At 59.3% G+C, this 67,476-nt stretch overlaps 3 protein-coding genes across 9 annotated transcripts; all 3 read left to right on the top strand.

Annotated features, from left to right (window-relative positions):
• The first annotated feature begins 13,080 nt into the window (after positions 1–13,080).
• LOC138822873 (malonyl-CoA decarboxylase, mitochondrial-like) lies at positions 13,081–28,349 on the top strand. Its single transcript, XM_070015845.1, has 5 exons — positions 13,081–13,660; positions 19,736–19,848; positions 21,548–21,704; positions 25,116–25,265; positions 27,263–28,349. Exons 1-5 carry the CDS (start codon positions 13,112–13,114, stop codon positions 27,794–27,796), a joined length of 1,503 nt encoding a protein of 500 aa, XP_069871946.1. The 5' UTR covers positions 13,081–13,111; the 3' UTR covers positions 27,797–28,349.
• A 1,846-nt stretch (positions 28,350–30,195) lies between these two features.
• On the top strand, positions 30,196–48,921 carry LOC138822871 (oxidative stress-induced growth inhibitor 1-like). Of its 5 annotated transcripts, none has more exons than XM_070015837.1 (6): positions 30,196–30,291; positions 45,126–45,212; positions 46,103–46,239; positions 46,744–46,935; positions 47,089–47,180; positions 47,846–48,921. In XM_070015837.1, exons 2-6 carry the CDS (start codon positions 45,146–45,148, stop codon positions 48,792–48,794), a joined length of 1,437 nt encoding a protein of 478 aa, XP_069871938.1. In that variant the 5' UTR covers positions 30,196–30,291; positions 45,126–45,145; the 3' UTR covers positions 48,795–48,921. The 5 variants fall into 5 exon arrangements, with proteins under 5 accessions (XP_069871938.1, XP_069871939.1, XP_069871936.1 ...); XM_070015838.1 differs by lacking the exon at positions 30,196–30,291 and adding an exon at positions 39,696–39,822; XM_070015835.1 differs by lacking the exon at positions 30,196–30,291 and adding an exon at positions 42,348–42,515.
• A 764-nt stretch (positions 48,922–49,685) lies between these two features.
• On the top strand, positions 49,686–67,102 carry LOC138822872 (N-terminal EF-hand calcium-binding protein 2-like). Of its 3 annotated transcripts, none has more exons than XM_070015842.1 (13): positions 49,686–49,901; positions 52,591–52,615; positions 55,448–55,556; positions 56,063–56,088; positions 56,199–56,296; positions 60,918–61,054; positions 61,507–61,625; positions 61,733–61,812; positions 63,979–64,032; positions 64,433–64,545; positions 65,612–65,689; positions 66,269–66,360; positions 66,703–67,102. In XM_070015842.1, exons 1-13 carry the CDS (start codon positions 49,686–49,688, stop codon positions 66,729–66,731), a joined length of 1,176 nt encoding a protein of 391 aa, XP_069871943.1. In that variant the 3' UTR covers positions 66,732–67,102. The 3 variants fall into 3 exon arrangements, with proteins under 3 accessions (XP_069871943.1, XP_069871945.1, XP_069871944.1); XM_070015844.1 differs by lacking the exon at positions 49,686–49,901 and adding an exon at positions 52,085–52,165; XM_070015843.1 differs by lacking the exons at positions 49,686–49,901; positions 52,591–52,615; positions 55,448–55,556 and adding an exon at positions 55,589–55,690.
• The last annotated feature ends 374 nt before the right edge of the window (positions 67,103–67,476 follow it).

The following is a 67,476-nucleotide window of genomic DNA, read 5'->3' as shown; positions in this document are numbered from 1 at the left end:
GTTTCCTATCAAGCATTGTTACCAACTCCTTTGTTTTTCCCCTACCTTCCCTTCCCTCCCACCTCCACAACTCCACCCTCCCCCCCTCCACCCCCACCTAAATTGTAAAGTTCATTTTCAACATAGTGTCTTGTACATCTCATTGTTACAATGGGTCCACCTGTATCACTATTTAAGCATTTTGTTTTTTTCCTTTTCCCCTCCACAAGCAAGAGAAGTGTATATACAAGATTCTGGGCACTGACATCAAATACAGTGGAACTGGTGATACCATGGGGGAGGAGCATACAAAGAAACAAAAAAAATCACATGTTACATTATAACTACGTTAGTGGGGGCTGGGAAGGTGGCTCAGTGGTAGAGCTCTTGCCTTGCATGCATGAGGCCCTGGGTTCGATTCCTTAGCACCACATAAGCAAAAAAAAAAAAAAAAAAAACATTATAACTACGTTAGGAACAATAGCAAGAAAGGAAAAAACTCTTTGTTGACTTTAAAGTGATAGAGATGTTCCCCTCCTGTGTGTGTGTGGGTCTCTTGTGTGTTTGTGTCTGTGTGTTTATTCAAAGGTCAAGACAATTCAAGGTATTAAACCAAAACTCTTGAGGCCAGAATCTGAAACAAAAGGGTTTATGAAGCCATTGCAGTCACCAGCCAGGAATCGGCCAGGCCGGGGCTGGGGAGAGAGGGGAGCGGGTAGGGGGGGACACAGGGGTGCCTGCAGCTCCCAGCCAGGGTGGGCAGCAGGTAGGACAGGGCTACCTGGCCAGCGCTAAGACCACAGAACACCTCCGAGGACCAAGGTCGCAGCTCCCTTCCCTTCAGAGTCTCCCTGGACCAGAGCTGGGGGCGGGGGCTCCTAGCCTTGGGGGAACCCCAGGGCCACTTCCTGCATTGGACCACAAAACACAGCTCTCGTGGAAGGCACACGGGAAGTCCATGTGGTCCTGGCTTCCAGAAGCTTCCCGAAGCAGGACGTGAACTGTACACGCCGCAAAAGAGAAGGTGGAGGAATTTCACCAGGAAATTAGGCTGCTCTGCCTGGAAAAGGGAACCCTAAACACATCAAAAGCTGCCGCAACCCGGAAACAATGCTGTGCGTATCCAAGGACCTGATTTCTTTTTGTTTGGGAAGAGCTCCAAAGAATGAATTGATGGGGTTTGGGATATGTCTCCCCAAAATGAGGCTGCAGAAGAACAGAGACCACTCCAGAGAGGCCTTTGAGAAGAAGGGGGTTCACTTGAGACCCTGTAGACCCAGAAGCTTAAAAAGTTCCCTGTTGGTCAAAGAAATTGGGAAGGGGCCATGCCCTGTCCCTCAGCCCAGGGAGCAGGTGTTTGCCTCCGTCTGTGTCCTCCCCTCTCTCCTCTCCCTACCACACAACATGGGATACAATAAGATACCAGCAGCTGGGCGCCGGCGGCTCACGGGGTAATCCCAGCTACTCAGGAGGCTGAGATCTGAGGATCACGGTTCAAAGCCAGGCCTGGCAGGAAAGTCTGTGAGACTCTTATCTCCAAGGAACCACCAGAAAACCGGGAGTGGCACTGTGGCTCAAAGTGATAGAGTGTGAGCCTTGAGCAAAACAGCTCAGGGACAGCGCCCAGGCCCTCAGTTCAAGCCCCACAACCAACAACCAAATCAAACAAAAGAGTCTTGCAAACTACAAATGGACGTCGTGGGATTTCACATTTCGGTTTGACTGTGCTTTGCCTCCCGCGGCCACCAGGCCTTCCCTGAACCCCAGCTGCAGGCCACACCTGGCCGTGGCTCAGAAATGCTCCGCTTCTCCTAGGTCTGCAAACCTTTGTCTGAGACACCCTCCCCAGTCCCCCGCTTTGGGGGACAATCGCCATGGTGCTCTGACAACAGAGGGACGCTGTATCTCACCCCCACACACAAGGTGACCCTTTGGTGTGACCCCTGGGGCCCTGGAGACCCACGGGCCATCACAGGAAATAGTGGCACAGCGCGTCTGCGTGCAGCCCCACACCAGGGACCCCACGGCGGCCAGCGGCCTCCACTTTCCTCCACCCTCTGCTCCTCTGAGCCTCCCGCTGCATGGACCCCGTCCTCCTGTCCCAGGGAGGCCAGGGAGGCCGTGCTGGCCTGTGCTTTGAGATTGCCTTGCTCTTCCCTCCCTGGAAAGAGGAGGTCTGTGCCAGGGGACCCCCAACCCTGCAGAGCCACCCCCTTCGCCCTCCCTGGGCCCCGTAGCTTCACAGGCAGCCCAGCCCGCTCTGCCTCTGACTGCCAGGGGCTTTGGTCCAGGGTCAGCACCCGTCCACCCGGCCCTCCCGGGCAGCCCCAGGAGGCCGCCGGCTCCCAGCTTCCATGGTCTGGGCGCCCATGACCCCACAGCGCCCCCTAGTGCTTGCGGACTGCTGGGCTGCCAGGTTCTCCTTATCCTGAGACCCAACAGTCCTGAGCCCTGGGGGGCAAGTGCCTATCAGGACCCTCTGCCTGCTGGGTTGTTTTGTTTTTTGTTTTTGTTGTTGTGTTTTGTTTTGCTAGTTCTGGGGCTTGGACTCAGGGCCTGGATGCTGTCCCTGAGCTACTTTTGCTCAGGGCTAGCACTCTACCACTTGAGCCACAGCACCATTTCCAGCCTTTTCTGTGTATATGGTACTGAGGAATCGAACCCAGGTCTTCATGCATGCTAAGCAAGCACTCTGCCACTAAGCCACATCCCAGCCCTTGCTGCTATTTTTCTTAACATGGATTCAGGACGTTTGGGCCATGTGACTGCACAGGCCTGTGAACTTGGACATCAGCCTTCACTTGGGGAAAGTTCTTAACCTGGCAGTCAAAAGCCATTTAAGAAATAAACACGGGAAGCTGGGCGCTGGTGGCTCACGACTGTCATCCTAGCTACTCAGGAGGCTGAGATCTGAGGATCGAGGTTAAAAGCCAGCCCGGGCAGGAAACTCCATGAAACTCTTATCGCCAATAAACCACCAGAAAACTGGAAGTGGCGCTGTAGCTCAAGTGGTAGAACACTAACCTTGAGCTGAAGAGCGCAGGGACAGCAACCAGGCCCAGAGTTCAAGCTACATGACCGACAAAAAAAAAAAAAAAGAGAAAAGAAAAGAAATAAACACGAGGAAGAAACAGAATTTCTGGTCACCTTGCACAGTTCAGGAAAGGCTGAGGCTCCCCCCAAAAAGCCCTCCTTACAATCCAATCACCTCAGCAATGAGCACTCAGATGAAGGAGAATGAAGCAAAGGCTAAGGCTTCTCTGCCAGAAACAGCCTGGGTCTCATCTGTGCTCCAGCTCAGCAACCTCCCTCCGATCAGGCATCTACTGGAGGTTTTATTTTTTTCCTTTTTGGTAATCAGGACAAAAATTGATTACCAAAATTATAATTAAGAGCTGGGAAAATACGCAACAATTTGGCCGCTTCATTTAACACACATTTCAGGTTAATTGTGTGATTTTTACTAATGAAGAAATTTGCATGAGCCTTTTTAGTGCGTATATTTGACTTATTGTATAAGGAATAAGCAGATGACTTCACTGTTGTTGGGTTTAGGAAGGGGGGGTTGGGGGTAGAGGAGCCAAAATCACTACCTGGACAGCCAAAGAGACCCCTTTACAATACGCCTGTGATCTGAGTTCGTATCCTGGTCTTCATCCCTAAGTTATACTTGGTAGACCCTGTCTACTTAGTAGAGCTGAATTCTTTTCTAATCTTAAAGAAAAAGTCTAGAAGATTCCAGAGGAAGTAGGAAACCCTTTTCTGTTTTGCTGGCGGTGGTGTGTGATGTCAAGGATTTGAACTCAAGGCTTTGGAGGCGTGGCTCAGGTGGTAGAGCGCCAACCCGGAAGTCAAGGCCTTGTGCTTGCTAGGCCGGTGCTCCACTCCTTCAGTCACACCCTCAGTCCTTAAAATTCGTTTAAAAGGTCTATTAAAAAATATTTCACCTATCAAATTCTCCGTATGGGTAATCCCAATTTGTGTCCATTTTTAAAGTAAGATGTGATTCCTACTTAGACATGGGAGCACACATCTGTTGTCCCAGCACTCAGGAGTCTGAGGCAGGAAGGGTGAAAGTTCAAGGCCAAGCAGGACTACCTTGTGAGATTCTGTCTCATAAGAGAAATTCATTAATTATAACCAATGAGATTCTATAAAACTATACAGAAATTAGAGACATTTCTAAAACACAAAGAAAAATACAAAATCATTCATCCCTCTCCTACTCAAAGATAATCACTGCACAAGTTTCAGATTATTCTATATACATTTTAGGTTTTTTTGCCAAGATGGATTAGATCACTTTATATTTAACATTTTGTTTTATTAATTTATTTGTCATTTTTGGTAGTTACTGATGTTTGAACTCAGGGCCTGAAACTTGCCAGGCAGATCTACCACCTGAGTCACACTTCCAACCCGTCTTTCTACTGAATAATATATATAGCCAATGGTTGCAGGAAGGAGAGTTACATAGGTGCCAAAGTCACTCTGCTCATGGCTGACTGTGGAACCCCATCTTCTAGTCTTGTCCCCTTTAAGGAAAGTGAAGAATGTATTCAGCTTCAGAAAGAACTGTTGAGGGGCCAGAAAAATGTCCCAACTCTGTGCACCCCACAGATGGAGTTGCTCACAGCTATAGACCTAATCATAAAGAGCCTCTGTCTGGAGGTCTCCATATTAATTACCATCATTGAAGTAACATTATCTATATTTACATAATAGCTTTCCAGGTCTGGCTGGTTGGGAAGCAAGCTAACAAATTTGTAGCTATTAAGCAACACAAATTGCTCTGATATAGTTTAAATCCTGCAAATGGAAAAGCTTGCCTGTTTAAGAAGTGGCTAGAACCCAGAGCAATTAGTGTCTAATCATGTGTTAATGTTGGAGATGCACAGATACAGTCCTCAGTGTCTACCTTAATGTCTTAAGTGAGAAAGGCTGGTGGAGGTGGCGTAATGGAGTTATGCATATTTATGTGATGGTGTAGTTTTGCAGAATGCGAAAGGCTCAGCCGGGCGCTGGTGGCTCCCACCTGTAATCCTAGCTACTCAGGAAGCTGAGATCTGAAGGTCGAAGTTCAGAGCCAGCCCAGGCAGGAAAGTCTGAGAGATTCTATCTCCAATAAACCACCAAAAAGCTAGATGTGGAGGCACGGATCAAGTGGTAGAGTACTAGCCTTGAGAGGAAAAAAAAAAAGTTGTGCAACAAAATTGTACATGAGATCTGGATTTCTGTCTCAGTGACCCATCCATCCTAACGGCTACAGCCATGCCTCTGTGATTCAGAGCTCACTCACGGTGCTGCATCTGTGTTAACAGACAGGTTGTGCAGAAGGTGACTGAATCTGCAAAGATCAGAAATAAAAGGCAAGTGCTGTCCCCCAGTGCGGTGCTAGTTCCTTGAACGAAGCTGTAGAGCAGCTAGGCATCCGGCTGGCAGGCTCCCAGCCCAGGCCTCTCTTCCCAGTTCAGGGAGAGGCTGTGACTGGGCCTCTTCTGGCGGCCATCTCTTCTGGTGCCTTGACTGGAGGCCCGTTATAGACAGGAAGTCAGTCCCAAGGCCCTGGACAAGGATCGTGGGAAGACACTTCACCACACACAACAGGACAGAGAGGATCATCAGGTTCTCCCTAGTTTGGAGATCACCACAAACAAGCCAAATGGTCATACATATTTGAGGAAGAGGGACATTTTTGGCCCATGTCATGGAAGACAGGCCAGGCTCAAGCAGGAATTCAAACTCTACGTTCAGTCTCCCTGCCAGCTTTTGTTCTTCCATCGGCTATATTTCTAAGCAGACTTGCTTCTGGTACTCCTGGCTGCCATCCTCAAGCTTAACAACCTTAGAAGAAAGAAAACAACTCTTTAATAATATTCCAAGGCATGCAAGGGTTGAGTCTCATTGGACTAACCAGGACTCAAAGTCATGAGTCCCTCCTTGAGCCAATCAGAGCCCAGCTGGTTAGAACAAGGTAATTGGCTAGATCTAGAACAAGTGCTCATCTTTGAGCTAATCAGACCCAGGAGGGAAGAGCAAGATGATTGGCTAGGTCTGGGTCATGTATCCATTCTTGAGCAATCAGAGCACGCATAATGAACAAGCTGATTGGCTGGGTCTGTCTAGATTAAGATGAGCTGGGTCAGTGGCTCCTTAACTCCATGTGCTGAGAGAAAGTGGGGGATTCTACCAGATCCAATCAAGGTGCTGATGTGAGAGCCAACGAGGAAAAGCTGGATGGGCAAAGCCTCAAGCGGCAGACCACTGTTTGGCTCAGCCATTGACAATTCCTCCAGATGTTAGCCATTGAGATGCTAAGCCTGGTTAGCAAGAGCTTTGGCCTGAAGTCAAAGCCTGGGTAGGTTTGTTGTGGTTTTTTTAATTGTTATTCTAAAGATGATGTACAGAGGTGTTACAACTGTAACACAAGTCAGATAATGAGTATATTTCTTTTGAGGCAATGTTACCCATTCTCTTGCCCTCTCTCCCACCTGCACAGTTTTTTAAGTATATATAGAATCAGGCAATATCGAGTATAGTGCTTGGCAAAATTCTACCGAGAATGATTTAAAATACAGAAATATCTCAAGATTTCTTAGACAAAGACAAAAGAAACAGATGTCCTTTGGGGTAGTGCCTGAGCCTCTAGCTGTAGTAAAAACTGGGTAAAAGATATGGAGATAAATACAAATCTGAACGTACTTTCCAGCATTGCCACTGAAAACATCAAATGCTGAGAAAGAGAAAAAAACTAGAGCTAGAAGAAATCTGTGTGTGGGTGGCTTTCTATACAACTGGTGGAGAATGCTTTTTTTCTTTCTTTTATGTAACAAAAAAACATGTCATAGCTAATGGTATTTGCTAGATTCTGTTTCAATGAAGAAATCCACAAAAGACCACTTTTGTGAACCATTAAGTGCATCGGATAATATATAGTCTCAATAGTCTATTACTTCTTTAATAAGGATACTTTTACCGGGGAATGCCCAACTACAGCTAGTGTGTCATGGAATTGAATAGAAGAGGTGGTGATGGCTCACACCTATAATTCTAACTACTCAGGAGGCTGAGATCTGAGGATCATGGCTCAAAGCCAGCCTGGGCAGGAAAGTCTATGAGGCTCTTATCTCCAAGTGGAAGTGGAGCTGTGGCTCAAGTGGCTCAAGCCAGCCTTGAGCAGAAAAAGCTAAGCAGGAGCACAAGGCCCTCCACATGAAAGAGCAGGAGGGCTTTGCTCTTCTAGGGCGAACACAGATTTGTAGTCAGTGGAAGAACCCCGGCCCACAACCCAGCAAGGTGCCCACACAGATTTATTTCTTTTTCTTCTTTCCTGGGGTATAATTGATGAAATACATAAAGATACAGTGCAGTTGTATTTAAGGCACAGGATTTGATGTTTTGATATACATATAGCCCAATGGTGCTCATTAGCATATTCATCATCTTAGCACCTGCTGGGTATTTCATGCGCACAGTATAATATTGTTGATTATGGTCTCCATACTGTACCAGGGCTCTCTGGAATGTATCCATATAAGTGAAACTTTGCCCCTGTCACCCAAGTCTTTCTGTTCTTCCCCACACAGCCCCTGCCAGCCAACATTTCACTCTCTGCTTCTGTGCAGTATTGTTGAGTCTGCCTTATGCAACTTAGGGTTCATTTGTGTTATTGCAAATGGCAAGATTCCTACTTTTTTAAGTCCAAATAATATTCCACTGTTTGTATGCACATATATACATATATATGTGTGTGTGTATGTATGTGTATATATGCATACCTATATACAAAATACAAATAAATTGTGATGTATATATAATTGCACTAGCACAATTTTGTATCCATTTCTTCATGCATGTACCCATTTTTCAATGCATCACAATTTTTTCATCCATTTGTCTATTGAGAATAATAAAATGGGTTGTTTCCAAATGTGGACTCTTGCAAATGATGCTGCAAGTCTCTCCTTTCATTTTCTTGTGTAACTTCAGAGCATCTTACCTTACACTCCATCTGAGAGGAAAAGTGTCCCATTTTTCTCATTGTTTATTGGGTTATGAGCTTTCAGTCTATGGCCCTTACTGATAAATTCTTTCCGTAACTATTTTCATGAGTGGTTTTATCTTTCGTGGACATTGACTTTTATCAAATGCCTTATCTCAAGCCCATGAGAGAATCAGGGACTTCAGATGAGGCTGTCATTCTGACCTTTCTTTTTGTTAATGTTCTGTATTTGATTGATTTGTGCGTTTTGAGTCATTCTTACATCTCAGGGATAAAGACGTGGTCATGGTGTTTAGTCCCTTTAATGTACTATTCAGTCAGCTTTAATGCATTGGATTGAGAGTGAGTGCATCTCTGCTTGTGTGAAATATTGGCCTCTAAATAGTTTTCTTTCCTTGTAGTAGCCTCTGGCTTTGTTATCAGGGTCCATGAGATTGTAAGTATTCCCACTTTTTCTAGGTTGTTTTTTGGGAGGCAGGCAGGGAGGGGATGCTTAGGAAGAATCAATATTAATTCTTCTTTGCACATCTGGTAACATTCACCCATGAAACCATATGGCCCATTGCAAAACAATGATGTACTTTTCAAGGGCACATAGGAAAAAAAATTAAACACCTTAGAAGAGTCATGGAGGGAGGGGAGCGATCTGAGAGCAAAGAATGACCTATGTGGAGAAAAGGGGATATTGTTGTAAATGACAAACTTGGGTGTCTTGGTGGTAATAGTGTGTTAAGAACTAAGAGGTGGTCAGGCGCCGGTGGCTCACGCCTGCCATCCTAGCTACTCAGGAGGCTGAGATCTGAAGATCACGGTTCAAAGCCAGCTGGGCAGGAAAGTCTGTGAGACTCTTATTTCCAATAAACCACTAGAAAACTGGAAGTGGCGCTGTGGCTCAAGTGGTAGAGTGCTTGCCTTGAGCTGAAGAACTGAGGGATGGCGCCCAAGCCCAGAGTTCAAGCCCCAGGATGGAAGAAGAAAGAAGAAGAAGAAGAAGAGGAGGAGGAGGAGGAGGAGGAGGAGGAGGAGGAGGAGGAGGAGGAGGAGGAGGAGGAGGAGGAGGAAGAAGAAGAAGAAGAGGAAGAAGAACTAAGAGGTGCTAGACACCAAGCACCCACTTGTAATCCTAGCTTCTCAAGAGGCTGAAGCTCAAGGGGGAACTCTGTGAGACGCTTATCTCCAAGTAACCAGCAAAAAGCCAGAAGTAGAGGTGTGGCTCAAGAGGTAAAGTGCCAGCCTTGAGTGAAAAACCTTAAGAACAGTGCCCAGGCTCTAAATTCCAGCCCCAGTACAGGCGGGAAACAAAAAGTGCAAATGATCCTGTCTCTCCATCCTCCCTGGACCCCTGACCCCGGAAATGAAAGACCTTCCTCATTTGCCCACACTATGCTGGCTTCGCCCCCTTCTCAGAACACAAACACAAGTACAGCAAAGTGACTGGCAACGTGCTTCTCCTCGGATGCCTGGACGGGGCTGGAGAACCTTCTCAGGGTGGACCACTTGCCCCGGGAAAACTCCATTGTCACACCCTCATGACAAACGCCTTCCTTTCATACAGCAATTGCGCCCTCTGCTGGAATTCATGGCTTCTACTACCAATTTTTTTTTTTTTTAATTAAGAACGTGGGACTCCAGTGTGTAAGGCGTTTCCAGAAGTGAGGGTGTTTGTGCTCTACGGCCCCTCTCCTGAAATTCAGAATGATTTAGAAAGGGCCCAGATTGGCATTTAAAGCCAAGCTGGGGCCAGGCAGTGGTAGTTCATGCCTGTAATCACAGCTATTCAGGAGGATGAGATCCAAGGATTAAAGTTTGAAACCAGCCTGGACAAGAAAATTCATGAGATTCTTACCCCCAATTAATTAGAAAAAAAAAAATCCAGAAGTGGAACTGTGGCACAATTGGTAGTGCGCCCAGGCCCTGGATTCATTTCCCTGCAGTCCCAATCTGATATCAACAGAGCACAGGGCACTTCAGTTTTAGAGCCACTTGGAACCAAATTCTGCCTTAGTTACCAGAAAAGAAAGGCAGGTCATGGTTTACTGCTTTGTGGAGTTATGAAAGTGGACTGAGTTTATCTGAAGCATGGTGGGAATAATGCCTAATCACCATTACAAGCAACACCAGGTAAATGATTATCTGCTGTGAGTACAGGCCAGAGTTCCATCATAAACCCTCGATTTCCCTCTGGCATTTCTTCTGGAAGCAAATAAAGCTAACCTTGGAAGCTGCAATCAGTTATCACCACCGGTTCCTCTGATTGCTGTCACAGGAGACCTCCAGTTTAGTGGGTTAAATTAGCATGCATTTATGGTCCTTCCGTTCTGGAGGCCGCAAGTCTGACCCCCATCTCTGGGGCTGAAACTGGGTCATTGATAAGCTCCTCCCCTAGTCTAAGGGAGAACCGGGCCTGTTGCCTGTCTCTGCCTGCAGAGGGCACCCACCAGCCATGTCTGCAGCCCCTCCTGGGTTCCGCTAAACTCTTCCAAGTCCAGGACCGTCTCCCGTATCCCAGGTCCCAGATGCAACCTTGGTGAGCTTTCTTTACGTAATTTAGGTAATTTAAGTAAAGAATATGTTCAGATGTACTTCTTACAGTATGGGAGACAGACATAAATCAGCAATAATAATAATAATGAATAGAAATAAATATCCACAAATGGGTAAATGACTAACATTATGATACACAACTGAATTGACTGTAACATAGCTATTTAAGAGGGTAATTAGAACCCAGCATCGTGGCTCATAGCTGTAATCCCAGCAACCACAGAGGTGGGTATTATGTTTCAAGGGCAGTTAGGCAAAATGTTAAGACCCACCTCAACCATGGTGCTCAGCTCGTTTTGCTTTAATTACTTTTCAGGTATGGTTCAAGTGACAAGAGTACTTGCACTGCACAAGGTTCTGAGTTCAAGCCTCAGCATCCCAAAATGTATATGTGGGGTAGGAGTGGTGTATTATGAAGGTGGCTCAGCAACCTGGGAAAGGCGGGTGACATGACAGGAGAAGCAAAGGAGAGCAACTCTGAGAAATCTGTTGGTCTATAGGCAAACCCTGGAAAGCTAGGCAGAAATAAAGCTGGGAGGGACTGAGGTACTAGCATTCATTTGTGTCTTTTTTCTAAGACTTTTCAAAACAGACATCTTTCAAGACAATTGTCCAGGCCACAGGCCACAGGTTTGAACCTTGGGTCCCAAGCTAGAAGGCTGAATCTTGAGCAGCTGCCTGGGCACTGTGACCTGTGACCCTGGACACCTGACCCAGGTGGATCCACCAATCAGGATCTCTGTGCTGAGTCTTTGAAACCACTTCTGGGTGGAATTTTTCTTTATGACAATTATTCTAATGTAATATGCCTCCTTTTAAAGTATGAGGGTAGAATCCATCCAGTGGTTCAATGTCACATAATCTCCACCCCCAATAACCCAAAGCCATTAGCAGGCACACCCGGATCCCACCTAGCCCCTAGCAACTCGTAATTGACTTCCTATCTCTGTGAACTTATTTATTCCATAGTTTACTCATTCTGTAAGCTCACAGAAGTGGAATTTTACAGTCTGTGGCTTCTTGTGGTTGGTTTCACCTGTCATATCATGTTTTCAAGATTAATCTGTGCCATAACAAATACAGATGCTTCACCAGTGTTTATGGCCAAATAATATTCCACTTTAAGGACAGAGCACACGGGGTTCATGCGTGCAGAGATTCAGTATTATGAGGTCACTGCAACACACGTGCACAAGGTTTTGTGTGAGCATACGTTCACAATCCTCTCAAGCAAAATGACTGAGCCAGATAGGTCTGCCCTTAGCTCTCTGAGGTACCAAGTTACTTCCAGGGTAGCTAACTCAGTTGCTATTCCCACCATCAGTGTGCAAGGGTCCCTACGCCCTCACCAACACTCATTCTCCCGTAGTTATTATTATGGCTGTTCAGAGCAGATGTGAAGTGTGGCAGTAGTGTGGCTTTGACTTGCATGTGTTTATTGGTCATGTATGTGTCGAGAAATGTGTGTGTAAATTCTCCATCCACTTTTTGTTATTTTGTGTGTGACTTGCAGGAACTTTTTGTATAGTGCAGATACTGGAGAAGCCACTTGTGAATGCCTTCTATTCTTTTTTTTTTTTTTTTTTGGGTCCGGTCGTGGGGCCTGAACTCTGGGCCTGTGCGCTGTCCCTCAGCTCTTCAGCTCAAGGCTAGTGCTCTACCACTTGAGCCGCAGCACCACTTCCGGCTTTTTTCTTTTTGCTTATGTGGTGCTGAGGAATCGAACCCAGGGCCTCATGCATGCAAGGCAAGCACTCTTACCACTGAGCCACCTTCCTAGCCCCTGCCTTCTATTCTTTGGGTTTTTTTTTTTTTCCTTTTTCCCATCAATATGAGGGCTTGAACTCAAGGCCCTGCTGCTTTCGGCTGGCTTTTTTGCTCAAGGCTGAGGTTGCACATTTGAGCCATGCCTCCACTTTCTACTGTCCGTTTTTTTGTCGAATCTCCGTTCTGATTTCCACAGTGGTGGCACCTTTTCGTGGCATCCTGGCCGGTCGGATGGAAGCTGCCCCCCCATGAGGGCAGGCCCCTTTGTTTTCCACTTGATGGCCAGGCTGGGCCGGGCCTGGCAGTTCGGCCATCTGCTAGTGACGGCGGGTCAGGAAAGGAGGTGCGGGCGGGAGCTCGGGCCCTGGGGAGGGGTGGGTGTCCTCCACCCGGGGCCCAGGGCAGCGCCAAACCAACCTGCCAGGCCCGAGCACTGAGCGTGCGCACCGGGCGGTCTCTGGGGTCTCACTTGCAGAGCCAAGCAATCTGCACGGAGAGCGGCTCCTGCTACCCCGGGAGGCGGGGGAAGCCCTGGATCTGGAGAGGCGCAGAGGCCCGGAGCGCAGGGGTCAGGACGAGCGCCAGGCGAGGCCGGGCCCGGCCCGGCAGCCCCGCCCCGGGACCTTTGGCTGCACTTGGCCGCGGGCCGACCCGCTGGGCCCGCCCCGCCCAGCAGGCCCTCCCTCTGATTGGCCGCCGCCACGCCCGTCCTCTAGGCTCGACCAATAGCGTCGGCGCGCGCCGGAAGCTGGAACCGGAAGTGCGATGCCGGGCAACGGCGCCGCCGGGCTCGCCCCTCCGCAGCTCAAGCCCGGTGCCATGAGAGGCCTCGGGCCAGGCCTGGCGGCGCGGCGCCTCCTCCCGCTGCGCTTCCCCCCGAGGCCGCCGCGGCCCCCGGGGCCCCGGCTGTACAGCGGGCCTCCGGCGGCGGCGGCGGCCGGAGCCTCGGAGCGGGCCATGGAGGAGCTGCTGCGCCGCGCCGTGCCGCCGACGCCGACCTACGAGCTGCGCGAGAAGACGCCGGCGCCCGCCGAGGCGCAGTGCGCCGACTTCGTGAGCTTCTACGGCGGCCTGGCCGAGCTGGGCCCGCGGGCCGAGCTGCTCGCCCGCCTGGCGCAGGGCTTCGGCGTGGACCACGGCCAGGTGGCCGAGCAGAGCGCCGGGCTGCTCCAGCTGCGCCAGCAGCCGCGCGAGGCGGCCGCGCTGCTGCAGGCCGAGGACCGGCTGCGCCACGCGCTCGTGCCGCGCTACCGCGGCCTCTTCCGCCTCATCGGCCGGCTGGACGGCGGCGCGCGCTTCCTGGTGCGGCTGCGCGCGGACCTGCTGGAGGCGCAGGCGCTCAAGCTGGTGGAGGGGCCGCACGTCCGGGTAAGGCCCCGCCCGGGCCGCCCCGACCCCCGGGGCCCGGGCCGCCCCGGCCCCGCGCCCTGCGCCCCGCCGCCCCGCCCGCATTCCCGCTCCCTCCTGCGCGTGCCCTACTAAGTGGTAGCGGTAGCCCCTGGTCCACGCCTGGTCCCTGACTACTGCAGGCCTCTGATGCCTGTCGTGATCATTATTGTTATTGTTTTCCCCAAGGCTGCAGCTTTGCCCACGCGCAGGCTGTCAGCAGAACTTAACTGGGCAGCAGCTATGCGTGAGACATGGTCTTTTAAAATCCGAGAGATGCACCAAAAGGACGGGATCGCAGGCCGCCACCATCCAGAATACCACGCTTCCCCTCCCCTCTCCTGCGGTTGAACTAACCCTCCGGGCCTGACAATGATGAGTCAAAGTTCACCCTGTCCTGTGTGAAGGTGCCGGGGTTTGAACGCTGGTCTCCCACTCTCTCTTAGCTTTTCTGCTCAAGGCTAGAACTCCACCGCAGGAGTCACAGATCCAAGGCTTGCTTTTTGCTGATTAATTGGAGGTCAGTGTCTCAACGACTTTCCTGCCCGTCTCAGCCTACTGAGTAGCTAGAATTACAGGCATGAGCCATTGGCACCTGGGTTAAGGTCACTTCCTGAGGTAGTTAGGTGCCTGGCCCAGTGAGTGGGATCATGTTAGATGCAGACAGACTTTGAAAGTTAAGATAGTATAGCCTGAAAATTGGCTGGTGCTGTTAGTAATTAAATTGGAGCAGCAGGATCCTGCCCTTTTTGTGGGTAGAAAGTGATGTAAACGTTGCAAACCTTGCAACATTAAAAACTTGGATAACGTGCTTTAAGAAAAGGAGCAGTTGAGTGGCTGGGAAGGCAGCTCAGTGGTAGAATGCTTGCCTCACATGCATGAGGGGATCGATTCTTCAGCACCAAATAAGCAGAAAAGGCCAGAATTGGCACCGTGGCTCAAGTGGTAGAGTGCTAGCCCTGAGGTGAAGAGCTGACGGACAGCACCCAGGCCCAGAGTTCAGTCCCCACGACCGACAAAAGAAAAGGAGCCGTTGAAAGATTATTTGCTAAGTCATTTCAGAACTCTTTTAAGTGGCATAACAGGTTTTACTTTCACATGAATTCTGAAGTTGTGTGACTTGCCCCATACCTCAGAGCACATGCCATAGGTTGTGCTGTGAGCTAACAGTGTCTATAGAGCTTTCTTAACCCTTAGCCTTAGATGCCCAGACTTTGAGTGTGGTTAGTGTTAGGGTTCACCTCAGTGACAACAGTGCCTCAGACTTGATTTGTTAGGTTCCCCTATAAAGCTGCTACTTAGGGCCGCCATCCTTTGAGAACAACATATACTGTGCATCACTGTCAAATAGCCAGTCACAGAAGCTCAGTCTGCGGGGCTCAGTTTGCTTGGTTCCTCACACTGCACGCTGCTGCTAGTTGACCGGTGAAGAGCAGCCCTGTCATAAATTCTCTGTATAGCAAAATGATGAACGAGTCATTGAGAGACTCGTGGGTGCCCAAGGGTGAGAGAAACAGTTCCTTGACACCCCAAGTTCAGATTGCCTTGGACTGCCCCAGGGTTCCAGGCCTTGGAAAAAAAGCAAAGAAGGGCCAGTAGACTTCCCTGGACCCAGAAGGCCATGCTAGTTCATCTGGACCTCAGTGGTTCCTTACCTCCCCTTCTGTTCTGAACTCTTCCGTTCTGTAAGGTGTTTCAAAATGCTTCTCCCAGGAGAGACGCTCATGGTTGCCACACGATCTACAGTGTAAGGACATCATGGCCGTGACCTTCGGGGAGAAGCTGGTTTCTGGAAATCCAGAGAAGCCAAGTGCTGAGTCCTTAAGACTTTTGTTTTAACCTCGCTCCCCTCCATGTTTAGGCTTGCACACAGGCCAGAAGCCAGGAGAAGCCGAGGAATTGGTCAACAGAGTGAGTAAGGACAGCCTGGCCTTTACCCCTCCACAAAGGCTGAGAAACGAGTTGCTCTGTCATTGCCTCTTCCATTCCCGCACCTGGGTCCCAGCCTGATCTCCAGTGCATCTGCTGTAGAGGACAGTGCTATTCATTGCTTTCTCCCTTGCTTTGTAATAGTTACATAACATTATACCATGGCTGTCATTTCCACGCAGCGTTGGCTGTTGTCTTACGCCTATAACCCCAGGTACCCAGGAGACTGAGATTCAGAGGCTGCTCTCAAGGCCCTGAGTTCAGACCTCAGTAGCACTTCCTCCCCTCCCCCCCCAAAAAAAGTCTCTGTTACTTATATCATTCTTAGGATGGAGTTTTTTTCATAGACTTTGTCAGCTGGGCTCTGAGGTTGCCATCTATTTCCAGAATTACACAGTGTGAACAGTGTGTACTGTGTTTTTTAGAGCAGCTTCAGGGTCACTCGAAAAATGAGCAGATGGTGCAGATTCCCCAAATCTGTCCTGCACTCCACACACAGCCTTCCTACTAGAGCGGCAAGATTCCACAGTGTGGCATAGGCCGCCTTCCTAGCAGACACCCGCAGGTTTGGCATACAATCTATTTTTGTTATTTCTTTTAGGCTTTTGGCGTTTTGCGTCTGTGTTCAAGAGGCCCCTCAGAACATCATCTGTGAACTCAGCCTTAGGAAGCACTAGTTTGACATACAGGCTTAAAAGCAGGACCTCCAGTCCCAGGGGCTCCCCCACACGCTGAGCACCCTCCCCAGGGAGCAGTCCTCTAGCTCCCGATGGTGGCACCCGGCCCCACTCTCCAGCCTGCTGCTGCCTAGCCCTGGTTGACCTTTGGACTGGTTAGGTTCGGGCTCCTCTGGCTCGGTGCTGGGCCTGTCCCTGCGGCGGCTTCAGGGTGCTGCGGGCCTGCCACCACCCTTGGTGACGGATTCCTGGGTGGGGCATTTGCTCCAGAGTGAGTGCCAGACGTGTGACCAAGACGAGTCTGACTGCAGCCCTCCCCCAGCGAAGTGGGGGAGCAGGTCTGCTTCCAGTCCATTCTTGTCCCTTCTTGACACTGGCACTTTTAGCTCCCCTGCATCCTTCAGTGTTTATTGAGGTGAGCAGCAAGGTGCCGTTGGTGGTGAGAGCGAGGTCAGCCCGATCTCCAAGGACTGCCCAGTCTTTTTTGGTTTTTGTGGTACTGGGGATGGAACCCAGGACGTTGTACCTGCCAGGCAAGTGCTTTGCCCCTGAGCTGCATCCCCGCTCTCGAGGTCTTACTGGAGCTTTGCACATGGTGAACTGCAGCGGGCCTGGGTCCTGACCCCTCGCCAACGGCTGTGATGATTGGAATTACGAGTGGGAGACGGCCTCTCCTTGCGAGCGCAGCGGGACCAAGGGCAGCAGGCTAGGCTGGGGTTTATTTCCTCAGATGTCTGAAACCAGACAAAGCTATTCTTTCCTTCGGAGGTTTTCGTTCCCTTTCGCTGTAAAGTTCAGTATTGGACCAGATACAGCTAGGCAGCCTCTCTGGGTGGCCCTGGACTTGTACAATCAAGTTCCCCAGGCAGGCCAGCAAATTCTGTGCTTTGCCACACTAAACAGAGTCTTAGGTTCACATAGGAGAGTATACCGTGGTGTGTGTGCACCGTTTATGCACCTGGAGGTGGTAGCATGAAATCGTTCCCGGATCCCAGTCCGTGGCATTTCCCTCACTACCAGCTTCCCCTCCCTCCCCAGCCCAGGACTTGTGAGCAAACAGTAACCTCACATACCCAAAGCACAGCTCCAGAGCCAGGGACTTCAGGAAAGGAAAAGTGGGCTGGTCTTCTAAACAGTCTCCTCTGGGTGAAGGAGGGGGGAATGGTGGCCGGAATGAACAGCACAGAGCGAACAGAGTAAGGCTGCCTTCACCAGCAGACAGCCCCAGCCCTTGTACTTTGCAGCCTGTTCTGTGCTCATTGATTGCTGAGTTCATGAGGGCTGAGCAGAGAACGTGTCCTTCTCCCCGGCTCTGCATCAAGCGGAGGAGATTCCTTTCTTGCCTGTCCTTAGTGACCATTGGCAGTTCGTGCAGCCTGAACAGCTGTGGTGGGTGTTGGAGCGAGCAGTGACTTCTCACCCTTAACCTAGATTGCTGGCTCTCCTGTCCAGCATCACATGTCACTGCTGTCAGCAGCCCCAGAATAGACAGAGATGTTAGTGGAGAAGCTTCATCAGGCAGACCTTGTCCTTGCTCATTAGTACCCAGCCAGTATTTCCCATGTTTTCCTACTGTGGATGTAATAAATGCACACCTCACGCTGCAGCCAGCCACTGTGCCTAAGCACTCAGTTCAGAAGGGCCTCACCTGGGAATTGGGGGTGGGGGACGTACTCTGTTATATTTTTCAGAGGGAGGGCCCGTGGTGGTGAGCACATTGTGAGGGTTAGCCATTCTAGTCAAGTGCAAAGTGGGCAGGTGTAAAACAAGCCTTCTGTATTGCCCAGCAGTGTATCTACTCAGCCTGCTACTCCCCAGTGACCAATCTCTCCACACCTTGTATCTCTTCTACTGAGTGTCACGTATGAGCGAACACAGTTGTAGAGATGAGTTGGAAATGGACTTTGCCCATTTACCTACTAATAAATTAGTAAAGGAGGGTTTGTTACAGAATCTGGAGTTAAACAACTATCCAGCTGTGCTATGTCATCTAAGACAGCCCCCAGATTCCTGCCTGCCGCCCTCCCCGCCTGAGACCCACCAGGGGCTAATGATAGCCCTGGCCCTGGCTCCTGCCAGTTAGGCTGGGTTTGTACTTGACGCCCCCTCTGTGCTTCACTGTAGAAAGGTGGAGGTGACAGCCTTCTGAGAAGTGAGCCACTGACCCTCACTGCAACTTGCAGTCAGGTGCAATTAAATGTGAAATGATGCTAAGTTTTTACAGTGATTATAAAGCTGCACTTTACAGCTGATAACCTTTTGTGTTCTTAGGAACCTCATACAAAGGCTAATAGTATCTCTTCCTATTTAGTTTTCTGTAAGTAACAGAGACGCAAATAACAGTGCTTTTACAGAGAAGTCTTCCAGCTCAGCATCGGGGGACAGCCCAGCACCGATTGTGCTCTCTAATGTCCTCAGTGGACCCAGATTTGGGTCTCGTTGCTCCTCCTGGAAAAGCTATCTTACCTCATCTTACAGTGTATTAGGCTCAGGCAACTCGGTTCAAAATGAATATTCCTCTTGAGGTGTCTGTAGGCCAAATCTAGTTTGGTTCCTGGCCACTGTGTGTGGAGGGGCCGCCCTGGCCTTGAGCCCCAGGGGCTTGGATGCAGACGTTTACTAATGTGTAAGCCTGAGATGGCTGCTTGGTACAGCCCGCCAGGGAAAACCTGAGAACAGAGCAGGCAAAGGGTTCTCCACAGTGGCTGCTGAGCATCTGTGCCTGCTGGCTCCTTCACCACAGCCGGCACATGGCTGCCCCCCGGGCCAGCACAGTCCTCCCTGTGCAGCTGTGTGCCTGGCTGAACAGCAAGACTAGGGAGCCAGAAGCTCCCTTGTACCCCTGGGCCACAGTGGAGGCGGCCCTGCGCAGTGCCCTGTTCTGCCACACAGCTCAGTTGGCTCTGTCTCATGTGTCTTGCTCTGTTCTTGCGTGGAAGGTTTCAGGGCAAATGGATCTTTAGTAGAACTGATAGCAGAATCGGGAAAAGTTCCCCAGATCTGCTGCACTGGTGTTTTCTGTCCTAAAGCAGATTATGGTGCTGTACTTGAGCTGTGCCCCAGCAGCAGAGGTGGCAGCTGTGAAGGTCAGCAACTAGAACTGGAGCAAACACTTCTGTTGACAAATGTAGAAATAAGGGTTTATTTACTACACCAAGAACATTCCAGAGAGAATGCAGGGGTGTGGGGCCCTGCACAGTCCGTTAGTTTTATCCGAAGGTGTAGCTGTCATTGTCACATGAAGCTGATGTATTTAGTAATTTTTTCAACAGGTGGGTGCTTAGTTCAGTCTACAGGTATCTGTGGCTGAAGCAGTAAAGTCCAAGCAGAGAGAGAGCTGAGTTACAGCCAGATGTGGCTCGAGGTAAATTTGCCGTGGAGGCCTCACAACCAGCTGCCGCAGCCTTTCTGTCTTGAGTCTTCTGATCTTCTGTGCCCTTGCTCTCTGCAGGAGATGAGTGGGGTGCTGAAAGCCATGCTGTCAGAGTGGTTTTCTTCAGGCTTCCTGAACCTCGAAAGGGTCACCTGGCATTCACCCTGCGAAGTACTTCAGAAGATCAGCGAGTAAGTGTGCAGATTGCCCTGTCCCTGGGACCGGAAGCCAGTGTCCATTCAGATGACATCTTGTTTCAAGCCACAGCCTAGGTCTCCCTAGGATGTCATGACAGGGGCATGGCCCAGAGGACACTCAGTCTGTGGTAACCCAGGCTCAGTCTCACATCCTCCCACGTAAACCAGATCAGCCCCCTTGTGGCTTCCCAAGGCTCCACTGCGACAGTGTCACCAGACCAAGCTTCTGTGTTAGTAATCAAAACATGTATCTTACCACTTGTGAAATGATCTCTGCACTACAGTGGGCACAGTTAGGACACAGTCTACCACAGGCATGCACATCCTGACCACAGTCACGTCCTGTGGAACCACATGACAGTGCCTGCTGGCCTCCCCCACGCTGGGGAAGCAGAACAGTAGTCCGGTGAGGCTGAGCAGTGGCCGGTGGGGCTGAGCAGTGGAGGGTGAGGCTGAGCAGTGGCCGGTGGGGCTGAGCAGTGGAGAGGGGCTGAGCAGTGGCCGGTGGGGCTGAGCAGTAGAGGGTGAGGCTGAGCAGTAGAGGGTGGGGCTGAGCAGTGGAGGGTGGGGCTGAGCAATGGAGGGTGAGGCTGAGCAGTAGAGGGTGGGGCTGAGCAGTGGAGGGTGGGGCTGAGCAATGGAGGGTGGGGCTGAGCAGTGGAGGTGGGGCTGAGCAGTGGAGGTGGGGCTGAGCAGTGGCCAGTGAGGCTGAGCAGTGGAGGTGGGGCTGAGCAGTGGCCAGTGAGGCTGAGCAGTGGCCAGTGAGGCTGAGCAGTAGAGGGTGGGGCTGAGCAGTGAAGGTGGGACTGAGCAGTGAAGGTGGGACTGAGCTGTGGAGGGTGGGGCTGAGCAGTGAAGGTGAGGCTGAGCAGTGGCTGGTGAGGCTGAGCAGTGGAGGGTGGGGCTGAGCAGTGGAGGGTGGGGCTGAGCAGTGAAGGGTGGGGCTGAGCAGTGAAGGTGAGGCTGAGCAGTGGCTGGTGAGGCTGAGCAGTGAAGGGTGGGGCTGAGCAGTGGAGGTGGGGCTGAGCAGTGGAGGGTGAGGCTGAGCAGTAGAGGGTGGGGCTGAGCAGTGGAGGGTGGGGATGAGCAGTGGTGAGAAGGGCAGGGTGGCCTAAGAAGCCATGTTGAATGTCACAGCATGAACAGGGCATTCCCACCACGGGCGTCCACAGTCAAGCAGGGTGTCCAGCAACAGCATCGAGTAGCTTTGTGTCTTGAAACAAGTGTTGGGAGTAAGAATGCCAATTTCTTTGTAAAACGTCCTTAACTATAGCTTCTCTCATCAATGCTGTTTCACTCAAAAGTAGTTTTTAGCCAGGTGCAGGTGGCTCATGCCTATAATCCTTGCTTCTTAAGAGGCTAAGATCTAAGGATCATGGTTCAAAGCACTTTCCTGGGCAAGAAAGTCTGTGAGACTCTTACCTCAAATAAACTACACAAAAAGCCAGAAGCAGAGCTCCGGCTAAAGTGGTAGAATGCTCTCCTTGAGCAAAAGCAGTTCAGGGACTGTGCCCAGGCCCTGCATTCAACATTTAAAAAAAAAAAAAGCATTTTCTTTGACTTTTCCTGGTGAGTCAGTGAAAGCTGTATTGAAAGGTGTACTGGGCTGTCACGGGTAACACGCATAGGGAGGAGCGATTGTTACTTCACTTGTGATACATGTTTGTCTCTATCCCAATGCTTTCCTCCTCAGGGCCGAGGCCGTGCATCCAGTGAAAAACTGGTTGGATATGAAGCGCCGTGTGGGGCCCTATAGGAGGTGTTATTTCTCTTCTCACTGCTCCACCCCTGGCGACCCCCTGATTGTTTTGTATGTGGCGCTGACCAGTGACATCACCAACAACATCCAGGTACCTACAGCCAGCTACTTCAGGCAGGATAGGCATCCTATTATATGCATGCGTGTGCCTCGGTTTTCTCTTCTTAAAATAAATTTCTTGGGGCTGGGAAGGTGGCTCAGTGGTAGAGCACTTGCCTTGCATGCTTGAGGCCCTGGGTTCGATTCCTCAGCACCACATAAACAAAAAGAAAAAGCCAGAAGTGGCGCTGTGGCTCAAGTGGTAGAGCGCTAGCCTTGAGCTGAAGAGCTGAGGGACAGCGCCCAGGCCCAGAGTTCAGGCCCACGACCGGACCCAAAAAATAAAAATAATTTCTTTGAGCAGAGCCCCAAGGGCTCATGCCTGTGCTGTAATCCTACCTACTCAGGAGGCTGAGAGCTGAGGATTATCTGGTCAAGAAAGACCATGAAACTCATCTCCTGTTAACTAACATAAAGCAAAAAGTGGAACTGTGGCGCAAGGGTAGAATGCTAGCCTTGAACAGAAAAAGCTCAGGGATAGCGCTCAGGCTCTGAGTTCAAGCCCCAGGACTAGCACAAAAATAAGTGAATAGCCGGGCGCTGGTGGCTCATGCCTGTAATCCTAGCTACTCAAGAGGCTGAGATCTGAGGATCATACTTCAAAGCCAGCCTGGGCAGGAAAGTCTTATCTCCAATAAACCACTAGAAAACCGGAAGTGGTGCTGTGGCTCAAGCCGTAGAGTGCTTGCCTTGAGCTGAAGAGCGCAGGAACAGTGCCCAGGCCCAGAGTTCAAGCCCCACAACTGACCCAAAAAAAAAGTTAATAAATAATTCCTTTGAATTTTAGTGGACTTTGTGATTGGGTAAATAAAATCAGCAAACATGTAGCATGCCCAGATACAGACAGGCAAGCAGGAGAGCATTCACTGGCTCTGTAAACTTTGAGTTGAGACAGGTTGAGGTTTGTCCCAGGACATTACTGTGAGGCAGGAAACAGTTGTTGTAGAAGGGATAACAGGATGGATGCAAGGTTTAGCTGTCCAGCATTAGTTGTCCAGTGTGATTGAGAAATTTAGGAAGTGGAGCTGTGGCTCAAAAGTGGTAGAATACTAGTCTTGAGTGAAAAAGCCAAGGGAATGCAAAGCCCTAAGTTCAAGGCCCAAGACTCTCTCACACACACATGTGCACACACAAATTCAAAGGTAGACTTAGAACCACGTTTCTGCTGTGGGCCAGGTGTTGCTGGTCAGGTGGAGGTTGTGACACGGGCTGGCTGGTCCCTTGCTGTGGTGAATTGGTCTAGAGCCATTTGGCAGGAAGATCTGATAGGTGGTACAGCCAGCTGGTGATCTGGAGTCTGGAAACAAGAGCACAGCAGGGTGCTGATGTTGTTGTTTAGTATTTTTTATTAGCATACAGGGGGGTTTCATTCTGACATCTCCATCAACTTGGAGAGTGTATCCCCATTAGCCTCTTCTTTTAGTATAATTGCAAATGCTTTCCACCATGGGCTTTCTAAGCTTGACCCATCTCTCAACATCACGAGCTCCCCTCCGTCCACTTTGCTGAAGATGACAGGATTTCCTTTTTCTAGTTGGCTGAGTAATATGCGTGGCGTGTATGTGCCATGTCTTCTGTCATTCTCCCATGGCTGGTACCTTAGCTGATTCTGCTGTTTGGCTATGGTGAATGAAGCTGTACAAGCATGGGCATGCAAGTGCCTTTCTTGTGTATTGATTTATAGTGCTTCACATGCCCAGAGTAGCATGTCAGGGTCATACGGTCACCTTTGTAGTTAAGGAACCTCCATATTGATTTCCATAGTGGTTGACTCATTTACATTCCCAACACCACCATATGAGGCTTTATATCTATCAGCCGTTTATATTTCTTCTTCTGAGGACCGTCTGCTCATTTGCCCATTAATTGGGTTGTTTACTGTTGAATTTTTGTGTGTTCTGAATGTTAACTCATTGTCCATTGGCTAGCTGGTGAAGATTTCCTTTCATTCCGTAACTGTTTTGCTGTGCAGGAGCTTTTCCGGAGAGGAGGTTTTGGTGGAGGGAAGGCAAGCTAGGGAGGTGAGGCCTTGATCTGGCCCAAGGACACAGCGTCAGGTGTGTGGGGTCAGCAGAGGCCGCTGGGAAGGTGAGTGGATGAGAAGGTTGCACCCAAGGTGGGCCCCTGGCCTGGGTTTCCTCAGGAATTGATGAGGGCAAGTAAGCAGGTATTGTTAGCACCGGGAGGAAACTTGCAGGTTTCTCTGTGTGGAGGAGTTGTTAGGCCACGGCTGTCATGGGACTGGAAATTCCTCTCTGAGGGGGTTTGGCAGCGGGTGTCAGTACAGAATGCACACCTAGGCCTAGAGGAGTCACCCCTGAGGGCCTGCGCTGGGGGAGTCTGAGAGTCCAGGTGGGCACTGGTGCTGGGCCGTCTGCAGCTACCCGTCGTAGAGAGTGCTAGAAAACATCTAATTGCACACACACTGGGCTGCTGCTGTGTATTTAAGGATTGGGGTGGGTTTACACTTACTGTTGAGCAGCAGCTCTATGTCCGCAGTCCACACCTGTATAGCATCAAAACAGCAGGTTAGGTGTTCTGGCCTCAATTTAGACATGTGAGAGCCGAGGCCTAGTGGAGCATCAGTCCTGTGCCAACGTGGTAGAACAAGTAAGGATTCGAACACAGCCCACATCCTGACCAGCCCCACCCGGATCAGAGGTAGCTGCAGGCAGTGAGGTCTGATCTTCACGTGCAGGCCGACACATCTGCTTCCACAGCCTCTGTGCCACCCTTGTCAAGTTGCTGCCAGAGCTTGAGGGCTGAAAGACCTGCAGCCCGTGGGGGGCTCCCCTGAGTGGCTCTCCAGCCTGAGTCATTTCTTAGATGGCTTGAAGTCTGTGTCCCTGTGATGATGTGTTTTCACTTAGGAAAAACAGATTATTGGCATGAAATCAAAAGGCACTTAGAAAAGCCATACAAAGGTAGATTCTGAAAAAGAAAAACGATGTCAGACTGTATGGCCTGCTGAGAAGTCTGAGAAACTGAGTTCAGAGCGAGGAGCGAAAGTCACGAACGGGCAGAAAACCAGGCCTTTGAAGAAAAGGGAAAAAAAAAAAAATCTAAAGAAATTACCACGTGTAGCCAATTTGCCTTGACAAAGGCTCGGCACGGTGTGCCCAGTGCTACAAGGACGGATGACGCAAGCTGCAGTTCGCAGGACGGCCTGAAAAAGACAAAAAGGGGCATTAGTTACCACTCGAGCTTGCTCGGGGATCTCAAAGCAGTGAAAAGTGACACCGCGCCAAGCAGGCCTCAGGGGACCTTGCGGAATCGCCACCTCCGAATGCAGAGCAGCATTTGCACGGGCCCCCACTTCCTTGAGCCTGCCCTTGGACCTGGAGGGGGGGTGGTGAGGGGTGAGGGCCACAGGCCGTCAGGTCACCATGTCTGTGGTTTCCAGGCCATCGTAAAGGACTGCCCTCTTTCGGAGACAGAGGACAAGAACAAGATTGCTGCGGCCATCTTCTACTCCATCAGCCTGATCCAGCAGGGACTGCAGGGCGTGGAGCTGGGAACGTTCCTCATAAAGCAGGTGGTCAGGGAGCTGCAGGTAAGCAAGCCCCGCATCCCCGTCACGGCCAGCCGGCAGCGAGCCTGCGGGTGTTGGTCTCCCGAAGGTGGGAGAGCAGCTGTGCTGGAGGAACACAGGAGAGGCAGGAGGAGAGGACCCGTCAGGAGTCCCGCTTCCTGGTGGGCTGGAGCGTGGTGCCTTCTGGCCACCGGCCAGGGCGGCCTCCTGTCACTCACGGCCATCCCCGGCAGCATGGTCCAGTTCCTGGTTCCTCACTGAGCCTGGCCTGTGCGGGCGCCCACCCACATCGCAGCCCCCCTGGCCTCTCTCCGGGTCGGTGTGGGTGTGGCCTGGGTGCCTAGGCTAACCCAGGGTGAGAAGGTAAACATGTTGGCTTATGTTGGTCTCTGCCTTTTCTTTGCCGCCTGTGTACCATGAGTGGTGAGCTCTGGGCCTCTGGGCCTACCTTTCCCGGTGCCTCCTGGGGGATGGGAGAGCCACAGTGAATAGAATCTCATCCTCCAGATTGCCGGTACCCAGCCTGGTTCAGTCCAGGGCCCTGTGGCAGGCTCTTCCTTCCTAGGACCTCAGTCAGACAGCTTGTGTTCTGTTGGGAATCGCCTCTTTATTGGCACTGCGGTTTGTCCCCAGAGGTAGTAGCATGCCACATCTGATTAAGTTCACATTTCCTTTTGTTGCTGCTGCTGTTTTTAGTTTGTTAGTACTGGAGTTTGACCTCAGGGACCTTACAGGAACTCTGCCACACTCCAGGCTTCTTGGCTTTTGTTGTTTTTCAAATAGAGCCACGCTTTTTCCCCTGGCTAACTTAGCATGTGATGCCCCTAGTTACACATCTAGCCTAGCTGGAATGACAGATATGTACTACCATACCTGCTTTTATTGGTTGAGATGGAGTCTCTTGAGCGTTCGGCTTAGGTTGCTTTTGAACCACAATCCTCCTGATCTTTGCCTCTAAAATAACATAGATTACAGGTACGTAGGATCTTTTTCTTTGCTGACAGTGTTAGTGAGACTTGCAGGGAAAGGGGAACATGTTAGGATAGGAAAGGCAGGAGACTAAGCGTAGAACCTGAACTCTGGGCAATCTGCGCACAGTCTATTTCTGAGGTAGAGTTGGCTCTTTGGCCCAGGAACCTCCTTGGTTTCCCCCATTTCCTGGAGCCTCAGCTGTGAGCCAGAAAGCCCCAAGAACCTTGATGGGATATTCTACGCAAAACCTTGGGAGCCGCCCTAGATGCCCCGTGGGGGCGGGGCTCGTGAGGCCAGATCCCAGTGTGGTTTGATATTCCAATGTTATTTGATCACTAACATGGTATTGTTGGATTTTAAATGATGATCAGAAAATGTTCACAACATAAATTCGTAGTGCAAGATACAAGCGTCAAGCCATATAAAACTGCCAGAGAAGAGCAGAGGACAGAACGTCTTGCCAGAGTGCTGGCGAATGACGGTTTCCTTCTTTCACAGTGAGCTCGCATTTACAACCCGAAAATGCCAGATTTCGGGAAATAATCCTTGAGCTCTCTATAAAGCTTGCACAGTGATGATGAAAACATGTGTGGTGACAAGCCCTTCCCACCCCTGCTCTGCCCCGTCCACCCCGCCCCACTGGTCGGCCCCCATCAGCCTTGGCTCTGGCGAGGAGGGTGGGGGTGCCGAGGGGAGAGAAGGTCTGAGGTCAGAAACCACAGCTGCCACACCCACCACAGGCCCGCTCCCATGTGAGCCAGGCGCCCCAGCCTCCATCTTGTTCTGCCAGTGTTCCTTCAGTGTGCGGATGGAGGTGCCACTTTAAAGGCCTCCCTAGGGACTCCAGAGCCCTCCAGGGCCCGCACAGATCAGATTCCACCTAAGTATGCCTTGAAAGAAGAAGAAAAACACAGTAGCCCACCCCCGATGTCATGGCAGACACACCGCACCAGAGGTGATGGCCGTAGACTGAGAGGGCTCCTGCCACGCAGTGCCGCCTCTGCTGAACTTCTTTTCCCACCTCCTTCCCTGCCCCTGCTGTACAGAAGGAGTTCCCTCACCTGGGGGCGTTCTCCAGCCTGTCGCCCATCCCTGGCTTCACCAAGTGGCTTCTGGGGCTCCTGAGCCCACAAGCAAAGGAGCACGGGAAGAACGAACTGTTCACAGACTCGGAGTCCAGGGACATTGCCGAAGCCACGGGCGGCCCCGCTCACGAGACCCTCAAGGCCTACCTGAGCAGCAATGAGTGGGTGAAGTCGGAGAAGCTGGTTTGCGCGCTGCAGGCGCCCCTCATGAGGCTGTGTGCCTGGTACCTGTACGGTGAGAAGCACCGCGGCTACGCCCTGAACCCTGTGGCCAACTTCCACCTGCAGAACGGGGCCGTGCTGTGGCGCATCAACTGGATGGCGGACAGCAGCCCCAGGGGCCTTACCAGCTCCTGTGGCCTCATGGTCAACTACCGCTACTTCCTGGAGGAGACGAGCACCAACAGCGTGGCCTACCTGGGTTCCAAGACCATCAAAGCTTCCGAGCAGGTCCTGGGCCTGGTGGCCCAGTTCCAGAAGAACAGCAAGCTCTGAGCCTGCCCCCAGGTGCCGCCCCCAGGACAGGGTCGCGTTGTGGGTGGGACCTACCCAGACCCACTTCTCACAGGCGCTGAGTGGAGGTGCAGCTGGGCTGTGCCACCCTCCCTCGGCAAGGTGCTTGGCAAGGCTCTGGCCGCTGTCCCCGCCCTGGCGAAGACGCGCCCCGACGGGGATGGCGCGGTGCCCACGCCTCGGGGGGCACTGGGCCCTCCAGAGCCTCTGCTGCCGCCTTTGGTGCCAGGGCGTCTCACCAGAAGCAGGCTGCGGCCCGGATGAGAGCAGATTCTCCTGCGGGCGGACATCAGCCCGCCATGGCTGGTCGGTCATTGTTCTCGATGCAGTACAAAAGGAAAGCTGCGTTGCCTTTTACCAGCTCACTTGCACGGCTCAGAACCGTGAAAAGTTCCAGACTTTATGTAAATCAAACATGGAAGACGTGTCTGCGGGACGCCTCCACTGGGTTTTAGGCTTTAAAATCACGGTGATTCAGGTTCATAGTGAACTAAATAGTAAAGAACAAGTTTGTTCAATAAAGTTTTCAGTGTGATTATTGGTTGTAAGATTCGAGTTGTTGTAAGGCTGGAATCGGCTCTGAGATGTCCGCCGGGCCATTCCCCAGCCCTCCCGTGCTGATGGGGCCGGGGGTGTGCACCGAGAAGAGATGCAGAGGTGCCGGCACTGCTCTCGGGAAGAGACGTGTGCACACATGTGCTATCTGACCCCATCTGTGGTCACGTGTGGGTAGGTGTGTGTATTTGTTAGTGTGTGCACGGCACTGTGCCTGTATATAAGTGTGTGTGTGTGTGTGTGTGCTGGCAGATACATTGTCTGCATTTATCTCGGGCTGGTTCTGTGCATGTGTGCATGCGTGTCCAGCATCAGAGCACGTGCACACAGGCCCCTTGCCCTTCTGCCCTCCATTTTCCCAGGCTCCTGTGGCTTGCTGGCTATGGGGACGCAGCCTGGGGGATTGGCCCAGGGGAAGTGGTTTGGGGCCTCTGCCCTGCTTCAGGCTGCTCCTGTGCCTGGCACTAGGAAGTTTTCAGGAATGGCAGCCCCACCGCCTTCCAGACCCCCTCCCCCAAAACGCAAAGTTCGTTCACCATCTTCCTTCTCTCAGCTTTTGGCATAGGTCTCAAAGACCAATGGCCCTCTGTGTGTCCCCCACCCACCTCCACAATGCCCTGGGTCCATGCTGAGTCCTGGGACCGCGGGCAGCTTGAGCGCACCGGCTGCCTTCCCACGGCGGGGCCTGGGTGCTAAGGGTGGTGACGAGAAGGTCCAGGGCTGTGGCACTCAGGGACTTGGGGGCGCTGCAAGTCTCTGAGCAGCTCCTGAAAGGGGTCCACCCCGTGGGGCTGAGACCCTCAGTCGTGCAGTGCCTGCGCGGTGCTCTGCTGATCCTGGCGCTGCCGCAGCGACGTGCATGGAACATGCCTGGCGCACAGGGCTCTGCTCTTCAGATCCACAGCCACTCCCAAGACTGCCTAGCAGCAGGGCCCTGGGGCCTGGCCAGAGCCCCACCTGTCCCCACCCCCAGCCCCGCTTATCTGGGAGTCCGGCCGTGGTGTCTGGCAAGAGAGCACCGCTGTGAGCACCGGGAGGAGCCTGTCTGCACCGGTGGCCGGCCCGTGCCATGCCTGCCCGGGCCAGGTCCACCCAAGCCGGGCTGTCTCCGCAGGGGTGGCCAGAGCAGCCTTTACGCCACGGGGGCCTGGTTTGCTCAGGCCTATGCAGCCCCCAGCCGCCCTTGACTGGTGCTGTTCAGACCCCTGACCCCAGCCCCATCCCTGCTTGGGATGAAAGGGATGTGAAAAGACCTTTTCCAGCCACCCACCCCGCCTCTCAAAGCTGTGCCTCATCCCGCACCCCTGGACCTCCTGACCATACACCGGTCTCGGGTCTCGGCCCTGCATGTGCTTGGCCCTGGCTGTCACTCCCGGCTCGGTCCCCTCTGCTGCCCCTAGGTGGCGCTGCTGCGTCTGCCCCTGAGCTGCGGGCCAGCGGGAAAGCCCAGGCCCGAGGCCTGTGCTGGGGGGGGCGGGGGGGGGGGGAGCGGAAAGAGCCAGCCCTGGCTCTGGGAGCTCAGCTGGTGCAGGATGCCAGGGCTGCCCATGCCCGCCGCCTCCCCTCCTCCCACAGCTCAGGCCTCTCTTCCCCCCTGCCCCCCCCCCCCCCCGCTGCGCCAGGCTGCCCACAGTGGAGTTCTCTGGTCCGTGCCGGGACCATCTCTGGGGCTGTGGATACCTAAGGCCTCAGCTGTGGGGATGGGTGGCCGTGAGGGGGCCTGCCCTCACTGACCAGGCACCCGTGCAGGACTTTGTGATGCAACAAACAGGCCGTCCTGGCCCCTTGTCTCCCGGCTCCCCTGCCATCAAATTGGGGGGGGGGGAGTGTCCCCTGGGGGACGGCCAGCTCCACTGCACCTGCTCCTCCCCCACCAGCTGGTCACCTCTGCCGCCTCGCCGCACCCGGCCGTCCATCATCAGGTGAGGCGGCCGGGGGCCGGGGAGGGGCCAGGGAGGGGGGCGGCCGGCTCCCCGGTCCTGGAAGGAGGAAGGCTGTCTGTGGTCTCCGGGGAGCCGGCGGGCCGGCTTGCTCCTCGTGGGGTCTCTGTGAGTGCTGTGGCCAGGACCAGGCTGTGAAACGGGCTCGAGTGCACGATTCATGGAGGCCCCGCACGCCTGATGGTCAGCCAGCACCCGCGCCTTGTCCGAGGGCCCTGGAGCAGGGCCCTGGCAACCCTGCTCCTCCGTGGAGGGCCGGCCCCTGAGCCCTGGCGGCCACGGCTGTTCCTCTGGCTCTCGGTGCGCGCCGGCTCCGTTGGCACGGGGGTCCGCTCAGGCATGGCCTGTGAGGCTCACCCCGGGATGACCTCCTGGCCACCCCGCTGCCTGCCACAGTGGACGCTGCGCCCGGGCCCCTCAGCTCGAGCGCCTCGCTCACGCCCGTCTCTGGGCAGCTCACTCCCACGTGGCGCGTCGCGCTGTGCGCCGTCGTCCCGCGGTGACCCCCTTGGGGCTGGCCTAGCTTCCCCACTGCCACAGGCAGGTGTGGCCATGTGGCCCCGCCAGCCGGTTTGCGCCTTCCCCATCCCTGCAAGGCCCAGGCCGAGAGCGCGGCTTTCATGGCTAAATCCACCACACACACACACACACCCCAGCTCTGGCCAGGGCCTAACAACCCCTCAGGGGACTGTGGTCTCCTTTATCAAGCCTTCCTCTGCTCAAGGTCACCTGTCTTGGTGGTGTCCGGATCTTTTCTTCAGAGAAGAAACAGACATAAAAATGTGTGGCCATGGGGGTGTGGCTCACACCTGTGATCCTAGCTACTCAGGAGGCTGAGATCTGAGGATCCCGGTTCAAAGGCAGGAAAGTCCGTGAGACTCTCATCTCCCGTAAACCACCAGAAAACCGGAAGTGGTGCTGTGGCTCAAGCAGTTGAGCACTTGCCTTGAGCTGAAGAGCACAGGGACAGCGCCCAGGCCCAGAGTTCAGGCCCCAAGACTGACAAAACAACAACAAAAAAAGTACGGCCTGCCTCCTGGACCGCCCAGGCCATGGGACAAAGGGAGAGCTGCTGGAGAGGGCCAGGACTCACCCCATCCCAGACGGGGACAGAGCCAGACGGGGCCAGTCTGGCCCGGGCTGAGCTCCAGCAGCCAGGGAGGATTGCGAAGGGTTTAGATGTGTGAGTCCGACCCAGCACTCCTGCTGTGAAGAGGTTAACAGGCCGTTAGAGCAGGACAGGCTCCTCCCCACGCTGGCTCCCCGTCTCAGGACGGTTTGTGGCATCCCCTCCGTAGGACGGAAGGGAGAGGGGGCCGGGCCCACACGGTGCCCACGCTGCCTCCCACAGCTCACTTGGAGCTGGCCCTGCTCATGTGCATCTTCAGGCTTTGCACACAGCCCCTGAGAGCTGCTGTCAGACCTGATCCCCCCCAGACCTGACCACCCTCCCCTCCCGCCTCCCCCCTCGGGCTGCTCCCCCCAGACCTGTCCACCCTCCCCTCCTGCCTCCCCCCTCGGGCTGGCTGCCCCCCAGCCCTGACCACCCTCCCCTCCTGCCTCCCCCCTCGGGCTGCCCCCCAGCCCTGACCACCCTCCCCTCCTGCCTCCCCCCTCAGGCTGACCCCCCCCCAGACCTGACCACCCTCCCCTCCTGCCTCCCCCCTCGGGCTGCCCCCCAGACCTGACCACCCTCCCCTCCTGCCTCCCCCCTCAGGCTGACCCCTCCCCAGACCTGACCACCCTCCCCTCCCGCCTCCCCCCTCGGGCTGACCCCCAGACCTGACTACCCTCCCCTCCTGCCTCCCCCCTCAGGCTGACCCCCAGACCTGACCACCCTCCCCTCCTGCCTCCCCCCTCGGGCTGACCCCCCCCAGCCCTCTCCACCCTCCCCTCCTGCCTCCCCCCTCGGGCTGCCCCCCAGCCCTCTCCACCCTCCCCTCCTGCCTCCCCCCTCGGGCTGCCCCCCAGACCTGACCACCCTCCCCTCCTGCCTCCCCCCTCGGGCTGACCCCCCCCAGACCTGACCACCCTCCCCTCCCGCCTCCCCCCTCGGGCTGCCCCCCAGCCCTCTCCACCCTCCCCTCCTGCCTCCCCCCTCGGGCTGACCCCCCCCCAGCCCTCTCCACCCTCCCCTCCTGCCTCCCCCCTCGGGCTGACCCCCCCCAGCCCTCTCCACCCTCCCCTCCTGCCTCCCCCCTCGGGCTGCTCCCCCCCAGCCCTCTCCACCCTCCCCTCCCGCCTCCCCCCTCGGGCTCCCCCCCAGCCCTCTCCACCCTCCCCTCCTGCCTCACCCCTCCGGCTGCCCCCTCCAGAGCAAACCCCTGCCAGAAGTCAGGCCGCCGGGACCTGGGAGCAGCGGCCGGCTCAGCCTCTGGGAAGGAGGGAGAGAGTGGGTAGGCGGGCTGGAGAGTCAGGGCCCCAGCCTCCGCTGTCGGCGAGCAGGGCTCTGCACGGGAGCCTGGCGCTGTGCACACCGCGACCTGCAGCCCGGAGCCAGCCCCCACACACTTCTCCAGAGTAAGGACGACGTACTGGTGCTCGAAGAGCGTCACCTTCCACTCAGGCTGCCGACCGGCCGGTAGGCCTCCCCCGGAGTGCATCCCAAGACCAGGGCCCAGCTGAGCACCTGCGGCTCGCGCCTGTCAGCTACTCGGGAGGCTGTGGTCTGAGGATCACGGTTCAAAGCCAGCCAGTACCAAAAGAACAGAAGTGATTGTGTGGCTCAAGCGGTAGAACTCCAGCCTTGAGCAACAAAGCTAAGGAACAGTGTTCAGGCTGCAGTACCCCCACACACACACACACCCAGCGGCCTTGTGAGTGGCCACACACACACACCACAGACACACACACACAGACACACACACACAGACACACACGCACACCACAGACACACACACCCAGCAGCTTTGTGAGTGGCCCAGGCCAGGGCCGGGGCTGGCGCACTTCAAGAATGTGCTGATATCCTGAACATCAAGGACACCTTGCTGAGCACAGGAAGAAATCAGGCATTTACACACACAGCTGCCCCGGGCCCGAGGAAGGAAGCAGGAAGCAAGAAAAGTTCTGGATGGTAGAGGACCAGGTACAGGCCGAGGAAAAGGCCGGATGTCAAGACATAGGGACTCGGGCCCAAGAGGCTGAACAAGGTCTGGAATGCGGCTGCGTCTCAGAGACAACACCAGGGGAAAGAATGCAGCCGGAACATTCTCCGTGATTCCATGTACGCCAGCATCAGGAACAGGCAAAAACAATGGACAGGGCCAAAAACCAGGAAAGAGAAGAAAAAACCCAGAGAGAGGCCTGAGGGAGGTCCCCAGGGGTCCGGGCAGGTCCCGTGAGGTCCCGGCAGGTCCCGTGAGGTCCCGGCAGGTCCCAGGGGTCCCGGCAGGTCCCAGGGGTCCGGGCAGGTCCCAGGGGTCTGGGCAGGTCCCCAGAGGTCCGGGCAGGCCCCGTGTCTATCCAGGTCCCATTTGTAGAGCTGTACTTGTGCACTTTGCCACATGGGACTTAGGCCTTGGCATGTGCCCACAGGGCACAGTCTCACTGCCCTGTATTTCATTCTGGGCCAGTACTAGGTCTTGATCTCAAGGACCGGGCACAGTCCCTTAGCTTTTTTACTCTGTTCTGGCTTTGGGGCAGTTAATTGTAGATCACGGGCTTTGAACTGAGTGAGCTCCTCAGCTCTCAGTCTCCTGAGTAGCTAGGATCACAGGCGTGAGCCACGGCGTCGGCCCTGGCCCGTTTCTGCTGCATGTCTCCGCGGGCCTGCGGTGGGTCCCGCTTGGCTCTGGGGACATGGCTGGCGATAACAGCTTGCCACCCCTGCCCTGACCACACAGCACCCTCCGCGGCTGCCAGCTGCAGGCCGAGGAGGCCGTGGGGCCCGGGAGGAGCCTGAGGAGGCATTGCCCTGGGCACAAGGGACAGCCTGTGCAGAACAGAGAGGAGGCAGGGCTTCCCAGAACCACTCGGTGAGGCTCAGGCCAGGGGCAAAAGCAGAGATGGAGGAGCTAGGCCGGGCTGGTGGGGCCTTGAGCCTCTGCCGTACAGTGTTTCCCCCAAGGCGGAGCAGCCACAGGGCAGATCTGGCAAGGCGCCCGGGCCAGCCTGGCATGCAGAAAGGCCGGTGGGCACGGAGCAGGCAAGGGTGCTCCTAAACGGCTGCGGAAGGCCGGAGGCAGCAGGCTCCGCGCAGACGTGTGTGACCCACCTGTGGGTCCCGTCCAGATGTCCAAATACCTAAAGCAACGCAGATGGCCTGGCTCAGGATTCTTCCAAGAGCTGGGTGTCCATCCGCGGACACAGAGGACCACACCAGCGCGTCCTCAGACGGCGGCAGGGCCCCCAGCCTGGACACGACGGAGCAGAAGAAGCCGAGAGAACATTCCATGTGAATTTCCATCCGTGTCAGCATCAAGAACAGGCCAAAGTGTCATCGGGGTGAAAGCCAAGGGTTAACGGAGAGGGTGCGGGGGCCTGCAGGGAGACCTCAAGACCGACAGCCATACACCCCAGACTCGCATGTGTCCTGAAGTTACTGACTGCATCCGAGGGGTGAGGACACCGCAGGCGATGCAAGGGTCAGGGCCGGAGCGCGGCGTCCACGGGGAGGGGCGGGTGTGGGGCCGGGGCCAAGCCCGGGAGAGGCCAGCGTTCTGGATGGGGCCCGTGCTGGAAGAGCCGACAGGCGCATTGGTTGGGCTGGCACAGCCGCGTTAGGGAAGTGTGGGCACCAGGTGCTCATGCAAGGCCAGCCCAGGGGCAGGCCCAGCCGCACCACCTCCTCGCAGGCCCCTGTAAAAGATCGCACCGCTCAGCCCCTGGTTCCAGCTTTGTGAACGAACGAATGAGTGAATGAATGAATGAGGGGAGATCAGGCCAGCTCCAGGAGAGCTTTTACCACGAGGCGTTTTGCACCATGCACCGGACAAGTTGGCAGATGCCCAAGGCCTGGCCAAGCTTCGTGGGCATGTGGCTTTTGGAGCCGCAGTGCCGGGTGGCGGGCCTGCTCTCGGGGCTGTCCTGAAATCTCTGGTCATTGTTGAGCTCCGTGTCAGGCCTGGTTGAGGTGTGGGGTGGGGGGTCCGGGCAGCCCGCCTCCCTCCCCAGCAAGCCCCCAGCAAGCCCCCTCCGGCAGACGTCGGTCATCTCTGCACCAGGCTGCCATCTCTCCCAGGGCAGGGCTCCCCACTGGAAGCCCACCGCTCAGCGCAGCGCCTTGTGCGGGACTTTTCAGGGCGGCATAAAGGAGGCAGGTTCTCAGCCTTCCCCAGAGGCCTCTGCGTCTCAAGGGGAAGCCGATGCCTCCCAGCTCTTGTCGGGTGCCCCTGGGGGGGGCACTTTCCTGCTGGACGCCGGCGTGTCTGCCTAGGAGGTGAGGTGTCACTGGGAGGAGGTGCCCAGGACGTGTGCGCTGCTGCAGAGAAGGAAAGCCACGGTCAGCCCGGGACGGGGAGGGCAGGCCCCCACCAGCAGACAGGGCTGCCCAGCTGATCAGGGAGGATGGAGGGCAGCATTAGGAGGAGGAAGAGGCTGTGGCGACCTGGAGTTGGGTCAGATAAAGCCATCCTTGCGCAGACACACGTGGGAGCAGCGTGGGCGGAGCGAGGGCCTCGCCGGCCCCTTGAGCACTCGGCCTCCATGCCCCGTGCGTGGCCCACACGCTGGAGTCACCCACAGGTGAGGATGGTCTGAGCCACTGCCGTCTGCGCCTCTCCATCCAGCCGGCACGCCTCCGGGCCTGCCTGGGCCTGCCTGGGCCTGAGGCTGGCACCAAGGCCCACATGGCAGGCTCCCAGACACGGGAGAATGAGGCCCAGGCTGCTGGGCCTGTCAGGTCCTGCCGACAAGGCGCCTTGTCCTGGCCTTGCTCACCGTGGGTCTCCTGGGCCACCTAGGGTCACACACTGTGCACGGTTCCTGCAGAGCACGTGCAGATCAGCTCCATATGCAGCCAGCCAAGGCTGCTCCAGAGCGTGAGGGACACAGAGGATGGCCGGGACGGTGGGGACAGCACCGGTTGCCATGGCGACTCACCGGAAGCAGCCCAGGCCGCACGGCCTCAGCCTGGGGTGACGTCAGTGGAGAGCAAGCACATCTCAGCCCCTCCAAGAGCAAAGCACCCACAAAGAAGCTGTGTCCCCCTGGGCACCGGTGGCTCCCACCTGTCAAATTAACTACTCAAGAGGCTGAGATCTGAGGATCATAGTTCAAAGCAGCCCGGGCAGGAAAGTCCATGAGACTTCAAAAAGTAGAGCTGTGGCTCAAGTAGTAGAGCACCAGCTTTGAGTACAAAAGCTAAGGAACAGCACCTGAGTTCAAACCCAAGAACCAGCACCAAAAACAACAAAGAAGATGAAGAGGAGGAGAAGATAGAGGAGGAGGGACGGAAGGAAGGAAGGAAGGAAGGAAGGAAGGAAGGAAGGAAGGAAGGAAAGAGAGAGAAGAGAAAGTATGTCTTCAGCTTGGAGAGGAGCTGGGAAGCTGGGCAGGGGCCGTGCTCCAGGGTGGCTGGCGGCCAGACGCTTGGCTCAGTCCCCTGGTGGCTGTCCATTGAGGTGCTGCTAACAAGCACAGAACCTGCTCTGAGCCCCAGGGGTGAGGGAGGAGGGGAAGGAGCGGCAGGACTTGGTACCAGAATCGGGGCTGTTTGGGAGGAGCCGGCTGTCCAGGGCTTAGCAGGAGGTGTTGTTCCGCAGCTGCAGCCCATCACCAAGTCCCAGCTAGACCGGGAGCCTGCAGGCAGGCCAGGGCGCGGCCAGCTCTCCCTGAGCCTCCGCGGCCGCCGGCAGCACCCCTGCCTGCGCCCAGGACTCTCCAGGGCAGCCAAGACGCGTGCAGGTTTTCCAGGCTCCGGGCACTCCTGGCCCTCTCCTCCCGAGGAGCCAAGAGCTGGGGTGTCACTCTGCCACTTCTGCTCCTGCAAACAGTGCCAGGCTAGAGAGGGACCTGGAGACCTTTGTCCAGGGCAAGGTGTGTGTGTGGGGGGCGCCTGGGGCGCGGCGGGGAAGTGGGGATGGCCGGTGGGAAGGGCAGGCCCTGTGGGAAAGACGGGGTGATCGGGGCTGTTCTGCCTCCTTCCAGAAGCCCAGAGCTGCTTCCTGGGATGTCCAGCTGCTCGGGAAGAGGGGAACAGCTCTGGGAGCGGCTGCCCTTCCCCCCACCCCATGAAAGCCATAGAGAGCAGCAAACAGGGACACTTTGGTTTTTTTTTTTAAGCAGCACGGAGGCTAGAGCAAAAAGGTGAGCAATGAGCAACAGGCCCGGGTCCCAGAGAGCACAGCCCCGCTGGGGCTTCTCCGCAAGGCAGTGGCCTTGGGTCAGAGCAGGTCACAGCCTGTGAACGGGCCCGGAAGCCTGGGTGTGGAGCCGTCGGACTGGACAGGCGAGGCCGCCTGGCGTCCGGGTCATCCAGCGTGGGAGGGGCGCTGGCCCTGCCCTGCTGACCCTCGCGGTGGCCAGCAGGACCCTTGGTGCCGCGAGCCAAGGGAAGCCCGTGCTCCGGCCAGCTCCGGGGTCGGTCCTAGCACAGGCCCCGGAAGAGGCCCCTGGGTGGAGAGGTGCGCGGGGGGGCACGGCTGGGCCCCCGGGGCCTCGGCCCGTGCTGGACACTCCTCTGGGGCTTGCTGGGGCCCTAGACAGGATGGAGCTCGGTTCTGGTGAGGCCTTGGAGGGCTTCCAGTCCTACGCTGCTGTCGGGCTCTGGCGCACCGAGCGGTCACCCCGGAGACTCAGGGCAGCGTGGAGGGCAGGCCTGGGAACCTGCCTTTCCCACGCTGTCCACTGCCGCTGCCACCACGCCACGGGCCTGCGGGAACCTGACAGGCAGGTCAGCGGATCCCAAGTGCCCAGAGGCAGTGGGTGGTGAGCAGTCCCCACCAGCCAGCAACGGCTACTTCCCCCATATTATACACGAGGAGAAGGAGGCTCAGAGATGCATGATAGCTTGTCCAAGGACACACAGCGAACGCTTTGCAGGGCCCTGACTCCACACGCACGCAGACACGCACACACGCCACCACCAAGAATGGGCGGGGGCTTTCATGATGTGCCACGGTCTGTATTCAGAAAGGCCTGGGGAGCCCACCAGGAAAGTCCACACGCAGATGACAAAGCCGTCCATGCAGCTCACCGGGCTGGGATGGCTCTGTCTTGGCCTGTGCTGGGCATGTGTGCTGAACACAGACAGCACAGCACAGAACATCGTCTTCTCTCAGAACTACTATTAATTATACCAAAGTCATGGAAATCAGATTTTAAAAAAATCTACTCTTCCTGGTCCCCAGCAACCCATCCAGCGTCCTCCCTGCCCAGATTCCCTTCCAGCTCCCGTCCACAGCCCGCACAGGGCAGTTTCATAATCTGCTTGTCTTCCGGGAAGACTCTGGAAGAAAAGGGGGCCAGAGAGGTGGGAAGGGGGTTAGACTCGGCAGTAAGAGGAGGGTGAAGGCTGGGGGAGTTCATTACAGGCGCAGGTGAAAATACCGTAATGGAACCTTTGTTTTCCACTATTGCTATCTGCTGATATTTTTTCGAGAGGGAGAAAGAGGACCAGGCATGTGGCTCATGCTTGCAATCCCAGCCACCTGGGAGTAGATGGTAGGATCACAGTCTAAGGTCGACCCGGGCAAGAGCAGGGAAGCCTGTGGGGAAGGTCTGAGGCGCCGCCCAGGTGGAGGTCGCTCCTGCTGAGGTCAAGGTCCTGAGCTCAAACTCCACGCTCGCCCGCCGGCCCTGTGGCTCCCCACTGCCGTTCCCTTCACATCTCCCTTTGGGCGTGGCCCGCGCAGGCCACCTGTGCCGAGAGGCTCCCGGAAGTCACCTGATCCCAAGGGTCTTGATTATTGTGGCATTTCCAGCTTGGGCTGCGGGAGGAGCAGGCTGAGATGCCCATGATGGGAGGGGCCGGGCCTTCCGTCGACCCCCGCCCCCACGTCTGTGTCCAGGGGTTCCAGTGGCTCTCGGGGCTGCCTGCTCCCCTGCCGGCCTGGCCCCTGAGGACCCAGGGTCCCCCTGAAGCCACCAGAAGGCAGGCTGTGGGACCCCCCTGCTCTCTCTGTTCCCCCTCCCCTCCCCCTTTTCCTCTTTCCCCAGTGCTGTCATGGCCTTGGTTGGCCCTGTGGGTATTTCTTCATCAGTAAAGTCATTACTAAAAACATCAGTGGGGTGTATGGGCCGAGGCTCTGTACACAGCATGGCCCTGGACAAATATTAGTTGTGTGTCAGGTGCCGGAAGGGCTGGTCCCTGCATGCCAGACCCGGGGCCGGTGGGGTCAGGATCCTGGCTGCGCCCAACCGGCCCCAACCGCACCCCGCGGCTCCGGCCTGGTCTGGCTGGGGAGCAGGCGATCACGGACGCCACACGAGGTGGGTGCGTGGACTAAACGTGCCGCCGAGCTCACCAGGCGGCGTGCCCCAGTGAGGCTCCCAGGGCGGGCAGCCACGGCAGGTTATGCAGACTGCAGGATGGCGTTGCCTGCGTAGGAAACCGCGAAGAGAAGATGTTGTAAGGTAACTCTCAGCTGAGAATCCAGTCGTGAGAAAGCAGAGAAGCCACACTCTGAGAGGTGGAACTGAGAGTACCGGAGCGCCGGCTCTGCGGTGACTCCTGCTCAAAGGCCTGCAGCCCAGAACCAAGCTTTTAAAGTAAAAATCCACGTGCTTGGCGTGGAGCTCCAGATCCAAGAGCAGCAGACCCTGTGAGGCAGTAGCTCAGGGGCCGGCGGAGACCTTCCATATAGGGGACACGCCCCAGCTTTCCACACACGGGATGACCGAGGCAAGAGAATCAGACCACGTAGGAGAAACCAAAGGCCAGGCTCCCAGCAAAGCCTCCTTCCTTTCTTTTTCTTTTTTCTTTTTTTTTTTTTTTTTTTGGTCGGCCGTGAGGCTTGAACTCTGGGCCTGGGCGCTGTCCCTCAGCTCTTCAGCTCAAGGCGAGTGCTCTACCACTTGAGCTACAGCGCCACTTCCGGTTTTCTGGTGGTTTATTGGAGATAGGAGTCTCATGGTCTCTCCTGCCCGGGCTGGCTTTGAACCATGATCCTCAGATCTCAGCCTCCTGAGTAGCTAGGATTACAGGCGTGAGCCACCAGCGCCCGGCTCTTCCTTTCTTTTTCTTGTTTTCTTTTCACGGTCAGCCTGCGGAGGCCCTTCTGCGGCTGCCCCTTCGGCGCCCCCGGGCCACCATCCTTTTACCTACTTTTGTATGTTTTCATCTCAGCTGTGTACTGTGCAAACAATGTGATATTTCAGTGTGCAATAATGTCCCTGTAAACAAGGCCACCAGAAGAGAGTCCACACTTGTCCCACACCGTTTGCACCGTCCTGATCTTGCTGAGGGGACACAGTAGCAGCAGCAGGCTGGGGGACTCAGGCCAGCCCCGGGGCGAGGCCTCCCTCCCGCTCTCCCTGGGGGCCCCTCCCCCCACCATCCTCCCCTCAGCAGCCAAGGTGCTCCAGGGTTAGAGTCCGAGAGTCTCTGCCTCAGTTTACACTTGCAAACCCACAGGCAGGTTGCTGCCAGGAGCTGTGGGTGGCGTGGCGCCGAGAGCTCCCAGCTCCGTTACCACTGCACGCCCATCCCGCCCACCTCCCCTGGGGGGGGGCCTGGTGTGTGTGAGGCACCTGCAGTGTCTGGGAGGTTGGGCAGAAGTCACAGCTGGAATACAGGCTTGGGGGGGGGGGCTCACAGCACGCCTGCCCTGGGCTAGAAGCCAGCCAGAGAGCTGCAGCCCCGAGCAGGCTGTGAGCCGTGCCGCTCTGCACACCAACAGCCAAGGGTAAACCGAGGCTCTGTGGAGCCCACAGAGCCAAGCCCACGTTACAGCTCGGATTCACGGCTGCATGCTTTGTGCCATGACACAGCCAGAGCCGTGGTTCCTCATTCTCAATTGATGGAGAATTTTGAGGCCTTTACAAGAAATCCAACCAAGCTTGGAGGCAAAACAAACCGAAGCCAGCACGGTGCCCTTGTGACCTGAGGCCTGCAGGGGTGGGGGTGGCAGGAGTGGGGGGGGGAGGCGGGGCGGGGGCAGGCAGATCTGGTCCATGAACTCGAGGCCCCTGACCTCTTTGCTGAAGCCAGGAGGCCAGGGCCGCGTGTCCTGACCTCTCCTCCTAGGACTGGCTCAGAGATGGCCTGGCCCGGCCTGGCATGTCAGGGGCGCGGGGGGCGGGGGGCGAAACCCATGTTAATATTTTCTTTAGCTTGGGGTTTGGTTTTATTGGTATTTATTTTGGTTTTTAGGAAATTGCGTCACAGTGTTATTTCCTTGATTATTGGGTGTCTGGATTCCTCCTAAAGCTTGTTCTCAGAGTGAAGATCTGGCCTTCCCAGCCAGCCCTGGCTCCGGGGGCCACCCCCAGGCCCCTGGGCACAGGTGACAGCGTAACCATGGCCACCACAGAGAATGGTACAAAGGACTGGAGGCCCCTTCCCGTGTCCAGCAAACATGGAGCACCTACTATGTGCTGAGTGTGGTTCTGGTCCCAGAATTCAGCAGACACCCCCACATCTCCCCATGCAGACCATGCCCGTGAGGGCAGGGATGAGGACATGATCCAGCATGCCCGAGGAGGAGGAACAGGCGTCTGTGCCCCCCTCCACCCTCACCCCCCTCCAGCCCCGTTGTCTGGATGGGGAGACGCAGGTCCTGAGCTTCCAGCCAGGAAGCAGTGGAGCTGGGATCTCCCGCCATGGGTTGGTGCCTGTTGGTGTTCTCTCCGGAGGCTGGAAGTGGGTGGTGGGAGGAGGCAGCTGAGGACCCCCCCAACTTCCGGCTCTTGACTCCTAAGGGACTCTCATGTCCCTTAGGGCCTGAGCCAGACTGGCTCTTTTGGGGTCACTGGTTCCTCCTTCAGGGTCCCAGCTCCAGGGTAGGGGCTGACTGGCGGGGAGATGGGCTGGAAGGAGGGCCAGTGCCCCCTGGCGGTAGTCCAGCAGGGGCCCTTTAAGAGGACCCAGGGGCAAGTTCACTCACCCAGGGGCCCCTGCTGACTCACGCTTATGAAAGTTCCCTGGCCCCGCCCACCGCCGCGCCTCCTTCCCTGAAATACCCCAGCTTCCTGGCCTCTCCCGGCCTCTGGGATCCCACGCCGCCGAGGGGCATCCTGCGCCTCCTCCCGCAGCAGGTACCCCGACCCTGGCTCTGCAAGTGCCCGTCCAGCCCGGGGCCCGTCCCTCTCCACCCACTGCCCGACAGGTGAGTGTCTGGGCCGGGCTGTGGGCGCGGGGACCGTGGCCCGGCCAGCAGGACTGGCGTGGCGTCCAAGGCGGTCAGCAGCAGTCCCCTCCCCCGTCCCGCAGAGGCCCGAGCAGGCCCACCCGGGACATCTGGGTCCCCGGCCGGCACCGGCCAGCCCCCAGCTGCTGCAGGCAGGAAAGAGGAGGCGGGGTCAGGTGCTTCCCCCGGCGCCACCTCCCTACTCACCAGGAGGGTCCCTCATTCAGCTCCTCCCCAGAGGGATGCTGGGAAGAGGGGTGGGGCCTCCGCCGGGGCAGCTGCCCGAGCCCTGGGCTCCAGGGCAGGCAGCTGGGTAAGAGTTCACCCAGGTGAGTAATGGCAGGTGGCACTTCCTCATGCCCCAGGCCCTCGGGTGCTTGGTCAGGGCTGGTGACCTGCGCCTTGACCCGGGGCTGGACCGGAAGGTGCGTGTGGATGGGGTTTTGTCCCACGGAGACAAGAAAACCCAACGTTCTGGGGGTCTTAGGTCAAAGGGGCAAAAGGCCACGAGAAGAGCCCAATAAACAGCCACATGGTGTGTGCGTGGTGGCCAGCGAGCCCGCAGCGTGTAAGGTTAGCATTTCCCTCAAGGCCTGCCAACCAGAGGGGCGTTCAAGCCAGCGCCACAAGTGGATGGCCCCAGCTTCCCCACGCGGAGCAGCCGAGGAGGGGCGGGGGGAGCGGCGCGCGGGCTTTCAGGGTGGCGGGTTCATCCAAGGCCAAGGAGGGGGGCTCACAAGGAACCTCTGGGGTCCGGCCTGGCTGGTGACCTCATGTGTGTGGCATCCAGAAGCTTCTGTCCAGGCATCTGGGGGTTCCCTCGGGGGTCAGGAGGAACCGGACTTGGCGCCCAGCCCCGGCAGGAAGCGGCATGTCCCCTGCCCTGCCCAGGGACGAGCCACCAGCCCCGACCCGCCTCTGCGGCCAGGGCGGCACACTCATTTGATGGGGGATTGAGCATGAAGGCTCAGACCATGGAGGTATCACGGGTCCCCACTGGAGTGCAGTCTTCCCGCCCCCCAGCCTCAGTTTCCTCATCTGAGACATGGGGGTTAAATAGAAATGACACAGGACAAAGGCCAAAGCCAAGCCCTCAGGCAAGGGCATGCTGACAGCTCAGCCCTGGCCACCCAGCCTTGGGGACATCGGCATCTGGAGCTGGTGATAAACCCTCCCTCCGGCTAGCACCTCATGGCTACCACATGCTTGCGGTCTTCCTCCCTCCGGCCAGCCCTGGACTGGGCAGTAAAGTGTGTGTGTACATGCACATACATGTACATGTCCGTGCATACACACACACACACACACACACACACACACTGTGCTGAACGTTCAGCCCGGCTGCGGCATCCCTGACAGGACCTGTTTTACTTTGGGGAGAGGAGCATAGAAGGCTCTGGAACAAGGCAGCCTGACTCAGATCCAGCTGGCTCAGGAGACTGCTAAGGCAAAGCCCTTGCAAGCTGTGAAGAGCTGTTCAAAGCCCTCTGGACCGCGGGCACTGGGGAGGGGGTAGGGTGGGGGGGCTGGGGGGAGGGGTGGGGGAGGGGTGGGGTGGGCTGGACTCCTGTCTGCAGCCCCTGCTCCTCGGGACTACTGCCCGCGGTCATCGTGCTGGCCACCAGGGGGCAACACCCAGGCTCTCTTGCCTGTCCCGACAGCCAGACCTGCCGGCTGGTGGACACCGAGTCCCCTGCATACGTCAGAGGCCACAACTGGCTCCAGCTGGTTCTGTGGACTTGGGAAGGGTTTGCAGGAAGGCCCACTTCTAGAGGCTTCTGGAAAGTTCTGGAGACTGTGGCCCCGCATCCACCCCTCCCCCCTCACGTGTGTGTGGGGGGTGAGCCCTGGAGGGCCTGGAGGGGACAGCCCAGTGGCGTGGTGACTGAAGCAGAGCTACCCTCCACGTGGCCAGGATCAGGTTGTCTGTGTCTGCACCGGTTCACGGGCACAGCGCCCGGCTCATGGCACGCGCTAGTGCTGTGGCCCTCCCCGCGCGTGCGGTGCTCTCCTGGGGCTGTGTCCGTGGCTGGTGGGTGAGGCAGCAGCCGGGCTTGGCGTCTGGAGATGGGGGACAGTGGCCTGAAGCCGCTGGGCACAGGCCACTCACTCTGCCTGTTTGGGTCACTTTGAGTGATTTGTCCCTGTGGCCAGCAGGGGTCGCGCATGCTCCGGCGACCACAGGTTTCCTGGCCATCTCCCCAAGCAGCCCCAGGCTGCTCCAGCCCCAGCCTGTGCAGGGGATGAGCGCCCTCAAATGCCACACACACCCCGTGCCCCTCAACAGCCTCCCAGCTGGAACTCTCATTTCTGCGGCTCTGACTGGAGCCTGTCAGCTGACCCCGCCGGAGGCCTGGCTCCTGGCTGGGCCGAGCAGGCATCCTGGGGGAGACACGATCGGTGTGGGTGGTTGTCCCCCACAGAGGTGGAGGTGTGAAGATGGAGCTGCAGGTGGAGGGAAGGGAGGCCGCCTGCCTGTGGGGCGTGGGGGACAGGGACGGGAGAGGGGGACATGGGAGGGGGCACATGGTGGTGGGCTACAGGTCTCACCCAGGGGCCATTCTCCCCTCTTCCCGCCCCCCACCCCAGGCCAGCTTCCAGGCCCAACCATGAGCGCTCAGAGGAAGGGTCACCTGGGCACCAGCAGCTCAGCGCCTCTCCCTGTCATCATCATCGGTGAGTGCCATGTCGGGCGGGGGAGAGGGGAGTGCCCTCTGGCATCTGAGGTCAGCGCTGGGCAAAGCCAGGCCTGGCCCCTTGGCACGCGTGTGGCACTGACCGCGTGGCTGGCATCATGCTTAGCCGTTCCATTCTGTCCCCCCAAGGAGGGAGGCTGACACAGGACCTAGGGATCCCCAGGAGCAGGCCCGGCTCCCACCCGCTCCGGGCCCCACCATCACCCAGGACTTGGCCGCGCTACCCACGCGGGGTCCTCGGGTCCTGGGGGGCTCAGCCACTGGCAGAATGCAAGCATCGGCACTTCCCACCGGGAGCCAAAGGGTGCTGGGGATTTTCCTTACCCCAGTCTGCAAGTGGCTGAGGTCCTGGGTGTGACGAGAAGGGAGCGATTAGAAAAAGGCTGCGGGGCCCATTCATGGCCCGGATGAGGGTGCCACCGAGGCAGCTCAGAAACCCCAGCCTCGCCCCCCCACACCCCTCGCTGCAGCCCCGAAGCAGCCCGTGCTGGCGCCTACCCACCCACGTGACCGGGCAGGCCTCAGGACGCCAGGCCCGGCGTGCCGGGTGCCTGCTGAGTGACCGCAGGCCCATCACTGCCTGCTCTGTGCCCCTACGCTTCAGTCGGAGAAAAAGAATGGTGTGTCTCTTTCCTATGGGGAGAAAGAACAGCACTTCCCCTCCCCTCCCCCGCACCGTGCTGTTAGGGGGTCTCACGCAGCCCCTGCACTCGGCACTTCTACTCTGCTCATTATTTCACACGCTGCTGGGCACAGAAAAGGCTTCAAGGTTTTATTTTCCTGTATGAAGCGTGAAGATGAACGCCCGGCCCACCTCCGGCCCAGGCGCCTCCCCTACTCGGCTCCCCCTGACCCTGCCTGTCCCCTCAGGCAATGGCCCCTCAGGCATCTGTCTGTCCTACCTGCTCTCGGGACACACGCCCTACGCCAGGCCCGACGCCGTCCACCCGCACCCCCTGCTGCAGAGGAAGCTCGCCGAGGCTCCGGGGGTCTCCATCCTGGACCAGGTAACCAGTCCCGTGTGGCTGGAGGTGGGGCAGAAGGGAGCAGGCACCCCACCCTCAAAAAGCCCCCGAGGGCTTTCGTTCCCAGGGGCCCCCAAAGGCCGCGTACAGAGTGGGAGAGAAGTGAAGTCAGGGTTGTTTTCCAACACCCACAAGGACCAGGGAGGCGGGGCCCCGCTGCCCGCAGGGATGGACGGTCCAGGACTCGGCCTCTTGGGCAGCATCCCTCCCTGCCCCCTTCCACCCCCCAGCTGGGGACAAGGACAAAGTAGGCCCGGGAGTGCCCAAGTCCCTTTGAAGCCGTCTGCTGGGCCTGTGCTCTGGGGCCCTGGGGGCTCCTGGAGGGCCTCCACCAGGGATGGCCCCCAGGCCCCGCCCCCAGACCCCCAGGGATGACCCCAGGCCCCGCCCCCAGACCCCAGGGATGACCCCCAGGCCCCGCCCCCAGGCCCTTGGTTGAGGACTCTGCCCCCTGTGGTGACCCCACTGACCCTCCCACCTCCCCAGGACCTGGAGTACCTGTCTGAAGGCCTTGAGGGCCGCAGCCAGAGCCCCGTGGCCCTGCTTTTTGATGCCCTCCTGCGACCAGACACGGACTTCGGGGGCAACGCGGACTCCGTCCTCACCTGGAGACTGCAGAAGGAGCGGGCGGTCCCCCACCTGGTCCTGGGCCGTAACCCGCCCGGGGGGGCCTGGCATGTGAGTGGGGCAGGGAGGGGCCAGCCTGCTCCCTACCTTCCGCCCTCCTCTCCTCCCTCCCCGACCCCCCTCCCCCCCTCCCTGCTCCCTGGGCTCGGGAGGGGGTGCGGGAGGCGCGGCCTGGCCTGGCCCTCACAGCGCCTCTCCACGCAGTCCATCGAGGGCTCCATGGTGACCCTGAGCCAGGGCCAGTGGATGGGGCTGCCGGACCTGGACGTCAAGGACTGGATCCTGAAGAAACGCAGGTGAGGCCGCCTTGCAGACCCATCTGCCCACTCCTCCCCGCTGCAGAAGGGGAAACTGAGGCTTGAGGAGGGACAGGACTGGCCCAGGCCCGAAGGAGGGGGGGTGGGCAGCGGCGTTTGCAGCCCTCCTCTTACTGGGCCTCATGCTGGTCCCTGGGGAGCGCGGGAATGGAACACGGAACGCTCCGGCTGGCAGGGACCCTGCCCCGAGTCACGGCCCAGTCACGGCCCGTCACCCGCAAACAACCCGCGGGCCAGGGGACATCCTGCCACTGTCTCTTGCCCCGAGGGGGACAGCAGACCCCGGGCCGTGCCCGGCCCGCCGAAGCTCTCCAGTGGGAGATCTCAGCTCACTGCGTGGAAATACAGTGACGTAGCAGAGCTGGTGGCTGAGGACACGTGTCATGGACACCTGGGGCCTCCCCAGACTCCTTTGACCCCTGAGGTCATGGCGTGGTGGTCGGTGGTGAGGTGCGGGCCGGGCCACTCACGAGTGGGGATACTGAGGCACGGGCGTTGGGGGCTCCCGGCGGAGGAGCCGGCCCAGCCGTCCTGTGGAGGTGTCTGTCGGGCCCCACGTTACAGGTGGGGTGGGGGGGACGGAGGCTCTGTGGGGCTGGCCCGCAGGTCCCCGGGGTCCTGCTGACCCCCCCGCCCTCCCCCAGGGGCTTTCGCAACAGCCGGGCCACGGCGGGGGACATGGCGCACTACTACCAGGACTACGTGACCAGGAAGGGCCTGGGCCCCCGCTTCGTGTCCGGCGCGGAGGTCACAGCGGTGGAGTGGGAGGGGCCCGAGCCCGGCAGCCCGGCCGCCCCAGCGCCCCGGCCCCTCTTCCGGGTGAGCGGCTTCCTGGCGGCCGAGGACCGGCCCCGGCGGCCCTTCGCGCTGTGGGCCCACAACGTGGTGCTGGCCACGGGCACCTTCGACAGCCCGGCCCGGCTGGCCATCCCCGGGGAGGCCCTGCCCTTCGTCCACCACGAGCTGTCGGCCCTGGAGGCGGCCGTGCGGGCGGGCGCCGTGACCCCCGCCTCGGACCCCATCCTCATCGTGGGCGCGGGGCTGTCGGCGGCCGACGCGGTGCTCTACGCGCGCCACTACAACATCCCGGTGATCCACGCCTTCCGCCGGCCCGTGGAGGACCCGGGCCTGGTGTTCAACCAGCTGCCCAAGATGCTGTACCCCGAGTACCACAAGGTGCACCAGATGATGCGCGAGCAGTCCATCCTGTCCCCCAGCCCCTACCAGGGCTACCGCAGCCTCCCCGAGCACCGGCCGCTGCTCTTCAAGGAGGGCGGCCAGGCCGTGTTCCGGGACCCGCGGGGCGGCCAGCAGGTGTTCAGCACCTCCCTGGTGCTGGTGCTCATCGGCTCGCACCCCGACCTGTCCTTCCTCCCCGGGGCGGGCGCCGACCTCACCGTGGACCCCGCGCAGCCCCCGAGCGCCAAGAGGAACCCCATCGACGTGGACCCCTACACCTACCAGAGCGCCCAGCAGGAGGGCCTGTACGCGCTCGGGCCCCTGGCCGGGGACAACTTCGTGCGGTTCGTGCAGGGCGGGGCCCTGGCGGCGGCCAGCTCCCTGCTGAGGAAGGCGCCCCGCAAGCCGCCCTAGCGCCCCGCGCCGCCCGCCGCATGTCCTGACGCCCGGGCTCTGACGGGGGAGGAGCGCCGGCCTGCGCGAGCGGGCGCCGGCGGGGCGCCTGCGGGGAGGCCGCTCCTGGCGGGAGAAGCGCGCCGCCCGCCCCGCGCCGCGCCCGGCCGATCGAGACCCCAGGCGGGCGAGGCGGCGGCGGGGCTGCGGCCAGGCGGCCGAATGGGCGGGGGTCACCGGACCAGCTGGACGCCCACGGGGAGGCCTGGAGCCCGCTCCTAGGAACAGGCCCCAATAAAGCCAGTGTTCGTCTCCACCGGTGCCTGAGGTCTGCGTGTGCGGGGGGGGGGCAGGGCTGGGGGGCTCAGGGAACAGTGCGCGACTAGGGCCACTCCACCAGCTTCCCCTCGCTCGATCCCCGGCCCTCCCACCCCGTGCCGGCCGCAGGGCCTTTGCGCCGGGCACAGGTGTCTGGCCCAGGGCCCCTCCCTCGCCGGCTCCTGGCGCTCCTCGGCTCGGCCTCCCCGCGTTTCTCCGCGTACTGGGGGTCGTCCCTGGCCTGGCTCCGCCTCTTGGCAGGGAGCCCGGGGCCCAGGGCGGCGGGTGCTCCTCCTCGCTGCCCCTGCTCGCCGGGTGCCGGGGGAGGGCGGGGGGGGGGGGGTTCCTCGGGCCGGGGGCGGAGTCGCCCTCCGCCCCGCCCCCCCGCGGCCCGGCCGGGTCCGCAGGCCGCGCGTCCGGGGGGGGGGGGGGGCGAGGGCGGCGGCGCCCCGCGGCGGGCGGGCGCGCACGTGGCTCGGGGTCCGTCCCCGCGGTGTCCGCGGGCGGGCCGAGGCGGGAGGCGGCGCCGGGGAGGGGGCGGCGGGAGCGCGGGCGGCGGGGGTCGGCGGGCGTCCGGGCGGCGGCGGCGGCGCGATGTGCGAGCGGGCGGCGCGCCTGTGCAGGGCCGGCGCGCACCGGCTGCTCCGGGAGCCGCCGCCGCAGGGCCGCGCGCTGGGCGGGCTGCTGCGCTGGGTGGGCGCCAGGATGGGCGACAGCCGGGCGCCGCCGCCGCCGCCCGCCGGCCCCGCCGCCCCCGGCCCCGGCCCCGGGCCCGCCGCGCCGCGCGGGGGCACCGCCGTCATCCTGGACGTGAGTACGCGCCCGGGACCCGACCCCGGACCCCGCCCGCGCCGCCCCGGGACCCGGACCCCGGACCCCGGCCCGCGCTACCCCGGACCCCGGACCCCGGACCCCGGCCCGCGCTACCCCGGACCCCCGCCCGCGCCGCCCCGGGATCCCGGGACCCCCGCCCGCGCTACCCCGGACCCCGGACCCCGGCCCGCGCCGCCCCGGACCCCCGGCCCCCAGACCCCGGCCCGCGCCGCCCCGGACCCCGGACCCCGGCCCGCGCCGCCCCGGACCCCGGGACTGACCTCCCTCCCCCGGCCACGCCGCCCCCCCCCCCCCGCGCCCGGTCCCTTCCCCGGCGCACTTGGAGAGACCCCCGCGCCCTGCAGCCCCGCGTCCCGCGCCCTCCCTCTTCGCCCACCCCAGGACGCTCGCCCCTCCCCTCCCGCCCCCACTCCTCCGCACCGAGCCCGAACCCCGCCGACCCCCGGCCGGGTCCCCCCCCCCCCGACCCCACGCCCCGCTGTCGGGAGTCCCGCCTCGGACCCCAATCCCAGACCTGGGAGCCCCACCCAGCTCTGGGGCGGGGGCTGCGGGTCGTGCCCTGGCTCAGGGGAGGGCGGTGCGCTCCCCGCAGCAAGGCCGGGATTCCCCTCCTCCCCCTCCCCCTCCCCCTCCCCTTCCCCTTCCTCCTCCTCCCCCTACTCCTCTCCCTCCTGCCCCACCGCTGGGGCGAGCACCTGCAGAGCCAGGGCACATCCACGCCTGCGGGGCTGCACACCGCACAAAGACAGCGCACACACAGGGGCACAGCGCACACACGGATGGACAGCACAGAGCACACTCACAGCGGGGCACAGTGCACACACAGCACACAGGGGACATGGCACACACATGGGGGACAGCACAGAGACAGCACACACGGGCACGGTGCACACACAGGAGACAGTGCACACTCGGGGGACACAGCACACAGCCGGTACACAGTGCACACGGGACAGTACACACAGGTCACACACAACAGGACGCAGCACACACAGGGAAAGTGCACACACAGGGCACACACAGCAGGATACACAGCAGGTACGTGGTGCGCACACACAGGACAGTGCACACACAGCACACACAGGGAGACTGCACACACACAGGGCACACGACAGCACACATGGCAGGTACTCAATGCACACACAGGGAGACTGCACACACAACGCACACACAGCTCACACACAGGGAGACTGCACACAACGCACACAGTGCACATGTAGGGAGACTGCACACACAGGGCACACACAGGGCACACACAGGGAGACTGCACACACAGCACACACAGGACAGTGCACACACAGCACACACAGGGCACACACAGGACAGTGCACACACAGGGCACACACAGGACAGGGCACACACAGGGCACACACAGGACAGTGCACACACAGGGCACACACAGGACAGGGCACACACAGGACAGTGCACACACAGGGCACACACAGGACAGTGCACACACAGGGCACACACAGGACAGTGCACACACAGGGCACACAGGGCACACACAGCACACACAGGGAGACTGCACACACAGCTCACACACGGAGACTGCACACACAGCACACACGGCACACACAGGACAGTGCACACACAGCACACACAGGGCACACACAGCACACACAGGGAGACTGCACACACAGGGCACACACAGCTCACACACGGAGACTGCACACACAGCACACATGGCACACACAGGACAGTGCACACACAGCACACACAGGGCACACACAGGACAGTGCACACACAGCGCACACACAGCACGCACACAGGGAGACTGCGCACACAGGGCACACAGCGCACACGTGGGGACACAGCGGGACACCCACCGCACTCCACACTGGTGGAGACCTGCGTGGCGGCCGCCGCCGGTGTGGAGCCCTGGCCGCTCGCTGGTGGGTGGGCAGGGACCTCCACTGGCTCTGGGGAGCGGCTGAGGGAGAGGGCGCTGGAGCTGTGGCCCTGGCTGCGTTTGTCTACCCTCAGGCCTGGGTGTCCCCGGCCGCCGTGGTCCAGCTCAGTCCAGGGGCTGGAAGGGCCCCGATGCTGTTCTTGTGGGGAGCACTGGTCAGGGCCAGCCCGAGGACTCAAGCTCAGTCAGAAGGGGGCTCACCTCCCTGCTATCTGGGGAAGTATGCAAGCCCTTGAGCCTGTGAGCAACACCCAGCCCTGCCTCAGTTTCCCAGGGGTGGGGCTGCCCCAAACCCAGGATTCCTTCCAGACTCCATTGTCCTGATTCCAAGGTAGCTGTGACTTGATGGGCCCGGGGGTGGGGGGGCTGTGAGTTAGGGCGCAGGTGTCCGCCACTGCCCGAGGGAAGCGAGCCAGCTGAGCCACATCCTTGCCTGGCTGCCTCCTCCCTCCCCAGACAAACACGGGCGGCAGGGAACCCCTCGGGTGGGACCACCTCCCGGGGAAGCCCCGGGCAGCCCAGCCCGGGTGTGCGTGGAGGTGCTGGCTTGAGTGTGGTTGTGTGCAGCCAAGCACAGTGGGCGTGTGGGGTGTGTGGGGCGTGTGTGTGCCCGTCAGTGCACCCCGACCCCCAATCCCCCCCCCGGATCCAGACCACCCCGTGGGGAGAAGAGGGGCCTGGTGTCAGAGCCGAGACCACTGGCTGAGGGCGGCAGCCAGTCCCCGCTCTGGGCTGATTCTCCTCTTCTCTCTGCAGATTTTCCGCCGAGCAGATAAAAATGGTGAGTCCCCCCCCCCCCGCTGTCCATCTCCCCCCCCTCCCCCGGCCGTCCCCCCTCCCCCAGCCCTGACCCTCACGTTGGGGAAGCGTCAGGCAGGGAAGGGGATGCAGGCAGCTTCCAGCCTGCAGCCGAGCCCTGGCTCTGCCCCCTATCTGGCAGCCCAGGAATAACTCCTGCCAAGACACTGTGTGCAACGGACACTCTTTTTTTTTTTTGGGGGGGGGGTTCGTGGGCTTGAACTCTGGGCCTGGGCGCTGTCCCTCAGCTCTTCAGCTCAAGGCTAGCGCTCTACCACTTGAGCCACAGCGCCACTTCTGGCTTTTTTTCTTTTTGCTTATGTGGTGCTGAGGAATCGAATCCAGGGCCTCAGGCATGCAAGGCAAGCGCTCTACCACTGAGCTACCTTCCCAGCCCCCAACAACGGACACTCTTAAAGAGAGTTGGGGAACACTGCATTTGTTTAGCCAGACAGTGCAACCTGGGCGGGGGACAGGTTAGGAAATGGGGTGTCATCTGCCCCCCAAATCCTGCCCCCCCGCCTTTGTGGGCTTGAGTTCAAGAGGGCCGCCCTGGCCTGGTTACGCAGCGTGGTCAGCACCATGGGCAGTGGTGGACAGAGGAGCAGCGGCCTCCACTGGGGCCGAGAGGCCACGGGCCCTGGAAGCTGCCCCTGGGGCAGAGATGAGCAAGATGCAGCAAGGGGGACCCACCCCACGCTCAGGAAGAACCCCTCACCCCTCCCGACCCCCACCCCACGCTCAGGGAGGACCCCTCACCCCACCCAACCCCCACCCCATGCTCAGGGAGGACCCCTCACCCCACCCAACCCCCACCCCACGCTCAGGGAGGACCCCTCACCCCTCCCGACCCCCACCCCACGCTCAGGGAGGACCCCTCACCCCACCCAACCCCCACCCCACGCTCAGGAAGAACCCCTCACCCCTCCCGACCCCCACCCCACGCTCAGGAAGAACCCCTCACCCCTCCCGACCCCCACCCCACGCTCAGGGAGGACCCCTCACCCCACCCAACCCCCACCCCACGCTCAGGAAGAACCCCTCACTCCTCCCGACCCCCACCCCACGCTCAGGAAGAACCCCTCACCCCTCCCGACCCCCACCCCACGCTCAGGGAGGACCATGCTCAGGGAGGACCCCTCACCCCTCCCGAGAACTCCTGGGGAGTCAGGGAGCACACGGGCGGTGCGGCACAGCTTTCCATCCCCACCCCAGGCTACACACCCTGCCCCCCAGGACACATTGGGGGGCCGTCACCAGGGTGGAAAGGGCGGCCGTGGAAGCACGCGAGCCACGTGTGCGGCGTGGCCGTGGGTTCCTGTACACACAGGATTGTTGGACCCGAGCCCCTCCCAGCCCTGACCGGCGTCCACAGGAGGGACGCGGCTGCCGTGGGGCGCAGAGCGCAGGAGCAGCGCCCCAGGCTGGGCTGGGCTTGGAGGCGTGGAGCGAGAGGCCCCACGGCTTGGCATCCATCACCCCAGGAGGTGGCAGGCGGGGGGGGATAGCGGTACCCCCCAGAGACGCACAGCTGTGGGGCTCTGGGCCTGGGAGAGGTCACCGAGGCAGGCTGGGCTCCGGCTCATTAGCAGGGACACCTGTGCAGGCCGCGGAGGTGGCGGGCCGGGCCGCCTGCCTTACTTAATTGGACCCGAGGCAGCGGTGGCGGATGACAGAGGTCTCATTAGCGGAGACGGGTTCATTAGGCCTGTGCTTGATGTTCACGGTAAATGTCAGTCACGGAGGCTTTGTGACGTGGGGCCTGCGGCACTGATCCCCTGCGGTCAGCCTGTGCCTCCCGCGTGGGGAGGGGCCCCAGGGGCCAGGACAGCCCAGGCAGGGCTGGCCCCGCTGCTGGCGCCCCCTGCCCTGACAAGGCGGACACAGCTAATCAATCACAGCACAGTCAACCCCCCCCCCCGCCCCCATCAGAAGGGGTGGGTGTGGGGCGGTCTCAGTGCCCACCACATGCTGGTGGGTGAAGGTTCCCCACACCGTCCTGCGGTGGGGGGGGGGCCTCGGGAGCCCCAGACTCTGCAGCCATCTTGCCGCAGTGAAGTGGGCAGCAGAGCTCTTCTGTGAGCATGTGTGATGAGGACTGCGGGTCTGGGGACAGGGCTGCGTCCTGCTTGGGATGTCAGATGCCACAGCTGGGTTCTGTCATTTGGGGGTCTTCTGTCTACCGTCGCTTCCAGCGATGCTGAAACTTGAGCAGGTGTCAGGCCACTTCGCTGCTCACGTCCTCCGGCCCCCGCTTCGCGGCTGATGGCTCCAGGGCACAGCCCCGTGAGGGCTGGGGATGCCCCCTCAGGACCAGGCACGGACCGAACACCGGGCCCCCATCACGCCTGGCTTAAGCCCGGCAGGCATCTGGGGCAGGCAGCAGGGAGGCGGCCTCCGGGAGGCCTGAGACTGCCCCGTGCAGCGCTGCGTGCCGCCCAGAGCCCAGAGCCCAGAGCAGAGGGGGTCACCGGTGCAGGCCCTGGTAGCAGGGTTTGGTTGGAGTGTTACTAATAGCCGTGACTCTGGGTGATGGAGGCAGGAACGGATGAGGTGCCCAGCAGGTGCCTGCATCTGCTCTGTGTGTGCTGTGGTTGTGTGAACTAGCTATCAGAGGGAGAGGGAGAGGGAGAGAACTCGCTGGCTGAGGCCCCGAGTCTCCAAGCTGGAGTTTACTAGGTGCAGGAACTGGTGGGTGGCAGGAGGATGCGGGGGTCTGGGCGGCCTTGTGGAATATGTGCCGACTGGGCTGCCTCCCCTCCCCTCCCTCCCCTGCCTTCCCCTCCTCTCCCCTCCCCTCCCTGCTGCCCTGCAGATGACGGGAAGCTGTCCCTGGAGGAGTTCCAGCTCTTCTTCGCCGACGGCGTTCTCAACGAGAAGGAGCTGGAGGACCTCTTCCACACCATCGACTCCGACAACACAGAGTAAGCGCGCGTCCCAGGCCTGGGCAGCGCAGAGCGGGCCCCGGAGGCTAACTCCTGCTCTGAGGACTGGGGGGAACCTCTGAGCCAAGGACAGTCAAAGCCACGTTTCTTCGGGCAGAGATGTTTATCCAGATGTGCGTGGTGGAGCCCGGCTCCCGCCGTCCCCTGTCAGCCGCTCTCCCGGGCGAGGGGCCGGGCCGAGGGGGTCAGCCACTGTGTGGCCCTGCCGGCCGCCAGCCCGCCGCTCCCTGGGCCTGTGCGCGCTGCGTCCTCACACTCAGAGAGAGGATGAGGGCTTTGCCGCGTGGTAGTGGGGCAGGGACGGGGCCAGGCTCAGAGCAGGAAGGCTGCTTAGGACCCAGAGCCCCAGGCCTCAGCAGGCCCAGCGGGGCCCACACTGCCCCCAGCGGTGCCTGGGTTGGAGGACGCGGTACTGACCGTGCAGGGCTGCGTGTACCAGAGGGGCAGGGGGGCCTCCACCGCTAATTCTCTCTCTCTCTTTCCAGCCATGTGGACACCAAGGAGTTATGCGGTAGGTGCTGGCAGTAGCTGCAATGGGGTACAGGGGGGCCCTGTGGGACTGGGGTGAGGGCTGGGGTGGAGCAGGGCCCCCTGTGACCCCCATTTTGCTCTGCTCCCCAGATTACTTTGTGGAGCACATGGGGGACTATGAGGATGTCTTGGCCTCCCTGGAGACCCTGAACCACTCCGTCCTGAAGGCCATGGGCTACACCAAGAAGGTCAGCCGCATGGGCGCTGCCCACGAGGGGCCAGGGCCCAAGCTTGTTCTGGATTTTGGGGGGGGCTTCTGGCCCCCCTGGGCTGGGTTTGTGGTCGTGAGGGTGGATGTTGAGAGGTGTTGTGAGGCGAATGAGAAGCGTGGTGTGTGGCCCTGGCTGTTGGGGTGTGGTTTGCAACATGAGGCCCCGTTCCTGGGGCGGGGACCTTGACGGCGGCCCGACAGGCCTGGCCAGCCGGCACTGGACCCGGCACTGGACCCGGGAGGGAGCCATGCCTGGGAGGGGATGCCGGGGGCGTGGCCTCCACCCTCAGCCCAGAGCCTTGCTTTCTGCACCGGGGGAGGGGGGCATGCCACGTGTGTCTGGCGCCCGCTGGTGCAGGGCAGAGGGACTGGGGTTTTGGTGCTTAGGCTCCTGGGGAACACCTGGCACAGGTGCAGGCCAGCTCCGAGCGTCCCAACCTCTCCGCTCGGCTCCGAGTTCTGAGTCTTGCTGCTGTGAACACACGTGCTCCGGGGGAGCTGGCTCTGCACGCGTTCCCTTCCAGGGCGCGGCCCCCTCCCGGAGCTGCACAGCGCGGGCGAGGGTCTGGCTTCTGTGCGAGCTCGGGCTGGGGGGTGTGTGTCCTGGCAAGGCTGCTCCCAGCGTGACCGGCCACCTGTGGTAGGCCGCCCTAGCCCAGGGAGAGGCCCTGGGTCTCCACAGAGCCCCGTGCACACGCGGAGGTTGTGGGGGGCGTGGCCCGCGGCCTGGCAGGTGTTTCTTTCCCACTGGCTTATTTGCAGAAAGGCAGCGCACTGGGGATTTCGAACGCCTTTCGGGGTCTGCTTTTTTGAGGCAATCACGATGTCGGTGGGGTTCTGTGTGGCACCTGCCTTTCACATCAGCACCTCGCCAGCTTTCCTCCACTCATGGCCATGCGAACGCCAGACCCTGGTTTAGAACCTTCCAGCCCCTTGAGGGAATGCATCTTCCTTCCCCGGTGACGTGGTGGCTGGGGAGAGGTGGCTGATCTGTTCAGACGCCTTTGATCCTTTTCTTTTTTTCCTTTTTTAAGGATCAGCTGATTTTCACTTAGCTGTTGACAGACGGGCTCTCTTCAGATTCTCTCATTGAGTGAACTGTGGCGAGCCTCTAGGTCCCTCCCGCCATCTTGCTCAGGGCTTGTGGCATCTGAGTGATTTCTCCTCACACCAGGGCGGGGGCAGGGGTGCTGACATGGGAGGATTTGGGGGTCGGATGGTGAGGTGCCTTCCAGTGTGTTCTGAGAGAATGGGTGTCTCTAACGCGGAGTCATCCTTCTACTGAAAAAATAGAATTTATCCCTAACTCTTGGAGAAGGACTTGAGCAGGGATTTAGTCAGAATCTTAGTTTCAGTTGGAACTGCCCGGATGTGGCGGTGCTCGACCTGACAGCACGCCTGGGGCGAAGGGTGACATGGCACCGCCCTTCCGTGGCAGCTCTGTCCTGCCTGGACTCTGGTGGACTGCCCGCTGTCCATCAGCCCTCAGCCTCCCGAGCGCTACCACGGCAGCAGGATGCCACCATGCTGGCCATTTTCCTGAAAGACCTTAACGTTTGGCAAAGTTGTTCCTGTTTGTATTCCTTCCTTCCTTCCTTCCTTCCTTCCTTCCTTCCTTCCTTCCTTCTCTCTTTCTCTCTTTCTCTGTCTCTGTCTCTGTCTGTCTGTCTGTCTGTCTGTCTGTCTCTCTCTCTCTCTCTCTCTCTCTCACACACACACACACACACACATCACACACACACACACACCAGTACTAGGGCTTGAACTCAGAACCTGGGCACTACCCTTGAGCTTTTTTTGCTCAAGGCTGGTGCTCAACCATCTGAGCCTCAGTTCCACTTCTGGCGTTCTGGTGGTTTGTTGTAGATAGAGTCTCACAGAGTTCCCCACTTGGGCTGTCTCCACACTGTGATCCTCAGCGCTCAGACTCCTGAGGAGCGAGGACCACAGTGAGCTCCAGCATCCCGCAGCTCCAGTTCTAGGGATGCAGAAATTTGCCTTCTGCCGGGCCGGGCCTCTCATGCTGGTTGCTACAGCACTGCGGATGCAGCGTTCACGTTCTGCCCGGGGTTCGTGGCCTTCGCCGGCGGTGCCTTGGCCTCGTTCTCTGCTGTAGCTGTGTAAGTTCCACCTCTGCTGCAGGTCTTGTTTGAGCAGATGTGGTCACAGGACCTTGTGCTGCAGCTCGGAGCCGCGATTCCACAGCTGCTCTCCCTTCCTCTCCTGCACCTGCCTTTCTGTGGTTTTCTCTGTCCAGCTCATTGTGACTAGGAAGGTAGATGCCCTCGTTCTTATTTAACAGGGGCTTTAGAAAGCATCGACATCTCCTTACTACTAGCTGGCTAATAAAATAAAAAGAAAACACACACACACACACTGCATGCGTGCACACACACACACACACACCACATGCGCGCACACGCACATACACACGCTTCCTCTTCCCTTCCTGGATAATGGAGCTTTAGAAATTCAAGCTGCTTTTCCCACTCCTTGTTGACTTAGTGCTGTCATCACGGAGACACAGCATTTCGTGCTTCTCTTCCACACTCCCAGTGTCGCTGTGACTCCTGTTCACAGCCTCCCTTTGCAAGAATCTTTCCTGCCTGAGTACGTGCTTGTGGCTCCTACTTGTAATCTCATCTACCCAAGGAGGCTAAGACCTGGAGGATGGTGGTTCAAAGCCAGCCTGGGTAGAAAATTCCACAAGACTCCACCTCCAGTTCGTCAGCAAAATGCTGGATAGGAGGCATGGCTGAGCGAGAGGGCCAGGCCCCGAGTTCAGGCCTCAGCACTCACGCTCGCGTGCACACCGTTGACGGCTGCTGGCCCGGCCCCATCGCTGGCGCTGGTGGGGACGGTGAACATGTCAGAGTCTTTTTCCTCTCGGTACCTTTCTCGCACACTTGTTCTTGCTATTTCTTTTTCTGCCCAGTGTGTGCCCGGCATCTTTGTGGCCGCTCGGCGGTACTGGGCCTTGGGTGGTTTGGCGGCAGGGCGAGGGAGGAAGGCCGTGCGTGAGGCTGCCGCGGACAGACCCGCTCCCCGCTCCAGACGTCCATCTCCACACTCTTCCCGGTCCCAATGCCCCAGCCCCCTTCTCTTCCTCTCCCCCCCCCCCCCCGTTCCTGAGCCACAACTCCTATTGTGCAATGATTGCTAATTAATCCCAGGCAGAGTGATGGATGGGTTGATGAGCCCTGTTTTCCCTCGCTCTGCCAAGGACTGGGCAGGCCTGCAGGGTGCCACCCGGTGGTGTGGGAAGCCAAGTCCTGGCAGAGGCAGCCGGGGAACAGCCCAGACCTGGACCTCAAGACCGCTGCGCCCCTCCCCTGCCGCCGGGCCACTGTTGGCCTTTCCTCCTCCCTCCCCAGGGGGGCCCCATCCACTTCTAGAAGCTTCTCAGCAAGGGAGCTCAGATGAGAAATGTCCTACTGTGAGCTCTGCTCACACTGGTCCTCCAGCGATTCCTAAGGCCCCACCTTGTCTGCTGCTCCACCCCCTCCTCCCAGCCCCACACCCCAGCTGCTCCTCCCCCTCCTCCCAGCCCCACACCCCAGTGCTCCTCCCCCTCCCAGCCCCACACCCCAGCTGCTCCTCCCCCTCCTCCCTACACCACACCCCCTCCCCCCGTGCTCCTCCTCCCTGCCCCCCTCTGTGCTCCTCCCCCTCCTCCCAGCACCACACCCCTTCCCCCCCCTCCTCCCTGCATCATGCCCTGCTTTCTTCCTGTCCTCGGCTGCACAGGTGCTCTTGTCATCTCTCTGAGTGTCATCATGAAGCCCAGGCCCCAAAGAATTCTCCGTGGAAGAAAAGGAGGCAACACTTTTGACAATTTCTCTGTACTGATTTACCGCTGCTACAGCTGGTCAATGCCAGCACCACCACACCCCTACAATTACAACCACCGCACCCCTACCAATTACCATGACCACCACACCCCTACAGTTACCATGACCACCACACCCCTACAATTACCACGACCACCGCACCCCACCAATTACCACCACCACTGCCACCCTCACCACCATCACCGCCATCACTGCTACCACACCATTCCCATTGTTCTCAGTCTGTGTGTGTGTGTGTTCATCGTGGGGCTTGAGCTCTGACCCTGGGCGCTGTCCCTCAGCTCTTCAGCTCAAGATACACGCTCTACCACTTGAGCCACAGCGCCACTTCCAGTTTTCTGGTGGTTCATTGGAGGTCAGAGTCTCAGAGACGATATTCCTGCCCAGGCTGGCTTTGAACTTCTGTCCTCAGACCTCAGCCCCCTGAGTGGCTAGGATGACAGGTGTGGGCCACCGGCGCTGGGCTCGAGTGTGTGCCTGTGTGTGCGTGTGTGTGTGTGCGTGTGTGTGTGTGTGTGTGTGTGTGTGTGTGTGTGTGTGTGTGTGTGTGTGTGTGTGAAGCGCATCCTGGGCTCTGTGCCTCACCTTTGTCCTCGGCAGTCACAGCGGCAGAGCGGTGAGCGCTCCGATCCCCTGGCCCTGCCTGGGCCCCCCCATCTCCCATGTGTGGAGCGTGTCCCCCCCCGCAAGGTGCACGCGACGCCAGCCCCTCCGGCCTCCCCCCCAGCGCTCCCCCTCCCCGCACAGGTGTATGAAGCAGGGAGCAGCGTGGACCAGTTCGTGACCCGCTTCCTCCTGAAGGAGACGGCCGGCCAGATCCAGTCGCTGCTCAGCTCTGTGGAGAGCGCCGTGGACGCCATCGAGGAGCAGACCAGCCAGATCCGGTGCGCGACTGGGCCTTGCGGGGCCACTGGGGGGACGGTGATCGCCCCCTCTTCTCTGGGCTCCCTTCGAGCATCTCACTGGTATCAGTCTTGGTCACCGCCTCAGCACAGAGTAGCACAGTGGCCTCTTAGGCCGGGAGGCTGGGGACTGGTGTGTCAGGCAGGAAGCTGGTAAACTCCCAGCCCTAGAGCCACACCTCTCAGACACCGGCCCGGGGCGCAGGGTCCTAGGATGGCCCTGGGTTCCAGGCCTGGCTCTGCCCCGGCTGCCTGCGTGACCTGCCCCACAGACCTCACCTTTTCCTCTATTACACGGGAGGCCACGCTGCCCACGCCACAGGCCTGGCCCCACGGGGCAGGTCTGCGCTGGCTTCAGCCCCTAGCTGTGCTTAGAACACGCAGGCTGAGGCGGAATGGCTCTCAGAGCCTGCGGCTTCCCCCTCCCGCCGCAGACAGGACCACTGCAAACCCAGCCACGTTGTCATGGAGACCTGGTTTGGAGGCCCCTCTCCTCCCTACGCCCCCAACCACAAGCTTGCCACCCCGGAGCAAGGGAAAAGCCTGTCGCCCGGTGAGAGGGGACCGCGGGTGCAGGGGTTCTGGGACAGGGCCCGGCCTGGGGCGGGATGCACACTGGGGGCTCTGCCCCAAACCAGGATCTCCGTTTCTCTTTCACAGTCATCAGGGACCCAAAAGAGGAGGGTCTGGAGGCCCAGATCGGGAGGCTGGCAGAGCTGATTGGACGGCTGGAGAGCAAGGTAGGACCCGCCCCTATTCCGCCCTCCTCCCAGGCGGAGGCGAGTGAACTGAGGGCAGATGTGGGGCCAGTGTGGGGTAAGGAGGATGCTCGGGCAGTGCCGGGGAGCAGGTGACAGACCAGCAGGGCCATGCTGCAGGACGCCATTCAGAGAGGCTGGGCGGGGAGGGGCAGCGGCGCAGGGAGGGTCCCGGCTCGGTGGGGCACTCACACGGGGACCGTTTGTTGGAAGCAAGGAAAGTTGGTCGTGGACTCACTGACAGGTGGGCTCAGGTGTCCCACTGCTGGCGTTCCAACTCTGGTGCCACCTGTGTGGCTGTGTGGCCCTGGGCGGGGGACGGACCTTCTCTGAGGCTCAGATTCTCCTCTGATGATAGAGAAGACAGCACATTGTACCCCTTGCCAATGGGCCTAACCCCAGAGCCAGGTGTCCGGTTATGGTCACTGGACACTGTCACCAGCTCCACTTGCCTGCCCGTGTTCCTCTACCCGAGCGGGCCCTGGGGCCCGGGACCGGTGGGCCTGTCCACGTTCCTCCCAGAGGCCGGCAGTACCTGGAGGATTTGGGACTCACTCTGAGGGTGTCCCTAGTGAGATAAGGACTCCCCACCCGAGAGACGGGAGACTGTGGTTGGCAACAGGTCCCGGGGAGGAGGCTGGAGACCCGCCGGGCTGAGGCCAAGGCGGGGTCCCGCTACCGCCCCGCCCCGAGGCCCAGAGCAGCGCCAGCCCTGGGGACCCTGCTGCCCGTTGTCATGACAACTCAGTGGGGGCTGGGGGGAGGAGGAGGAGGGAGGAAGGCTGTTTGAAGCTTATTTTTAGACCCTGGTTGCCCTAACAACCAGGCGGGCTGGCAGCTTGGAGCACCTGGGCATCCTGGAGATGGGTGGGGTCCTCCTCCATAGGCTCTGATTGGCCCAGGCCTGGACGCCCACCTAAGCCCCCTCCTGCCCCTCGGGGTGAGGGAGGAGGGAGGGGGTGGCCCGTGGGCATCCCTCATTCTTGCATGGAAAAGGCAGAGTGGCTGGCTGCAGCCCCTGCCCTCCCAGAAACCAGGCCTGAGAACCGGCCGGGCCTGCATGGGGAGGGGAGAGGGTACCCTTGGCTACCTAGCTGTGGCCCAGGGTCAGATGTGTCCTGCGCAAAGCCAGGCAGAGGTGACTGTAGCTGCAGCCCACCCCCGCGGCCCCGTCCTCACACCTGCGCACTGTATGCGTGCAGCCGGACAGTCTGCCTTGTGAAGGATGGGCGGCAGTTATTGGGGCGCCCAAGTTCAAGAATAGCAAAGGCTGCAACTGTGGGGTATCTAAATTAAAGAATCATGAGAGAGCCGGCGCCGGTGGCCCCCGCTGTCATCCCAGCTACTCAGGAGGCTGAGATCTGGAGATCACTGTTCAAAGCCAGTCCAGGGCAGGAAAGTCTGTGAGACTCTTATCTCCAATGAACCACCAGAAAACCATAAGTGGCGCTGTGGCTCAAGTGGTAGAGCACTAACCTTGAGCTGAAGAGCTGAGGGACAGCGCCCAGCCCAGCGTTCAAGCCCCACGACCAACCAGAAAAAAAAAAAAAAAAAACTGATGAGAGAGGCACTTGATTGAAATCCAGGCCCTGAGCTTGACCTGTGTCTGTGACCTGCAGCGCCTGGGAGCGTGGGGGGGAGGCTGGTCACTCGTGCTCCTGGAGCAGATGGAGGGCAGCTGCCGGCCCAGAGGCTGGGGGGTGAGCGGAGCCGTCTGAGCAGGGCTGGGGAGGCCAGGACCTCCCTACGCCTCCCTCAGCACCTCCCTGGCTGCCGGTGTGGGAGGCCAGAGGTGGCGGCAGGGAGTGGGGGCATGTGGTGTGCCAGTCAGGACACTGGGGGTGGACCCCATCCTGGGCCAGCCCTCAGGGCTCCCTGCGTGCCCTCCGGAGCGCCCAGCCAGCTCTGGGGGCCGCAGCCTCTGCCGTTCCCTTGTGGCTGGGCCCGGGCCCAGCCCTGGCATCCAGGATCCTCAGCACCGAGTGAAGGGAGCCAGGCCAGCGAGGTCAGCCCGGGCTGAGGAGCCGGTGCGGTGTGGGCAGGTGCTCAGCACTGGGGTCCGGCGCTCCCGTGCATTGTGTGAGGTCCTGGAGGCTTCGGGTAGAGGCGGCCTCGGTCTCAGGCCTCTCTCGGGCGTCACCATTTCAGACCCTCTGGTTTGACCTGGAGCAGCGCCTCTCCGATGACGAAGGCACCAACATGGTAAGGCCGGTCCCCGGGCCCCGGCCCGGACCCTGAGCCTGGACTCTTGGGATCTGAGGGTTCAATGCCCACCACCCCCCTTTCATGAGACCCCAGAAGGGGCAGGACTTGGGGGACAGGGCTGGGCAAGGCCAGGCTGGTGGGTCCCACTGGGAGCTGGGGCCCTGTAGCCTCTCCATGTAGCCCTGTCTGGGGCTTGGTGGGCAGTGCTGTGGCCATTGCCCGTCAGAAATGGAGTCCTCGGTCAGTTCTCACATGTGAGGATGAAAAGAATGGGGGGCAGACATTTCGGGTTTACTCTGACCACAGTGTCTTGGACCCCCCTGAAGTGAGATCCTGGGGGGCTGGACGAGGGCCAGGCCCACAGGTGCCCGCCCTCACCGCCATGCTGACCACACAGCACCTGCAGCTGGTCCGGCAGGAGATGGTGGTGTGCCCTGAGCAGCTGAGCAGCTTCCTCGACTCCCTGCGCCAGTACCTGAGGGGCACTGCAGGAGCAGGGAGCTGCTTCCAGTGAGTGAGCAGGGGCGGGGCTTCCTTGAGGGGCGTGACTTCCACTGAGTGATCAGGGCGGGGCTTCCTTGAGGGGCGTGACTTCCAGTGAGTGAGCAGGGGTGGGGCTTCTGGTGGGTAGGCGTGGCTTCCTTGATGAGCCTGACTTCCAGTGAATGAGCAGAGGGCGGGGCTTCCTTGAGGGGCGTGACTTCCAGTGAATGAGCAGAGGGCGGGGCTTCCTTGAGGGGCGTGACTTCCAGTGAGTGAGCAGGGGTGGGGCTTCCTTGAGGGGCGTGACTTCCACTGAGTGATCAGGGGCGGGGCTTCCTTGAGGGGCGTGACTTCCAGTGAGTGAGGGGAGGGGGGGTGAGGCTTCCAGGGGTGGGTTCCATGTGAGTGGGCGTGGCTTCCAGCGGGTGGGTAAGGAAGGGAAGGGTGCGGGGCTCAGGACCATGGCGAGCCACAGTAACCAGCTGAGCTCAATTGCTCATGATGACCTTTGCCAGTTGCTGGCGAAAGACCAGAGCGGCAGCCGCAGCGCCTGCCTCAGCCTGCACTGGGCAGCAGGTGCCCGTCCCCTCCCCATCCCTCCCCATCCCTCATGGAGTTAGGAGCCCCAGCTCCCCATGGAGTCTTAAATTGGGCATAATGAACTAATGGTAGGATTAGTGGGCTCCATGCCCTGCGTGGTCCCTTGTGGCCCAGCCCTGCCCCTAATGGCCGGGCAGGCTCCAGGAGACTTTGAATACAGCAGCGAGGAGGAGAGCGGCGGCAGTGTGCTTGGATGGAAAGGCGGAAGTTGTTTTTAATGACAAATCTTCAGCATCATCTCTCATTCCAACCTGAGCCCCACGAGCATCAGGGCCTCAGCCTTGGGCCAGGAGCTGCTCCCAGGGCTCCCGTCCCTCCCTCTAGTCAGAAAAGCTGTGGCATAGAGGCCTCCTGCTGCCCTCCCAGGAGGCCCTGGAGTTCTTAGGTCTGGGGAGGGACTGGAGAGCGGTGGGGTGCCGCTGTGGTCCTAGGTCCGCCTAGGGCCGGGCCGGGCAGCCTCCCTCGGACCAGGCCTCCGCTTCCACCCCTGCAGCATCGCCGCCGTGAAGCTGTCGGACGGCTTCACCTTCGTCATCTACGAGTTCTGGGAGACGGACGAGGAGTGGAAGAGGTGAGTGAGCCAAGACCCCCCTGTACCCCGGGCAGGGAGGGTAGGAACGAGTCTGGCACCCAGGTTACAAAGCCCTCACCAGCCTGGAAAGCTGGCCGGCCTGAGCCTCTCCAGCAGCAGCAGGCTCTCGAGCATCTTGGCCCACGCCAGCCCCCCAGGGCGCCGAGGTCCCACAGCGGTGGGGTGTGAGCAGCGCGGCTCCAAGATGAGAGTCACTGACGAGCCAGCCCCGTCCCTCCTCCCGAGCTCTTCATCCCGCTGTGGAGGGCTGGCTCGGCCTTGAGCACCTTCAGCCTGCCACCCTGAGGGCAGCCATGCCAGTGTGGGCCGGTGCCAGGCAGAAAGCCACGGTGCTTGGTGGACAGCCACCTTGTGCAAAGGTGTCCCCTGCTCACCAAGCACCCCTGACCCCCCCTGTGTGGACACAGGTGCTGTGTCCCCTCCCCACCTCCCATGGACATTCCCTGTTGGCTGCAGCCCCCAGCGAAGGGCTCGGGGCCGCCTCCTGGTGCTCAGGCCCGTGGTGAGGACGAGCTGGAGGGGTGGCCCGCCTGGCTAACGGTCTGCTCCACGCCGCAGGCACCTGCAGAGCCCGGTGTGCAAGGCGTTCCGGCACGTCAAGGTGGACACGCTGAGCCAGCCTGAGGCCCTCTCCCGGATCTCTGTGCCAGGTACAGATGCCCACAGGCGGCCCTGCAGGGACGTCCCATCCGCTGGGTGCCGGTGAGGGCCCTTGCCCAAGAGAGGGGCAGAGGGGCCACGAGCGCCCTCCACAGGCTGGACCCGGGAGGGGGAGAGCTGAGCCCACCGGACAGGGGTGCGCCTGGACACCTGGCTGGGCAGTGGGCAGCTTTGCCTGGTCCAGTAGGCCCCGCCTCCCCAGCCCTGGTGCATGCCGAGCTGACGGGGGAGGGCATGGGGAGGAGGGGCAGGCCTGCCGCCCTCCCTGGAGCCCCAGGGGAAGGGCCTGCTCATTGCCCACCCTCTTGTGCTTTCCTCCCTCTCTCCTCTAGCTGCCTGGTGCACCGTGGGCCGGGATTGACCCCTTCCTGTGACGGAGGACGCCCGCTTTTTTCTAGCAACTTTGGTACACAGCAGTCTTTTCAGCACCCCCTCCCCCCCCAGAGCAGCAGCCCCTCCCCCTCAGCAGAGCATCCTCGGCTGCTGGGGTCCTGGGGTCCAGCGGAGGCCAACCGGGGAGGGGAGGCCTGCAGGACGCACCCCTCCCCCTGGCTCTCAGCAGGACCCATCCCCCCAGGCAGGCTGCTTCTCCCCTCCCCCTCGCTGACCGTCCACGAACCTGGTAGGCGTGTGACCCCTAGTGCCCGGCCTAGGCCTGGGCTGGGCCTGTAGGTGCCAGTAGGGCCCCTCGCCAGTGCTGTGCTAGGCAGAGACACCCAGTAATAAAGTCTGGTTGGGATAGTGTGTGCTGTGTTTCTGTCCCCAGCCCAGCCTCATGTCCCCATGTCCCCATTCTTAGTTTTGACTCGGGGGGGGGGGGGGGAGGGAGGGAGTGCCCCCCCCCGGGCTTCAGCATCCGTGCAGAAGAGCTGGGGGACACATGGAGCCATTGCCACCCACTGGGTACAGTCCCACATGTGCCCGGCTCCCCACCCGTCCTGCGGAAGTGTCCGGAATGCCAGCCCCTCCCCCGCCCCGTGCCAGGTACCATCTCTGCCCACCTGTGGCCCAGGCGGCTCCCGCTCAGCTTACGGCGTCTGGACGGGAGCACAGAGCCCAGCGCGTCTGGGCAAGTGAGGAGGGCAAGCAGGGGGAGCAGGGCTTTC

The sequence above is a fragment of the Dipodomys merriami genome, unplaced genomic scaffold (assembly GCF_024711535.1).
Source record: "Dipodomys merriami isolate MVZ:Mamm:240054 unplaced genomic scaffold, mDipMer1.0.p SCAF_116, whole genome shotgun sequence".
In the NCBI taxonomy this organism is placed as follows: domain Eukaryota; kingdom Metazoa; phylum Chordata; class Mammalia; order Rodentia; family Heteromyidae; genus Dipodomys; species Dipodomys merriami.
Note: the sequence above shows the minus strand (reverse complement) of the source record. Positions and strands in the feature narration are given on the sequence as shown.

What these genes read in the sequence shown, in the direction of transcription:
- LOC138822872 (XM_070015842.1), top strand. Translation starts at nt 49,686, where the DNA reads ATGTGCGAGCGGGCGGCGCGCCTGTGCAGGGCCGGCGCGCACCGGCTG. An exon ending in AGGGAAAAGCCTGTCGCCCG is followed by an intron (nt 61,626 to 61,732) that starts GTGAGAGGGGAC and finishes TCTCTTTCACAG; the next exon opens with TCATCAGGGACCCAAAAGAG. An exon ending in ATGACGAAGGCACCAACATG is followed by an intron (nt 64,033 to 64,432) that starts GTAAGGCCGGTC and finishes CTGACCACACAG; the next exon opens with CACCTGCAGCTGGTCCGGCA.
- LOC138822873 (XM_070015845.1), top strand. Translation starts at nt 13,112, where the DNA reads ATGAGAGGCCTCGGGCCAGGCCTGGCGGCGCGGCGCCTCCTCCCGCTG. An exon ending in ACATCACCAACAACATCCAG is followed by an intron (nt 21,705 to 25,115) that starts GTACCTACAGCC and finishes TGTGGTTTCCAG; the next exon opens with GCCATCGTAAAGGACTGCCC. An exon ending in AGGTGGTCAGGGAGCTGCAG is followed by an intron (nt 25,266 to 27,262) that starts GTAAGCAAGCCC and finishes CCTGCTGTACAG; the next exon opens with AAGGAGTTCCCTCACCTGGG.
- LOC138822871 (XM_070015837.1), top strand. Translation starts at nt 45,146, where the DNA reads ATGAGCGCTCAGAGGAAGGGTCACCTGGGCACCAGCAGCTCAGCGCCT. An exon ending in GGGTCTCCATCCTGGACCAG is followed by an intron (nt 46,240 to 46,743) that starts GTAACCAGTCCC and finishes CCACCTCCCCAG; the next exon opens with GACCTGGAGTACCTGTCTGA. An exon ending in TGGATCCTGAAGAAACGCAG is followed by an intron (nt 47,181 to 47,845) that starts GTGAGGCCGCCT and finishes GCCCTCCCCCAG; the next exon opens with GGGCTTTCGCAACAGCCGGG.